We start from the raw sequence: 71,455 nt of genomic DNA, 5'->3' as shown, positions 1-71,455 counted from the left end.
GGAACTTCATATCTAAGCTATGGGATTTTGTTATCAAGTCTTTATTGATATTATTGAATTAATTATGCCTAGATATCATTGTTTCGGAGTCGGATTATAAAGGAAAGGCGGTATTTGAGGGTTGATTGCTATTCTTTGGACCAAGGTAAGTGTTTGTTCTAACTTTGACTTGAGGGAATAGGATTAGAGTGTTGTTTGCTATTTGCTAATTGTTGAGTACGGTGTATAGGCATGGTGACGAGTATCTATACACCGGAGTCTAGCATGACTGTGAGTCCTATTTGTGTTTATTTGGATTTTGTGATACCTCTTCCTTGTTAAATTGATGAATTTCATATAATGTGAAGAGTTTGAGGAAGAATTATGATTTGTACATTCTTGGAGCATTGGCTCGAGTATATCATAAAGCGTGAAAGTATATGAAATGATTGAACCCCTTTGGAGCGTTGGCTCAGGTGATAAAGTGAGATAAGAGGTAAAAGTGAAAGAAAGAGAAAGAACTATTGAATTTCTCCCTTGCCGGGATGCTTGTTGTTTTGTTGACTATCTCCCTTGCTGGGACGCTGAGATTATTGATATTGTTCCCTTGCCGGGTTTTTAACTGCTTAATTGTGCTCTCTTGCCGGGAGTTAGCTGTTTATTTGTATTCCCTTGCCGGTATTTCTATCATTATTTGTCTACTCCATTGCCCCTTGTTTGTGATTGTTGCTTGGGTGAGGAAGAGTGATAAAGCACGAAGGGTGATGCCGTGCATTGTTTGTTATGGTGAGGAAAAAGTGTAAAGCACGAAGGGTGATGTTGTGCCGCACGATGTACCATTCTATGCCGATTTTATTGATTATATGGTGAGAAAAGAGAGTAAAAGCACGAAGGGTGATGCCGTGCATATTTCATTTATATGATTGCTTTGGTGAGGACGAGAGTAAAAGCACGAAGGGTGATGCCGTGCATTTGTTGCTTTCTGATTCTTTGTTGATATTCGAGTTATGTTGTTTCTTTCATTACTTGTTGTTATTTGATTTACTTCGAGGTTATAGATTCCCTTACCCTATTTGCCTTATGATTGTTGTTTGGGTGAGGAAGAGTGCAAAGCACGAAGGGTGATGCCGTGTATTGTTTTGGTGAGGACGATAGTAAAAGCACGAAGGGTGATGCCGTGCAAATTGTTGACTTTTGATTCTTGTTGACATTCTGGCCTTATTACTTCTTTTTGTTATTGAGGATTTCTAATTGAAACTGTTAACTCCCCCATAGCTTGCTCCCCCCCTCTTAGCTGTTTAAATTCTGTTTATTTCATGTTATTGCATATATCTGCACAGGTTGTTTTTGGTAGGTCTTGTCTAGCCTCGTCACTACTTCGCCGGGGTTAGGCCAGGCACTTACCAGCACATGGGGTCGGTTGTGCTGATGCTACACTCTGTGCATTTTTTTGCACAGATCCCGAAGCAGCTTTTGGACCTCAGCAGTAGGATTTGATCGGGAGCTGACTTCAGTCTAGAGGGTTTCATTGCCACCCCAGTTCTTCAGGACGCCCTGGTTCGATTGGTGGGCCTTATGGAGAGAGTCACCCGAACAGGTTTGCTTCCTGTAGCACCAGCCACTTCTTAGGCTGGAGGAGGGGCTCAGACTCCTGCTACATACACTCCGAAGTAGGTAGCTCCCCAGATTCTGACTCTAGCGGTTTAGCCAGTTGGGGTAGTTCAGCCGGGTGCCATAGCTCAGACCGGCGATGGAGCGGCTATGTCCGCCGATGCTTTGTGGAGATTGGATAGGTTCACCAAGCTCTTCACTTCTACTTTTGCCGGTGCATCTACTGAGGATCCCCAGGATTATCTATACAGCTGCCATGAGGTTCTCAGAAACATGGGTATTATTGAGACCAATGGGGTTGATTTTGCTACATTTCGCTTGTTTGGATCCGCCAAGACTTGGTGGAGGGATTATTGCTTAGCGAGACCAGCCAGATCACCATCTTTGACTTGGGAGCAGTTTACAGTGTTGTTTCTAGAGAAGTTTCTCCCCGTTACTCAGAGAGAGGCCTATCGGAGGCAGTTTGAGCGCCTCTAGCAGGGTTCCATGACTGTGACCCAGTATGAGACCAGGTTCATCGATTTAGCTCGTCATGCTCTCATCATACTTCCCACCAAGAGAGAGAGGGTGAGAAGGTTTATTGATGGTCTTATTCTGCCGATTCATCTTTAGATGGCCAAGGAGGCCGGGAGCGAGATCACATTTCAGGAGGCGGCCAATGTGGCCCGCAGAGTTGAGATGGTTCTGTCACAGGGAGGTGGTCATGGGTTAGATAAGAAGCCCCGTCATTCAGGCAGGTTCAGTGGTACCTCGTCTATAGGTAGAGATTCGTATGGTAGAGGCCATCCTTCTAGGCCCTTTCAGTCAGCTCTCCAGGTATCACATGGTATCTCAGGTGGTCGTGGTTCTCAGACGCATTATTTGGATCAGCAGTCTCTCAGTGCACCACCAACTCCCATCAGTGCACCACCAGCTCCCATCAGTGCACCGCCGCTTCAGAGTTTCCGAGGTGGTCATTCAGGACGACAGGGTCAGTAGTCTCAGCAGCCGAGGGCTTATTACACTTGTGGTGATATGGGTCACATTGCTAGGTTTTGCCCTCGAGCTTCGGGTAGTTCTCAGCAGCAGGGTCCTCGTCCTATGATTCAGGCACCAGTTGCTCCACAGCCTGCCCAGCCAGCTAAAGGCGGGGGTAGAGGACATAGAGGTGGAGGTAGAGGTCATAGAGGTGGAGCTCAGACCGCCAGAGGTAGGGGTCAGCCAGCAGCCGATCGTCTCAGGGATGTGATTCAGGGAGGTGGGGCCCATCCCCGATGTTATGCTTTGCCAGCTAGGCCAAAGGCTGTCATCCGATGTTGTTATACAGGTACTATTTTGGTCTGTGATAGAGATACTTCAGTGCTATTTGACCCTGGATCTACGTATTCATATGTGTCGTCCTATTTTGCACCCTACCTGGTTATGCCTAGTGAGGCCTTGAGTATTCCTGTATATGTATCTACACTAGTGGGTGATTCTATAGTGGTTGATCGGGTTCATCGTTCCTGTGTTGTGGTGTTCAGGGGACTTGAGACCCGTGTTGATTTGTTGCTCCTAGATATGGCGGATTTCGACGTTATATTAGGGATGGATTGGTTGTCCCCGTATCATGCGATCTTGGATTGTCATGCCAAGACTGTGACTTTAGCCTTACAGAATTTGCCCCGTTTAGAGTGGAGAGGGACTCCTGGTCATTCTACCCACAGTGTTATTTCGTATGTTAAGGCTCGGCATATGGTCGAGAAGGGGTGTTTGGCCTACTTGGCTTATGTTCGTGATTCTAGTGCTGAGATTCCCTCTATTGATTCTGTGCCCGTGGTTTGTGAGTTTCCTGAGGTTTTCCCATCAGACTTGCCAGGGATGCCACCCGATAGGGATATTGATTTTTGCATCAATTTGGCTCCGGGCATTCAGCCCATTTCTATTCCGCCATATCGCATGGCCCCGTCAGAGTTGAAAGAGCAGTTGCAGGACTTGCTTGAGAAGGGTTTCATTAGACCCGGCGTATCGCTTTGGGGTGTGTCGGTTCTATTTTTAAAGAAAAAGGATGGCTCGATGAGAATGTGCATTGATTACCGGCAATTGAACAAGGTTACAATTAAGAATAAGTATCCACTGTCGAGGATCGATGATTTGTTTGATCAGCATCAGGGTGCCAAGGTAATTTCAAATATTGACTTGAGATCTGGCTACCATCAGTTGAGGATTAGGGCATCCGATGTCCCTAAGACAGCATTCCGCACTCGGTACGGGCATTATGAGTTCTTGGTTATGTCATTTGGGTTGACCAATGCCCCAGCAGCCTTTATAGATTTGATGAACCGAGTGTTCAGGCCTTATTTGGACTCATTCGTGATAGTCTTCATTGATGATATTTTGATATATTCCCGCAGCCGGGAGGAGCACGAGCAGCATCTTAGAGTGGTTCTTCAGACCTTGAGGGATAGTCAATTATATGCTAAGTTCTCGAAGTGTGAGTTCTAGTTGAGATCAGTTGCATTTCTGGGTCATGTTGTATCAGCAGAGGGTATTCATGTTGATCCGAAAAAGATTGAGGCAGTCAAGAACTGGCTTAAACCAACATCAGCCACAGAGATTCGAAGTTTCTTGGGGTTAGCAGGTTACTATCGTCGGTTCGTGGATGAGTTCTCATCTATTGCAGCCCCGATGACCAGGTTGACCCAGAAGGGAGCCGAGTTCAGATGGTCGGACGAGTGTGAGACGAGCTTTCAGAAGCTCAAGACAACTCTGACTACGGCACCGGTATTGGTTTTGCCCACAGGTTCAGGGCCTTATACAGTCTATTGTGATGCATCTCGTATTGGACTTGGTGCAGTGTTGATGTAGGATGGCAAGGTCATTGCCTATGCTTCGAGGCAGTTGAAGGTTCATGAAAAGAACTATCCAGTGCATGATTTGGAGTTGGCAGCCATTGTTCACGCATTGAAGATTTGGAGGCACTATCTGTATGGCGTGGCGTGTGAGGTGTTCACGGATCATAAGAGTCTTCAGTATTTGTTCAAGCAAAAGGAGTTGAATTTGAGGCAGAGGAGGTGGTTGGAGTTGTTGAAAGATTATGACATCACTATCCTATATCACCCTGGAAAAGGCCAATGTGGTGGCCGATGCCTTGAGTAGGAAGTCAGCCAGTATGGGCAGTCTTGCTTATATTCCGGTCGGCGAGAGACCGTTTGCTTTGTACGTTCAGGCTTTGGCCAATCAGTTAGTGAGGTTGGATATTTCTGAGCCTAGTAGAGTATTAGCTAGCACGGTCGCCCGTTCTTCGTTATCAGAGCGTATCCGTGATCGACAGTTTGATGATCCCCATTTGTGTGTCCTTAGGGACACGGTACAACGTGGAGGTGCCAAGCGGGTTACCTTAGATGCTGATGGAGTTTTGAGATTGTAGGGTTGAATTTGTGTGCCTAATGTGGATGGGCTTCGAGAGTTGATTTTAGAGAAGGCCCATAGCTCCCGGTACTCTATTCATCTAGGCGCCGCGAAGATGTATCAGGACTTGCGATAGCATTATTGGTGGCGTAGAATGAAGAAGGATATCGTTGCCTATGTGGCTCGGTGCTGAATTGTCAGCAGGTTAAGTATGAGCATCATAGGCCTGGTGGTTTATTTTAGAGGATTGAGCTTCCCGAGTGAAAGTGGGAGCAGATCACTATGGACTTCGTTGTTAGGCTCCCGCAGACTCGGAGGATGTTTGACGTAGTTTGGGTCATTGTTGATAGGCTGACCAAGTTAGCGCATTTCATTCCTGTGGCAGTTTCCTATTCATCCGAGAGGTTAGCTGAGATCTATATCCGGGAGATTGTTCGCCTTCATGGTGTGCCGGTATCTATTATTTCGGACCGAGGTACGCAGTTTACCTCGCGTTTCTAGAAAGCAGTCCAGCGAGAGTTAGGCACCCAGGTTGAGTTGAGTACAGCATTTCATCCTCAGACGGACGGGCAGTCCGAGCGGACTATTCAGATATTGGAGGATATGCTCTGAGCTTGTGTCATTGACTTTGGAGGTTCGTGGGATCAGTTCTTGCCTTTAGTAGAGTTTACCTACAACAACAGCTACCAGTCGAGTATCTAGATGGCTCCTTATGAGGCTTTGTATGGTAGGCGGTGTCGATCTCCGGTTGGATGGTTTGAGCCGGGAGAGGCTCGGTTGTTGGGTACAGATTTGGTTTAGGAGGCTTTGGACAAGGTCAGGATCATTCAGGATAGACTTTGTACAGCTCAGTCCAGGCAAAAGAGCTATGCAGATCGAAAGGTTCGAGATGTGGCTTTCATGGTTGATGAGCGGGTATTGCTCTGAGTATCGCATATGAAGGGCATGATGAGATTTGGGAGGAAGGGCAAGCTTAGCCCTAGGTTCATTGGTCCATTTGAGATTCTTGATCGAGTGGGAGAGGTGGCTTATAGACTTGCATTGCCACTGAGTTTATTGTCGTACATCCAGTGTTTCATGTGTCCATGCTTCGGAAATATCACGGCGATCCATCCCACGTGTTAGATTTCAGCACTGTCCAGTTGGACAAGGACTTATCTTATGAGGAGGAGCCTAGCTATTCTAGATCGGTAGGTTCGCCAGTTGAGGTTGATGAGTTTTCCTTTGGTTCGTGTTCAGTGGAGAGGTCAGCCTCCTGAGGCATCGACCTGGGAGTCCGAGTCCGATATGCGGGACCGTTATCCTCACCTTTTCCCCGACTCAGGTACTTCCTTCTTATGTCCGTTCGAGGACGAACGGTTGTTTTAAAGGTGGAGAATTTGACGACCCAAAGGGTCATCACCGGTTTTCTCCCTTTTTCCGTGTTTCTGAGGCCTTGAAAACCTCACCTTTAGTTACCTCAATTTGCGTGCGCAGTCCGGGCGCGTAGCCGAAAAAGCTTATGTGTTAAATTATGTGAAATTGGATAAATTGTGGCTTTAAAATGGTTAAAATTGATTTTGGTCAATATTTTGGGTAAATGGACCCGGACCCATGACTTGACGGTTCCGGAGAGTCCGTAGAAAAATATGGGACTCGGGCGTGTGCCCGGAATCGAAATCCGAGGTCCTGAGCCCGAGAAATGAATTTTTAAAAGAAATTGTTTTTCTGAAATTTATTTGGAAATTTGAAATGAAAATGAATTAGAAAGCATTGGTATCGAGGCCGTATTTTGGTTCTGGCGCCTGGTACAGGTTTTAAATGTGGTTTAAGCGCTTTCTGTGAAATTTGGTTGAAATCGGACGTCGTTTGACGTGATTCGGACTTGAATTCCTAAGTTTGAAAGTTTATGAAGTTTGATGAAAAAGTGATGATTTTGAGGTTTGATTCCTCGTTTATGATGTTATTTTGGCGATTTAATCGCATGGTTAAGTTCGTAGGAGGTTGTTGAGTTAGTGTGTGTGTTTGGTTAGGAGCCCCGAGGGCTCGGGAGTGTTTCGAAAGTGTTTCGGAGTGGTTTTGGGCTTAGAAAAGTTGCAGAAAATAGCAGTTCTGGTGTTCTGTTATCCAGTGCTATGTGATCGCATAGGCCTTTCCACGATCGTATAGAGTGAGTTTCCAGGTGCCTTGTTTGTTCTATGCGGTCTTATAGATCCTCCTGCGATCGCGTATAGTAGCCACCATTTGTTATATGCGATCACATTCCCCTTCCGCAATCGCAATGCATAAAAACCAAACTCGGAATGGAGCCCTTTTTCTTCTATGCGCTCGCAGCAGCCCTTCCGTGATTGCAATGACCAGCTTCCCCTTACCCTATGCGATCGAATTACCTCCTTCGTGATCGCATAGGGCATTTTTGCCCAGCGATTTTAAATGCCCAAAACAGAACAGTGACGAGGTTTAGTCCATATTTCACACGAGTTCTTCTTCTGCACAGCTCTTGAGCGAATTTTTGAGCACTTCTTCATCAAAATCTTTTGGGTAAGTAATTTCCCACCTATTTCCTTCACTCTTCTTCATTAATTACTGAAATTCTAAACCTAAATCATGAAATCAAAGTAGAAATTAGGGGTTTTGGGTAGAGTTAGGTTTTTGGGAATTTTGAGTGATTCAACCTCAATTTGGGGTCGGATCTTAAAATAAATTATATATTTGAACTCGTGGGGTTATGGGTAATCGGGTTTTGGTCTGAGCCTCGTGTTTGGATCATGTGGGCCCGGGGTCAAATTTTGGTTTTTTTGGAAGGATGCTAGGAACTTCATATCTAAGCTATGGGATTTTTTTATCGAGTTTTTATTGATATTATTGAATTAATTATGCCTAGATATCGTTGTTTCGGAGTCGGATTATAAAGGAAAGGCGGTATTTGAGGGTTGATTGCTATTCTTTGGACCGAGGTAAGTGTTTGTTCTAACTTTGGCTTGAGGGAATAAGATTAGAGTGTTGTTTGCTATTTGCTAATTGTTGAGTACGGTGTATAGGCATGTTTACGAGTATATATACACCGGAGTCTAGCATGACTGTGAGTCCTATTTGTGTTTATTTGGATTTTGTGATACCTCTTCCTTGTTAAATTGATGAATTTCATATAATGTGAAGAGTTTGAGGAAGAATTATGATTTGTACATTCTTGGAGCATTGGCTCGAGTATATCATAAAGCGTGAAAGTATATGAAATGATTGAACCCCTTTGGAGCATTGGCTCAGGTGATAAAGTGAGATAAGAGGTAAAGGTGAAAGAAAGAGAAAGAATTATTGAATTGCTCCCTTGCCGGGATGCTTGTTGTTTTGTTGACTATCTCCCTTGCCGGGATGCTGAGATTATTGATATTGTTCCCTTGCCGGGTTTTTAACTGCTTAATTGTGTTCCCTTGCCGGGAGTTAGTTGTTTATTTGTATTCCCTTGCCGGGATTTCTATCATTATTTGTCTACTCCCTTGCCCCTTGTTTTTGATTGTTGCTTGGGTGAGGAAGAGTGATAAAGCACGAAGGGTGATGCCTTGCATTGTTTGTTATGGTGAGGAAAGAGTGTAAAGCACGAAGTGTGATGTCGTGTCGCACGATGTACCATTCCGTGCTGATTTTATTGATTATATGGTGAGGAAAGAGAGTAAAAGTACGAAGGGTGATGTCGTGTATATTTCATTTATATGATTGCTTTGGTGAGGATGAGAGTAAAAGCACGAAGGGTGATGCCGTGCATTTGTTGCTTTCTGATTCTTTGTTGATATTCGAGTTATGTTGTTTCTTTCATTACTTGTTGTTATTTGATTTACTTCGAGGTTATAGATTCCCTTACCCTATTTGCCTTGTGATTGTTGTTTGGGTGAGAAAGAGCGTAAAGCACGAAGGGTGATGCCGTGTATTGTTTTGATGAGGACGAGAGTTTAAAGCACGAAGGGTGATGTCGTGCAAATTGTTGACTTTTGATTCTTGTTGACATTCTGGCCTTGTTACTTCTTTCTGTTATTGAGGATTTCTATTTGAAACTGTTAGCTCCCCCTAGCATGCTCCCCCCCCCCCCCCTTAGCTGTTTAAATTCTGTTTATTTCCTATTATTGCATATATCTGCACAGGTTGTTTTTGGTAGGTCCTGTCTAGCCTCGTCACTACTTCGCTGGGGTTAGGCCAGTCACTTACCAGCATATGGGGTCGGTTGTGCTGATACTACACTCTGTGCATCTTTTTGCACAGATCCCGAAGCAGCTTTTGGACCTCAGCAGTAGGATTTGATCGGGAGCTGACTTCAGTCCAGAGACACCGAAGTAGCTTTGCTGACGTCCGCAGGCCCGGAGTCTCACTTTCTTTATTCAGTTTGTTATCTTTTGTACCTAAACAAACAATTTATAATTTTCTTTCAGACAATTGTATTTAGTAAATCTTAGAAGTTCGTGAGCATTGTGACACCAATCTTGGGTAGAGGATTATGTTAAACCTTCCGCATTTAATCTCAGTTATCTAAGGTTAAAGACTTCCGCTTTTATTTAATTGTCTCGTTTTGTTTATATTGTTGCAAATGTTATCAGAAATGTTTTAATACTTGGCAGGCCTAGCTCCAATAGTAGGCGCCATCACGACTCCCGATGGTGAGAAATCCGGGTCGTGACAAAATTCCATCATTGTTCTTTAGCAAATTTTACGTACTACTATCAGTAGTTTCTCCTATATCACAATAATAGTGTTATACTATTTTATTCTATTTTTTTCTTTCTCTGTGTTATAGTTACTACTTATTGCTTTTGTAACGTGTACATCTATAAATATTCCAATATTGTTAGTTCTTTCACATTGAAGTTCTTTCACGATGTATTAGCTCAGATCTTATCAGTTTGCACTGGCCTAGTTCAGTGATGAATATAAATTATTCATGTATTTTCATACGTATAAATAAGTATTTTTAAATAAACCATGAATAAATATATTTGATTCTCCTATATTTTCTAATAAGTTTTGCAGAGGAAAGTTGAATTGAAGAAAGAATACTACAAGCAAAACAAGGAGGAAAAAGAGCAATGCACGTGGTAAACAAGAGTGAATCAAATTTTGTAGTCACAACATGAAGTCTTGAAGTTACAACATCAACTTTTGAAGTCACAATTTCAAGACTTAAAGTTGCAACATCACCTCACATTTGCTACACATTTTCTATAAATAGACACTCATAATTTATTGTGAAGAAGTATCTGACGAGAGAAGAACTATTCTTGGTCTCTATTTTGTCTTTAATATTCCTAAGTCCTAGTAGTTATCCTTTTGTGAAAAATAATATCTTTGTACCAATTCTTCGTATTTCTAAACTAGGTTCTTTTTCTTACTTCATAATGGAGTAATCTTTTTTTTGTTATATATATATATATATATATATATATATATATATATATATATATATATATATATATATATATATATATATATATATATATATATATATATATATATATATATATATATATATATATATATATATATATATATATATATATATATATATATATATATATATATATATATATATAATAATAGTTTTTAACTAATCATTGTTATCACTTCTATATATTTTATCTTTAAGTTACTCTCATATTAATTTTTTAATTCACACGGAGCAAAATTAATATATAGTAACTATTGAATAAAATAGTGAAGTGAGAGTAATTATTAGTAAGCTATTATTAAAGGTCAATAATCTTGCTTGCCTCAATTTTAATTCTCACGGAGGAATTGTAGTCGCAGGATTATTGATTTAGTAAAAATATTCTTACGAAATTTTTACTATCTTTTAGCACAATTCAGACCAGAAGATATTTCGGTTTAACCGTCACCAGTTTTAACTCAATTAATTACATAACCTCACGGAGTGTTATTAGTTGATTAATTCTTGGTGAGATAAGATATAATTGTATTAGTAATAAGCAATTATCCTTTAGAGAAATACATGTAGAAAGTAATATTTTATTATAATATATTATTAAGTGAATTCAATGAATCCGAACTCTTTTTTTTAATTACAAATCTTTCGAAAGTTGTTTAATTTTGTTAAGTATTTAACAAGTTTTAATTCCACAAACTTTTCATCAATCTAATTCTCTCAAATAGTAGCTAAAATATTATAAGTCTGTAGAATAGATTTTCCAATCTCTGTGGGACGATATCATAAACTATACTAGAATTTGACAAAGCACGAGCAGGAAAATCCTATACACATTGGCCTCGTCACTCAGGCGGTTTTAGCCACTACAGCCATAGCTACTTCTCAGGCCAGAGGAGGCAATCAGACTTCTGCTGCTCGTACACCTGAGCAGGTTGTGCAAGGACTTCAAATGTCGAGGGCGCATCCAGCCCAGACGGTTGCAGCTTCTCAAGACTATGTAGTTCTTGCCATGTCAGAGGATGAGCAGCATAGGTTGGAGAGATTTGGTAGACTTTAGCCTCCATCATTCAGTGGTACAGAGGGCGAGGATGCCCACGATTTCTTAGGTAAGTGCCAGAGGATGCTTCGTACAACGGGTATTCTAGTGACCAGCGGGGTCGCTTTTACCACTTATCAGTTTTCAGGAGTTGCTTTTACTTGGTGGGAGGATTTTGAGAGGCGTAGGCCTGTTGGTGCAGCACCCCTTACCTAGCAGCAGTTCTCCGTTCTCTTCCTGGAGAAGTACGTGCCACAATCCCGTAGAGAGGAGCTGCGTAGGCAGTTTGAGTGGTTGTGACAGGGGGAGATGACCGTGTTGCAGTATGAGTTGAGGTTTTCTGAGTTGGCTTGTCATGTCATCTGGTTGGTTCCGACAGATCGAGAGTGGATCAGGAGGTTTGTTGATGGTCTCACTTATCAGCTCCGTATTTTTATGACTAGGGAGAGGGTATCTGGTGTTACTTTTGAGGAGGTTGTGGATATCGCCCGTGAGATTGAGTTTGTTCGTCGCCAGGAGCGAGAGGAGAGGGAGGACAAGAGGCCTCGAGGATCTGGTAGTTACAGTGGTGCTCCTTTGACGGGTCAGTTTCAGCACGTCAGAGGCCGTTCATTCAGGTCTGCTCAGCCAGCTCGCCCAAGTTATCGTGGGGCATCTTCGGGTCATGGTTATCATGGATCTCAGCAGGTCCAGTCATCACTCAGCACCCTTCCAGCTCAGAGTTCATCTCGTGCTCCATCAGCTCAGGACTTTTCTATGCCGAGTGCATCTGCTAGTCACTCCGGTGCGAGGGGTTCCCTTCAGTCCCCTTCTCCAGCACCTGGGAGTTGTTATAAGTGTGGTAAGATGGACCACATATGGAGGTAGTGTCCTCGTCGTGTTGCTAGTTCATCCCAGCAGAGGGGTCAGTCGTTGGCTCCAGCGCCAGTTTCTTCACCACCAATCGCTCAGCCAGCTATGGGTAGAGGTCAATCAGCCAGGGGTCGCCCCAGAGAGGGAGGTCGATCAGGGGGCCGTCAGGACCGTTTCTATGCACTCCCAGGTAGACCCGATTTTATTGCTTTAGATGCTGTCATTACAGGTATTGTTTTAGTTTGCCAAAGAGATGCCTCTGTATTATTTGATCCTGATTCCACCTTTTCTTATGTTTCATCATACGTTGCTCGTTATTTGGGTACGCCCCGTGAATTTCGTGTTTCACCTGTTCATGTATCTACCCCGGTGGGCAATACTGTTGCTATAGACCATGTACCGGTCGTGTATGGTGACTATTGGTGGTTTGGAGACCCGTGTGGATCTTTTATTATTGTGTATGGTGGATTTCGATGTCATTTTGGGCATGAATTGGCTATCTCCGTGCCGTTCTATTTTGGACTGTCATGCTAAGACAATCATATTGGCTATACTGGGTGTGCCATGGATCGAGTGGCGAGGTGTGACTGATTATATTCCCAGTAGAGTGATCTCATTCTTGAAAGCCCGGCGTATAGTTGGGAAAGGTTGTCTTTCGGATCTAGCATTTGTGAGGGATGTCGGTGCTGAGACTCCCAGTGTTGATTCTGTTCCAGTTGTAAGGGATTTTCCCGACGTGTTTCCTGCACACCTGCCGAGCATGCCACCGGACAGAGATATTGATTTTGGTATTGAACTAGTGTCGGGCACTCATCCCATTTCTAGTTTGTCGTATCGTATGGCACCAGCGGAGTTGAAGGAATTAAAAGAACATCTTTAGGAGCTCCTAGATAAGGGGTTCATTCGGCCTAATGTGTCACCTTGGGGTGCGCCAGTTCTATTTGTGAAGAAGAAGGATGGCACAATGAGAATATGCATTGATTATAGGCAATTGAACAAGGTAACAATTAAGAACAAGTATCCTTTGCCTCGCATTGATGGTTTATTCGACCAGTTTCAGGGAGCGAGGGTGTTCTCTAAGATTGATCTCCGTTCGGGTTATCACCAGTTGAAGATCAGGGATTCAGATATTCTTAAGACAATTTTCAAGACCCGATATGGTCATTATGAGTTCTTGATGATGTCTTTTGGGCTGACCAATGTCCCAGCAACGTTCATGCATTTGATGAACAGCGTGTTCCGGCCTTATCTCAATTCATTTGTCATAGTCTTTATTGATGATATTCTGGTGTATTCGCGTAGTCAGGAGGAGCACGCGGAGCAATTGAGAGTTGTGTTGCAGAGATTGAGGGAGGAGAAGCTTTATGTAAAATTCTCCAAGTGTGAGTTTTGGCTCAGTTCAATGGCTTTCTTGGGGAACGTGGTGTCCAGCAAGGGTATTCATGTTGATCCAAAGAAGATAGAGGCGGTTCAGAGTTGTCCCAGACCATCCTCAGTCATAGAGATTCGCAACTTTCTTGGTTTGGCGGGTTATTATCGCTGGTTTGTTCAGGGATTCTCATCTATCGTATCGCCCTTGACCAAGTTGACTCAAAAGGGTGCTTCATTTGTATGGTCGGACGAGTGTGAGGAGAGCTTTTAGAAGCTCAAGACAGCTTTGACCATAGCTCCAGGTTGGTCTTGCCATCAGCTTTAGGTTCATATACCGTGTATTGTGATGCTTCGAGAGTTGGGATTGGTTGTGTGTTGATGCAGGAGGGTAGAGTTATTGCTTATGCTTCTTGTCAGTTGAAGCCCCATGAGAAGAACTACCCTGTTCATGATTTGGAGTTAGCTACCATTGTGCACACATTGAAGATTTGGAGGCATTACTTGTATGGCATATCTTGTGAGGTGTTCACTGATCATCGTAGTCTTCAGCATTTGTTCAAGCAAAAAGATCTTAATTTGAGGCAGTGGATGCTTTGAGCCGAAAAAGCAGTGAGTATGGGGAGTTTGGCATATATTCCAATTGGGGAGAGACCTCTTGCAGTTGATGTTCCGGCCTTGGCCAATCTGTTCGTGAAATTGGATATTTCGGAGCCTAGTTGGGTATTGGCTTGTGTGGTTTCTCGGTCTTTCTTATATGAGCGCATTAGAGATCGCCAGTATGATGATCCGCATTTGCTTGTCCTTAGGGACAGAGTTCAGCATGATGATGCTAGAGATGTGACCATTGGTGATGATGGGGTGTTGAGGATGCAGGGCCGGATTTGTGTGCCCAATGTGGATGGGCTTTGAGAGTTTATTCTAGAGGAGGCTCATAGCTCGCGGTATTCTATTCATCCGGGTGCCGCGAAGATGTATCAGGATTTGAGGCAGCACTATTGGTGGAGAAGAATGAAGAAAGATATTGTGGGATTTGTAGCTCGGTGTCTCGATTGTCAGCAGGTGAAATATGAGCATCAGAGACCGGGTGATTTGCTTCAGCATATGGTTATTCTTGAGTGGAAGTGGGAGAGGATCACTATGGACTTTGTTGTTGGACTTCCATGGACTTTGAAGAAGTTCGATGTTATTTGGGTGATTGTAGATCGTCTGACCAAGTTTGTGTACTTTATTCATGTGTGTACTACCTATTCTTCATAGCGGTTGGCAGGGATATATATCCGAGAGATTGTTCGCTTGCATGGTGTTCTAGTTTCCATCATTTCGGATAGAGGTACTCAGTTTACTTTGCAGTTTTGGAGGGTCGTACAGAGAGAGTTGGGTACTCAGGTGGAGTTGAGCACAAGTTTTCATCCTTAGACAGACGGGCAGTCCGAGCGCACTATTCAGATATTGGAGGACATGTTGCGTGCTCGTGTCATTGATTTCGGAGGGTCATGGGATGCGTTTCTACTGCTTGTAGAGTTTGCTTATAACAATAGCTACTAGTCGAGTATTCAGATGGCTCCATATGAGGCTTTGTATGGGAGGCGGTGTAGATCTCCAGTTGGTTGGTTCAAGCCCGATGAGGCTAGGCTATTGGGGACTGATTTGGTGCAAGATGCTTTGAAGAAGGTAAAGGTGATTCAGGAGAGGCTTCGTACAGTGCAGTCGAGGAAAAAGAGTTATGCTGATAGGAAGGTTCGAGAGGTGTCCTACATGGTTGGCGAGAAGGTTCTACTGAAGGTTTCACCCATAAAAGATGTTATGAGATTTGGGAAGAAAGGGAAATTGAGTCTGTGGTTCATTGGGCCTTTTGAGGTGCTTCGGAGGATTGGGGGTGGCTTATGAGCTTGATTTTCCCCCAGCTTGTCGAGTGTGCATCCGGTATTTCATGTTTCTATGCTCCGGAAGTATATTGGGGATCCGTCTCATGTTCTAGATTTTAGCACGGCTCAGTTGGATGATGATTTCACTTATGATGTGGAGCTAGTAGCTATTTTGGGTCGTCAGGTTCGAAAGTTGAGGTCAAAGGATATAGCTTCAGTGAAAGTGCAGTGGAGAGGTCGGCCCGTGGAGAAGGCTACCTGGGAGATCGGCGGGAGATGCGGAGCAGATATCATCACATGTTTGAGGCTTCAGGTATGTTTCTTGATTCTTTTGCGGATGAACGTTTGTTTAAGTTGGGGAAGATGTGATGACCCGGCCAGTCGTCTCATGAATTACCATTCCATTTTCCCCATTTCTGCTTCTTTATGCTTTGTTTATCCATGTTATGTGATATCGGGTTGGTCGGATCGAATCCGGAAGGAATTTGGTAAGGTTTGAGACACTTAGTCTCTTTTGAGGGAGCTTTAGTTAGAAAAGTCAACCAGATGTTAACTTATGTGTTAGAGGGCTCGGATGTGAGTTTCGATGGTTCGGTTAGCTTCGGGAGGTGATTTATGACTTAGGAGCGTGATCGGAATAAATTTTGGAGGTTCATAGTAGATTTAGGCTTGAATTGGCAAAGTTGATGTTTTAGCAATTTCCAATTGATAGGCGAGATTTTGGTATAGGGGTCAGAATGAAATTTTGAGAGTTGCAGTAGTTCCGTTGTGTCATTTGGGATCTGTGTGCAAAATTTCAGGTCATTCGGACATGGTTTGGTTGGGTTTTTGATCGAAAGCGTAATTTGGAAGATTTTAGAAAATTTGGCTTGGATTCGATGTGTTTTGGTTGATTTGATGTTGTTGAAGGTGTTTTGAAGATTGGTACAAGTTTGAATAAGGTATTAGGATATGTTTGTGCTTTTGGTTGAGGTCCCGGGGGCCTTGGGGTGATTTCGTATGGTTAACGGAGGAGTTTAGATGTTATTGCAGTTGCTGAAGTTTTGTTGCTTCTGGTGTTTTCGCACCTGCGGTTTAGGGACCGCAGGTGCGGCGCCGCATAAGCGGAGATTTGGCCACAAAAGCGGAAGAGGCTTGAGGAACAGGAAACCGCAGAAGCGGCTAATGGGATCGCATCTGTTGAATCGCAGATGCGGAGGGAGGCTCGCAGATGCGGAATGGTGAGGTAGAGTCAGGAACCACAGATGCGGTAGAGGGACCGGACTTGCGGAGTCACAAATGCAGCAAGTGGACCGCAGATGCGGTATTTGGTCCGGTAAGTGAATTCCGCAGAAGCGGAGGATTAGACCGCATATGCGGTACCGCAGAAGCGAGTTTTGGACCGTAGATGCAGAAAGGCCTGGGCAGAACATATAAGTAATTTCATTTCGCGAAATTGAGATATTCCACCATTTTTTACTTCGGCCTTGGAGCTTTTTGGGCGGTTTGAAAGATGGATTTCAAGGGAACTTCATTGGGGTAAGGAATTCGGACCTAAAACTCGTTCTTATGCTATTATTTCATGGATTAGAGCTAGAAATTGTGGAAAATCAAAGGTTAAAATTGGGGAAACTAGGGCTTGAAAACTTAGGCATTTAATTGTGGATTTGAAGGACCATTTGGGGTCGGATTTAATAACTTTTGATATGTATGAACTCGTGGGGAGATGAGGAACCTATTGATGTAAAATTATCGAATTTCGAGACGTGGGCCCTGTAGACATGTGATTTTTGACCCTCCCCAAGATTTTTCATATTTTAGTACGTAAATATTTAATTTAGGCCAATATAGCTATTTCAACTCATTTTTACTCTTTTACCTTATTTTATCACAAGAAAATGAAATTTACAAAAAAAATATTTTAGTTTACGCATCTTTCATAAATTTAAATAAAAATATACAAAAAATAGTAGCTTATTTTTATTTTTATATATAGTCTTGAAAATACAAAAATAGTTTCATATTTAGTATAGTTTAGTTCAATTAATTAAAATTAGTTTTGTATTTGTTTTTATTATAATTGTATATAATTTTAGAAGGAGGAATTAGTTTTGGGTTGGTTTACCCCGTCTTTATGAATCTTGTAGTCCATTTTTTTTAGTCTTTGGCCCAATTTCCTAGCCTATAATTTTCAAGCCCATAACTCCTAGGCCCAATCCCTACCCCTATATATAGTATCTAATACCTAAAATAAAACTACATCCTAAAGAACTTAGAACGGCGGAAGAACTTAGCAAAAGGGGACATTCCCCATTTTTGGAAAGGAGCTGCATAGACCTAGCTAAGGGACCTTTCAGCTGTGACCTTCCAAAAAGGAAAAAGAATGAAGGCCTAAGCTGGATCTTCTTCACAAAAAATAAGAAAAAAACCTTTAGCATAGTTAAGCTCCTTCTTCTTCGATTGAAACAAAGCCATCTGCACACCCATCATCCAAGCTCGAAGATCAGCCAAAAAACACCCCATTACAACCCAAATTTCAACTCCAAAAAAGCTAGGAAAAGCAGCTGCAAAACTCCCTGAAACTACACCAAATCCACGTGGAAATCAGCTCGAAATCGCTACCCAAATCCGATCGAGTTGAATCAGTTCGGGTCGCCGATTCTGGTCCAGATTTGAAACGCAATCGAGGTGCTATTATTAGATTCGATTTCTAGTTCATCTTTGACTAACGTCGTTGCTGTATAAACATTATTTTCGGTAAACATTTGATTCTCAGATTTTTTTTTCTTTTCATTTATGTTTCTGAAATCGTGTGCGTTGTCCTTCATAAATAATTGCTTGGATTCTATAGTTACCTTGCATGCAGTAAAGTATGTGATTAGTGTCTTTTTATTTTGGTTTTGTTTTTTTGTAGTGCTATAATTATATAAATTATATGACTGCTAAATTTGTCGTTTAACGAAGGACTTCATGAAGCATTCTCATGATTGAAGTTCTCGTTTGTGTGTTAGTGTATTCGTGGTAGAGTAGTTGCTATGTTAGAATTACTGATTCTTTAATTTAGAATATGGATTGGTTTTGAGTTGTTGGGTTTGGTTATTCAAATTGGAATTAAAACGGACATTATCTTGAAACAAGACTGTGATTTAGGCTTTAGACATAATTAAATAGATCTAAGTATTGTTGTATATGTTCTTATGTTAGTTCTAGCTTTATTTTGTCCATTTGGAACGTTCATAACTAGTGTAAAAAATACTTTGAACATCGAAGTTTGCTTTAGGCGTGTTATTTTAATAAATTATTTCCTTAAACTCGGGTGTGCATTTCATGTGACCCAACTCCAAATCTTAATAATGTTAGATAAAATGTGTCGAGAGCTACGAGTGCATTTATGTGACGCGGTTCAAAACGCGTTTTATATAACATTGAATTTTTCTTAATTAAATAAAAGCGGTCATAAAACTAAAATTTGCACATAGGTTCATAATTGTTTAAATCAGATAATTAAGCCGAATATAACAGTTGAGCGACCGTGCTAGAACCAAGGAACTCGAGAATGCCTAACACCTTCTCCCGGGTTAACAGAATTGCTTACTCGGATTTTTGGTTCGCGGACTGTTAAACAGAGTCAATCCTTCCCTCGATTCGGGATTTGAACCGGTGACTTGGGACACCATAAATCTCCCAAGTGGCGACTCTGAATCTTTAAATAATTAATCTCGTTTCGATTGTCACTTTAATTGGAAAAAACTCTCTTATACGCCCCTTTCCGGGGGTATAGGAAAAAGGAGGTGTGACAGCTCTAGCGACTCTGCTGGGGATAAGAACCCAGAATCTCTGGTTTAGGGTTCAGAATTCGAGCTTAGATGAATTGTTATATTTGGTTTTATCTGTTACCTTATTTTATTACATGTTTTGGCCTAATGTGCTAAATGTTGCTTTTACCACTTTGATATTATTTGAACTGTACATAAACAGTTACGAAACCCTTCTTTTCTCATCTTCGAGGATGTGCTCGCTGGTCAAGACTCCTTATTCTGTTAGTGTCATACCTTGAAACATGAAAGAGGCTCGGACAAGTTACTAAGTCGGATGGCCTTTTAGTTCCCGGTACGTAGCCCCCTCACCGGCTCGAGTTGTCCGCTCGGGTACACAGTCTAGAACACATACCCAGGTTTTGAACCTAAAATAACTCAGCCTCATGTCGGATCCCTAGTAGGAACGTTTGTTTGCATCATGTGCATTTGACTTTGGAGACTCAACATAGGGGTTGGGTCTGTCTAGGACAGGTGTACCCGAAATGAAAAGACTATCTTGATGCATCTTACGTGCTACTTGTGTATCTGTCTATTTCAGCTTGCATGCTGACTCGCTTCTAGAATAGGGAAAGAAAATGAAAAAAAAATCGAAAAAAAAAAAAGAAAAGAAAAGTGAGTGAGAGGTAGGTATTTGAATTACCCTGAAATTCTGTTGAAATTTTGAAAAAAAAAAGAAAAGAAAAGTCGTTTCAAAATAAGTCATATTTTTCTGTTCCGCCAAAAATGGGCGAACTACGCGGGTCTGATTCTCACCGGATGTGAGATACGTAGGCAAACCTCATCGGTTCCGGCCCATAATTTTCAAAAAATCCAAAAATATTTTCCTTTACTTCTTTTTTAGAAAAGTTTTTCTTTGAGACCCCAATTTTTAAAAAATACAAAAAAATATTTTCTTTTAGTTGCTTCTCAAAATCAAAAATACAAAAATATTTTCATTCTTCTTTCGAAAATTGAAAAGAAAAATTCAAGATTCAAAAATAATTTTTTTTCTCTTTAGAAGTCTTTCCTTCATAAATTCAAAATAAAAGTCCAAAAATCCAAAAATATTTCCTTTGAAATTTTTCATTTGAAATTCCAAAAAAAAAGTCGAAATTCAAAAAAAAAATCTTCATTAGAAATCCTTCTTTTCAAAAATTCTCAAAAATAATACAACAATTCTAAATTCAAAAATATTTTCTTTCTTCTTTATAAGTTTTTCTTTCGGAATAAAAAATTCAAAAAAAAAAGTTAGTTTATTTACTTTATTCATGATCTTTCAGAACTACGCAAGATCTGATTCATGTTCCCACATGATACGTAGGCAACCCACATCAGGTTCGATCACCATTAAAAAAATGAAAAACAAAATGAAAAATATTGATAATAATAAGGACCGACTGAGTCCATTCTAACATGTTTTGTTTTGAATTGTGAAGAAAGTTGAGGTGGTCGGTTTGTGGTAAGCTGGAAACACAAGATCCAAAGAAAAATGATAACTAACATCGAAGTTGTTACAAGTTCTCAAGAGACTCAGGGTCAGAGGGTTTAACAAGAGTATACTGTGTTTGAGAAAAATAGAATGTTGAAACAGCAAATGACCGAAATGTGTCAAGCATGGGCCAGTGGTCAAGAACATCCTCGTCATGAGTCACAATTTGCTACACAGCAAGAGCAGTACCACTCGTACTCGTTTGATCTTCCTGCAAATATTAAGAAGCCTGCCCGAAAGATGGTATAGGAAAAAATGACCCAAAGAGTGAAAAGCTTAGAACAACGGTTGAAAAACATGCAAGGGTTGGCAAGTCAAAAGAGTGTTGCCTTTAAAGATCTATGTATGTTCCCCGATGTCCACTTGCCACCTGGTTTCAAGACTCCCAAATTTGAAAAGTATGATGGACATAAAGATCTCATAGCCCACCTAAAAAGGTATTGCAATCAACTAAGAGGTGTGGGAAGAAATGAAGAATTGTTGATGGCTTATTTTGGGGAAAGCCTTACGGGAGTAGCCTCCGAATGGTTTATGGATCAAGACACGTCTTGTTGGTATGTCTGGGATGACATGGCACATGCCTTTGTCAAACAGTTCCAATACAACATCGACATCGCCCCAGACCGCATTTCCCTTTCAAACCTGAAGAAGAAACCAACTGAAAGTTTCAGGGAATATGCCATCAAATGGAGAGAACAAGCAACCAGAGTTAAGCCACCCATGGATGACCACGAGCTAATCACTGTCTTTCTTCAAGCTCAAGAGCTAGATTATTTTCAAAATATGATGTCCGCAGTGGGTAAATCCTTCTCGGAAGCAATCAAAATGGGGGAAATGGTTGAGAATGGTTTTAAGACAGGCAAAATATAAGTCAAGCAGTTCTCAAAGCCGCAACTCAGGCTGTCCAGATCAAATCTGATAATTTTAGTGATACGAATGAGAAGGTTGAAGAAATCATGATGACATCAGGGTCGAGAAGAGGTCCTAGGAGAGCGTCTCGAAGGTATGACCAACCTCGTCTGTTTTTCGATAACTCCCCTGAGCATTACTATCCCCCTCAGAACCCACAACACTCTGTTGTTCCACCTCAGTATGTTGCCCAGCCACCAAAACACCCCAGAAGGCGAGCACGAGCATTACAAAATCTCTACCAGCCTCCACAAAATTTTCAAGTGCCCTATAACCCACATCTCTGCCAAGGGTATAGAAGGGAACAAACATTGAAAGATAATTTTACACCAATATGAGAGTCCTATGCAAGCTTATTTGAGAAGTTAAAGAATCATGACATGATTGCACCCATTCCTCCAAATCGTGTGGACCCACGTGCAAGGAGCTTTGACCCATCTAAAAGGTGTGAATATCATTCCAATGCCTAGGGGCATAATGTTGAAAGTTGTCGGGATTTGAAAAGAGAAATAGAAAGGATGATCCAGGAAAACCTGATTGTGATCCAAGACAGTGACACCCAGAATATCGCGCAGAATCCTTTACCTGCACATGATGATGCACACTTTGTGGGAATGATGTCCGGTGATATGGAGTATGAGAATCCTATCGGGAACTTTCTAACTGAAGTTAATGATGGTGAAATCGGGGAAGGCTCTGCTAATTCTGATGAGCAAATTTGTGGCTAAATGTCAAGCCTAGCAATTGAAAAGTCATTCCCTCCTCACTAGGAAGGAATCTTGGTAGCTTGTTTTGATATTTTTTCTATTATCTGGGTTATTTCAGGGTTGTGATCCAGATTTTATTTGTTTTATTGAGTCAAACCCTTCTATCCCTCCATTCTATTTGTATGAGTCTTGTCTTTCTGTTTTGTTGCTATTTTCATTAGCCGGGTTATTTAGGGTTGTAACTCGGATTTTAGATTGTTTGTCTTGTTGTTTATTCAATGAAATACAGTTTGTCCTTTTATGTCATTCCATGCTTAGTTCTTTTCCCGCTAGTCTTAATGACATGACATGCATGTGAAAATTTTGGTCAGATCTTAGGAATTGATTTAATCTGGAATTTGATAACTAAAAAAAAATACTTTTGAGGATGAATAAAGAGTTGGAATACTTTGGAACTAAGGTCGAGTAAAATTCAACTTAAAATTATTGTGAAGATCGGTCTTGGGGATGTTTAATCAATTGAAGTTTGTTGGAAAGTTTGTCACTAAGGTATGAAGAAATGTCTTGTGACCACGGCATACCAAGAAGATAGACATGTTCATCAATGCCGTGATTGCGAAAGGATACTATGTTTAGCGTTCTCAAGGCTGGGAGGCCCTTTTTATGCTACCCAAATACTTTATACCCTTTTGAGCCTGTGTTATTTTCTTTGACTACCCTCTTTTGGAATCAAGTTTAGAGTTGAAAAAAAAAAGAAGAGAAAAAAGAAAAAAGATCCATGCCCCAAGAGTACAAACTGGGGCAGCTCTTTGAAAGTTCAAGTGAAAAAAAAGAAGAAAAAAGAAGAAAAAAGAACTGTTGAAGGTCCATGCCCTCAAAAATAGAAGCTGGAGCAAATAAAAAGGGAAAAAGAAAAGAAAAAAAAGAGAAGAAAAAGAAAAGAAAAGAAAAGAGAAAAAAGAAAAAAGAAATAGAAAGAAAGATGAAAAATAGTTTAGGTCAGATGTTTGAACTATGTTAGACCTGATTCCTTGAAAATAAGGATACGTAGGCAGCCTCATGGTTTGGTCCAGCCAAAAAAAAAGAAAAGAAAAAATAGAAAAATCCAAAATCCCCAGCATCTGAAACTGAGGAAGAGATTTTTTGAAAGAGTCGATTCCAAGAGTTTTAAGTCTACAACCCCTCATTCTGAGTTTATTTTGAGCCTTCATGCCGACCTTTTGTCCAACCCTATCCAAAAACCTTCCAAATAAAGACCTCCCGATACGCCTTCAAGAATGCCAAGAGAAACATGTAATGAGCAACGGCGGTCACGCGACATAGAACACTGTCAGGATGCTCGCGCAAGAAAGCAAAAGAAAAAGAAAAATAGAGAAGAAATGAGAGAGTCTTACTGGTGAAAACCCTCACGGGCACTGTAAGGCGACGGTAAGCAGAGATGAATAAATGAGAGAGACTTGTTGGTGAAAACTCCTCGGGGCACCACTAGTCGAAAAGTGAGTCATAAAGATGGTGTGAAGAATTGGCATGAACAAGCCTGACTTCAAAGGTCATAAGAATAGAAAAGGGAAGAGTGAATTAGTTTGATAGATCGGCCACTAAGTCCAAAATTCATGTCATAACCATTAAGGCTAGTTAGTAAAAATAAAGGTGAAAAAAAAAACTCTTCCTTCTGTCCTTCTGACAGGGGCATTTTTTTTGTTAATAATTATTTCTTTGCATTATTTTGTCCTTTACTCTGTGTCGGTCCTTGTCAAAACAAGCAAGAAAAGATTTCAAAATCTGCTACCAGTTTTTCAGTTGTGCAAAGTAAATTTGGACAGCACTAAGTTGTTTCTATCAACATGCCTTGAGGATTCATGCAAAGGTTTCCCCTAAATACTCTTGTCAGCCTACTTGGCGCAAGCAAAGATAACTGGTGATTCTCTCTGACAGACAAATTGCTCAAAAGCAGGAAGTCATTCAAGATATCGGAAAAGGTCACCTAAGCAAAGATATCCAATTGGGATAAGGCTGTTTGAGCTGCAAATATAAATGGTACTGGGTGTGAAACAATTATGGTTGATGCAGAGCAAAAGTCTCTTGAAGCCGACTCAAGCTGATCGAGCAAAGGCCAAGTTGCTCAAGGCCACAAACCAACCATCATTTTCAAAATTGACAAAATTTTCTTTGTTTGAAACAGGAACAAAGCAGTGCAAGGAAAGAGGTTCCAAAAAAAGGGAAAAGAAAAGAAAAAAAAATAAAGAGAAAAATAGAAAAAAAGCAAAATAAAAAGAAGATAGAGAAAAGAAGAGAAGAGTTGGCGAAGGGAAGTTTCTCAAATTTTTGTCTTTATTTGTCTTGTTAATATGCATAAAATCATGCCATTGCTCTTTACATTTCCTCCCAGGGTAATATGTCCTAGTTTGATGGATTTTACTTCCAATAAAAATCTTAGTCTGATGAATCTTTCTCCTAAGATAGAAAACCTAGTCTGATGACTTTTCTCCTAGGATAAACGTCTTAGTCGGATGAATCTTTCTCCTAAGATACCAAAAAAAAAAAGAGAAAAAGACATGGTCTGATGAATTTTCTCCTAGGATTAACGTCTTAGTCTGATGAATTTTTCTCTTAAGATAGAAAACCCATTCTGATGAATTTTCTCCTAGGATCACAATCTTAGTCTGATGAATTTTTCTCTTAAGATAGAAGACCTAGTCTGATGAACTTTCTCCTAGGATAAAAATCTTAGTATGATGAATCTTTCTCCTAAGATAGAAAACCTAGTCTGATGAATTTTCTCCTAGGATAAACGTCTTAGTCAGATGAATCTTTCTCCTAAGATACCAAAAAAAAAAAAGAAAAAGGGCCTAGTCTGATGAATTTTCTCCTAGGATTAATGTATTAGTCTGATGAATTTTTCTCCTAAGATAGAAAACCTAGTCTGATGAATCTTCTCATAGGATCAAGATCTTAGTCTGATAATTTTTCTCCTAAGATAGAAAACCTAGTCTGATGAATCTTCTCCAAGGATCAAGATCTTAGTCTGATGAATTTTTCTCCTAAGATAGAAAACCTAGTCTGATGAATTTTCTCCTAGGGTAAACGTCTTAGTCTGATGAATCTTTCTCCTAAGATACCAAGAAAAAAACAACAAAAAAGAAAAGAAAAAAGGACCTAGTCTGATGAAATTTCTCCTAGGATAAACGTCTTAGTTTGATGAATCTTTCTCCTAAGATAGAAAACCTAGTCTGACGAATTTTCTCCTAGGATAATTTGAAAAAAAGGAAGTCTGGATTTGAAAAAAAAAGGGTCAATTTTTAGTTTTCTTAAGATTATCAATGTTTAATTTTCTTGAAATCAGGGGGTCCTACCTGGAAAATAGGGTCAGTCTTTACTTTAGTCAAGCTTAATTTATAGTTTTTCTAGTCTATTCTTTAGTTTACTCTCATCATTGCATCAATAGTACACGTGGTTTACAATTTTACTAACAACTCACAAATCTTCCTAGTGCAAACTGGGGCAGAAAAAATTTCTTTTGTTTTGTCTGTTTTGTTGTAATCAGGCGCCCACCTGGAGAACAAGGGAAGACAACTCAAGTTTCAAGGGAAAGCAGTTTTGAAGGAAGACAATTCAAGTTTCAAGGGAAGATGGTTCAAGGTGCAAGGGAAAACAGTGTCAAGTAACAAGAGAAGACGATTCAAGTTCAGCAATCAGGCGCCCACCTGGAAAAAAAGGGAATTCAATTCAGAATGCAATTCAGATTAGCAACAAAAGAAGCTTGCATCAAGAATGCGAGTCAGCAGTCCAAGATGATCAACATAAGTTAGTCACAATCCAGAATAAAAAGAAAAAAACAAAAAGAAAGATAAAAAGTGAATCCAAATGCAGAAGTTAATGAAAGATGTGAGTTGCTCAAGACAGGACTGAGGTCACAAGCTCTGCATGTCCCTTTTTGGTCTGAAAAGCTGAAGAGGAACGAACTAGCACCTGCAACTAGCAAGCGTCAATGTTCAAATCTAAAGTCCGCATGAAGAACCACTCAAGACTCAAGATCAAGCTTCAGAAGACTTATAGATAGGAATCTTGTAACTCGTAGTTGGTAGGCTTATCTAGTCTTTTTCATGCTTTGATTTTTGATGTAACACCAGGACTGCGGACCGGAACCTCGGCGAAATGGCACCTCAATCGTCTCTCCACCTCGGCATACTCCATCACCTTATTCACCTCTGAACTACACGTGGCCTGATTCCTTTATAGCCAAGGATATGTAGGCAGCTCAGAAACCAGGGCTCGGTCACATTCCCCTTTTCTCTTAGTTTTAGTCTCTCCAAATAAGGGTCGGGTCAAAAAACCTGTCTAGTCGTTCTTTGTCTGAAAACTCTTTGCGTTTCCAGTCAAAGAGGGGCAACTGTAGACATGTGATTTTTTACCCTCCCCAAGATTTTTCATATTTTAGCACGTAAATATTTAATTTAGTCCAATATAGCTATTTCAACTCATTTTTATTCTTTTACCTTATTTTATCACAAGAAAATGAAATTTACAAAAAACAAATATTTTAGTTTACGCATCTTTCATAAATTTAAATAAAAATATACAAAAAATAGTAGCTTATTTTTATTTTTATATATAATCTTGAAAATACAAAAATAGTTTCATATTTTAGTATAGTTTAGTTCAATTAATTAAAATTAGTTTTATATTTGTTTTTATTATAATTGTATATAATTTTAGAAGGAGGAATTAGTTTTGGGTTGGTTTACCCCGTCTTTATGAATCTTGTAGTCCATTTTTTTTAGTCTTTGACTCAATTCCCTAGCCCATAATTCCTAGGCTCATACCCCTAACCTAATCCCTACCCCTATATATAGTATCTAATACCTAAAATAAAACTACACCCTAAAGAACCTATAACGGCGGAAGAACTTAGCAAAAGGGGACATTCCCCATTTTTGGAAAGGAGCTGCATAGACCTAGCAAAGGGACCTTTCAGCTGTGACCTTCCAAAAAGGAAAAAGAATGAAGGCCTAAGCTGGATCTTCTTCACAAAAAAATAAGAAAAAAACCTTTAGCATAGTTAAGCTCCTTCTTCTTCGATTGAAACAAAGTCATCTGCACACCCATCATCCAAGCTTGAAGATCAGCCAAAAAACACCCCATTACAACCCAAATTTCAACTCCAAAAAAGCTAGGAAAAGCAGCTGCAAAACTCCCTGAAACTATACCAAATCCGCATCGAAATCAGCTCGAAATCGCTACCCAAATTCGGTCGAGTTGAATCAGTTCGGGTCGCTGATTCCGGTCCAGATTCGAAACGCAATCGAGGTGTTATTATCAGATTCGGTTTCTAGTTCATCTTTGACTAATGTCGTTGTTGTATAAACATTATTTTCGGTAAACATTTGATTCTTAGAGAAAAAAATTCTTTTTTTTCTTTTCATTTATGTTTCTGAAGTCGTGTGTGTTGTCCTTCATAAATAATTGCTTGGATTCTATAGTTACCTTGCATGCAGTAAAGTATGTGATTAGTGTCTTTTTATTTTGGTTTGTTTTTTTGTAGTGCTATAATTATATAAATTATATGACTGCTAAATTTGTCGTTTAACGAAGGACTTCATAAAGCATTCTCATGATTGAAGTTCTCATTTATGTGTTAGTGTATTCGTGGTAGAGTAGTTGCTATGTTAGAATTACTGATTCTTTAATTTAGAATATGGATTGGTTTTGAGTTGTTGGGTTTGGTTATACAAATTGGAATTAAAACGGACATTATCTTGAAACAAGACTGTGATTTAGGTTTTAGATATAATTAAATGGATCTAAGTATTGCTGTATATGTTCTTATGTTAGTTCTAGCTTTATTTTGTCCATTTGGAACGTTCATAACTAGTGTAGAAAATACTTTGACCATCGAAGTTTGCTTTAAGTGCGTTATTTTAATAAATTATTTCCTTAAACTCGGGTGTGCATTTCATGTGACCCAACTCCAAATCTTAACAATGTTAGATAAAATGTGTCGAGAGCTGCGGGTGCATTTATGTGACGCGGTTCAAAACACGTTTTATATAACGTTGAATTTTTCTTAATTAAATAAAAGCGGTCATAAAACTAAAATTTGCACATAGGTTCATAATTGTTTAAATCAGATAATTAAGCCGAATATAACAGTTGAGCGACCGTGCTAGAACCACGGAACTCAGGAATGCCTAACACCTTCTCCCGGGTTAACAGAATTCCTTACTCGGATTTCTGGTTCGCGAACTGTTAAACAGAATCAATCCTTCCCTCGATTCGGGATTTGAACCGGTGACTTGGGACATCATAAATCTCCCAAGTGGCGACTCTGAATCTTTAAATAATTAATCCCGTTTCGATTGTCACTTTAATTGAAAAAAACTCCGATAAGGAATCTATTGGTGAAAAAATATCTGAATTTCGAGACGTGGGCCCGGGGGTCGGGTTTTGGTAATTTCGGGATTTGTGCCCTTTATTGATTGTTTTTGCTTGGGCTTTGTTCCTTTAGCATACTTTGACGTCCTCGTTCTAATTTTGGATAGATTTGACGCGCGTGGAAGCCGATTCGAGGGGCAAAGGCGTCGCGAGCTAGAGATTTAGCCGATTCGAGGTGAGTAATGATTGTAAATAATGTTCTGAGGGTTTGAAACCCGGATTGCACATCGTAGTGCTATGTTGAAGTGAGACACATGCTTGATGACGAGCGTGGGGTAGTGCACTATTGGGAACTGTGACTTAGTCCGTCCCGGTTGATGATTTTACCGCGTATTTGACTGAAAACTATTTGCTATCATCATTATTTGGGCTGAATGCCATATTTGGGCTTCGTGCCAATATTTGAACCCTTCGGGGATTTTCATTACTATTTCCTCATTGTTTTGACTTTATACTCGAACTCAGTCATGTTATTTTCCACTATTTTGATACTCAGTCATGTTTACTCAGTTTTAAGACTTAAATGATATTTTAAATGATGTTTGGGCTGAGAAACACTGTTTTACTATTGCCCGAGGGGCTTGCGAGTATTATTGACTGAGTAAGTCCGAAGGCCTAAGTTGTGAGGAAACACTAATACTGATTTGAGGCCGAGGGCCTGAGATATATATATGCCACGAGGTGGTTTGATTTATATGAGGCCGAGGGCCTAGTTTGATGCCACGAGATGGCTTGTTATTACACTTGGGCCGTAAGGGGCCCCTCCAGGAGTCTGCACACCCCAAGTGAGCGCGGGTACCAATTGTGATATGAGATTGAGTCCGAGGGGCTGTTATTGTTCTGAAGTGTTGCCCGATGGGCGGATGTGGTGATACTGTGCCCGAGGGGCGAACTTCTATTTGTTTACTTTACCTTAATTACCTGTCAATTACTTGTTTACTTGTTGAAAGAGGATTTTACTTGACTTTTCACTGTTTTACTACTTTTAAATGGTTTTACTGCTTCATTATAGAATGCCTTGTGCCTTACATATTTTTTTACTTTCAGTCGTTATTTATATTTGTTACTCACTGAGTTGGAGTACTCACTTTACTCCCTACACCCTTCTGTGCAGATTCAGGCGTAGCTGGTTCCGCTCCCGAGTGCTGATTCCTCCAGCTTCAGGCGGGCTTTCGGAGATTACGAGGTAGTTGTTGACATTCGCAGACCCGTGTCTCTACTCCTTTATCGCTTATATTTCCCTTCAAACAGTTGTACTAGTTATGGATTTAGCATAATTATATTATGACTTATAGATGCTCATGACTAGTGACACCCCGGTTAGGGCTGTGTATGGGTGTTCTTCCGCGTATTTATGTTATCATTGTTATTTTGAATTTATTTTATCATGATTAGACCGTTTCTTAAATGCTTAACTGTTAATAGTTGGAAAATGAGAAGTGTCGGCTGGCCTTGTCTTCACGAGAGGCGCCATCACGACCGGGTCCGGGTTTGGGTCGTGACATCAATGCTCACCACCTGCTGATAAGAAATATTCATATCCAACTCACGAGACATTCTAGACTTGATGCTGGGAATAAGGCCCTCAATAAACCGGTGAACCCTCTCGTGAATAGTAGAAACCAAGGCTGGTGCATGCCTAGCCAAACTAGTGTAACGGACAGCATACTCTATGACAGTCATAGCATCCTGGTGCAAATGCTCAAACTCTGCGCGCCATGCATCCCTGAGGCTCTGAGGAACATACTCTCTCAGGAACAGATCTGAAAACTAAGTCCAAGTCAGTGAAGCAGCCTCATCCGGAATGTCTAACTCATAGGTGCACCACCACTCACAGGCAACTCCTCAAAGTTGGAAGGTAACGAAGGAAACCCCACTCGATCTTGATATACCCATGGTACGGAGAATGCGGTAACTCTCATCTAGAAATCCCAGAGCATCCTCCGATGCTAGACCACTGAATACAGGAGGCTTGTACCTCTTGAACCTCTCAAGCCTCAACTGCTTCTCCTCAGAAGTCGCTGCCCTGCCCTCAAGCTGAACTGGCACTGCAGGCGGTACAAGAATAATCTCAGAGACCTGGTCAACATGCACTAGCTGCTCAGGAGTGCGGGCGGGGGGAGTCTGTGCTCCTCCCTGGCCTGAGATGTAGTTGCAGCAAGGGGAAGCAACCCTGCCTGAGCCAGAGTGGCGTACATGCTCATGAATTGTGCCAGAGTCTCCTGAAGAGCTGGAGTAGTAGTAGCAGTAGGCGTGTCAGGTGCCTGGACTCCGGCTGGAACTGCTGGTGGTACCTCAGCGGCAGCTCGCATAAGTGCTCTGGCTACACCACGTGCGCGTCCTCGGCCTCTACCCCGGCCCTGGCCTCTAACTCCTGCAGTAAGAGGCGCGGGTGCCTGATCATCTCGGGTAGCATGTGTCCTCACCATCTTTGAGAGAATAGAAGACAGAAGTTTAGAATTGTGATGTCAAAATATCACATGACAAGGAAATCAAATGAAGTGAAAATTTTCCTAATAGTTACATAGCCTCTCGTAGATAAGTACAGACGTCTCCATACCGATCAACGAGACTCTAATAAACCGGCTTGTGATCTATGACTCCTATGAACCTCGAGCTCTGATACCAACTTGTCACGACCCCAGTTTGCCCTCCGTAAACCATCGTGACGGCACCTAGTCCTCTACGACTAGGTAAGCCTAAATTGCGGAAGATAAACCAAAGTGCGGAATAAAAATAAATTAAAACAGAATGAAGAGTGATAAAACAGTGTTTAAAAGTGCCGCTCGGCATACACAATATTTAACTCTCAAACCAATACATACTTTCAAGACCCGAAAACCCATGAATCACAAGCTAAGGATCATTACACAGTGCTCTAACTCCAGAATGTCTAACAAGAACAAAAAGAGAGAAGGGCTAATACGTAAAAGCGAGAATAGAAATGGATTCATCGGTCTGCGAGCGCGGCAAATATACCTTGAAGTCACTGGAGCAGTCGCCTTGCCTCAAGTGTGATAGGACTGAGTCGCAGTACCTAGATCTGCACATAAAAAACATGTGTAGAAGGGAATAAGTACACCACAACGGTACTTAGTAAGTGTCAAGCCTAACCTCGGTCGGGTAGTGACGAGGAAGGTCAGGGCCCTACTGAGATAAAATAAAGAATATAAGACATGACAGTATAAGATAAACAGTACAGTTGAAAACTAACGATAAGAATTTAATACAGGAAAACAAGGAATTCAATAACTGAAACAGTGGCAAAAACAATCACAATGAAATAACCGGGGATCTCTCAGTATCCCGAGAATCTCTTAGTGCTCTCAATATATGCCAGGGATCTCTTGGTATCCTCAATATGTGCTAGGGATCTCTTGGTATCCCGAGGGTCTCTTGGTATCCTCAATATACATGCCGGGGATCTCTTGGTATCTCTCACCTCAGTTCAAATCATAAAATACGTACAGGGGATCTCCCCGGATGCCGTCCCATAGTCCCAAAGTAAAACACATAGCAGCAACACAAGAATACTCAATTAAGCTCAATTTTGTATCAAGTAAACATGTAACTCTAATCTAACATGCTTCACATAATTCAATTAAGGCAGTTTAAGCAAATAAACAGTTAAGTCAATTAGACATGCTTTTTCTAAGCTAACAGCAGGTTTAAATTGCAAGTAAAATGAAATAGGAAAAGGAACACAATTGAAATTTCTTAAAGAAAACCAGATTTTCAACACTTAGCTCAAGTATGCACTCGTCACCTCACGTACAAGGCATTTCAAATAGCAAATATACCAAATCCTAAGGGGGAGGTCCCCCACACAAGGTTAGACAAGTCACTTACCTCAAACCAGCCCAAAATCAACCCGAAACCATGCTCTTGCCACGAGTATTCGACTTCAAATGGCCCAAATCTATTCAATTCAATTGCATAATATAAATAACACTTCAAGTAACTGATTCTATAAAGAAATTCTAAGCTAATACGCAAAATTAGGTAAAATGACCAAAATGCCCCTCGGGCCCACGTCTCGGAATCGGGTAAAATTTATATTTTCAGAATCCTCACACTCTCCCGAGTTCACGCATACCAAAATTATTCAAATCTAAGGTAAAATTCCCAATCAAAAGTCGAATTCTAGGTCTAAGAACTTCCTTCTAACTTTTTCCCAATTTTCATCTCCAATCCGAAATTAAATGATGAATTCATGTTTAGATTAATGGGTTGCAAGCAAAAAGGAGTTAAGAATCATTAACCAATCGATATCTCTGAAAATTCCTAAAAATCTCGCTCAAATCTGAGCTCCCAAACTCTAGTTTTGATAAAAATGGCTAAACCCTTGACTTTGAAATTTTATATCTGCCCAGGTAAATCCTTCTTCGCGAACGCGGAAGGACCCTCACGTTTGCGAAGCACAACTTTGCTTGGCCCAGATTTCCTTCATCGCGAACACAATGTCCCCTGTTACGAATGCGGTAGCAAACTTCCCCCTCCTACGCGAACGCGGGACCCTCTTCGCGAACACGTAGTCATACGACCTCTCAGCTTCGCGAACGCGAAGCGTTAAGCTTCCACTAGTCCTATATCCTCTTCACGAATGTGAGACCCCACTCGCGAACACGAAGAAGGAAACCAGAACTGGAGACCTGCTGCATTTTCTGCAATCCTCTAAGTCCAAAAATGACCCATTGAGCATCCGAAACATACCTGAGGCCCCCGGGACCTCAAACAAACCTGTCAACCGATGCTAAAACATCATTCAAACTTTTTCCAACCTTTGGAACATTCAAAACAACATCAAAACACCTATTTTTCATCGTATTCAAGCCTAAGAATTTCAAAAACTCTAAAAATACGCTTTCGATCAAAAAGTCTATCAAACCTCGTCCGAATAACCTGAAATTTTGTACACACGTCACATTAAATACTACGGAGATACTCCAACTTCCGGAATTCCATTCCGATCCTCGGATCAAAATCTCACTATCGATCCGGAAACTTCAAAAATTCAACTTTCGGCATTTCAAGCATAAATTAGCTACGGACCTCCAAAACATAATCTGAACATGCCCCTAAGCCCGAAATCACCCAACAAAGCTATTGGAAGCATCAGATTTCTATTCCAAGCCCATCTTTACAATGTTCTGACTACGACCAACTTTCCAACACTTAAGCTCTCATTTAGGGATTAAGTGTCCCAAAGCTCTCCGAAACTCAAAACCAAACATCCCGGCAAATCAAAATAGTAGAAATAAACTTGGGGAAAGCAGTTAATAGGGGATCAAGGCATAAATTCTTAAGACGACCGGACGGGTCGTCACACACCATACTGTATGGCCCCGCTAGAGTTGAAAGAATTGAAAGAACAATTGCAATACTTGCTTGATAAGGGCTTCATTATACCTAGTATCTCGCCCTGGGGTGCGCTCGTGTTATTTGTGAAGAAGAAAGATTGGTCTGTAAGGATGTGCATAGATTATTGGTAGTTGAACAAAGCCACTATCAAGAACAAGTATCCATTGCCGAGGATTGATGACTTATTTGATCAGCTTCAGGGTGCCAAGGTGTTTTCAAAGATCGATTTGAGGTCTAGCTACCATCAGTTGAGGATTAGGGCATCCGATGTCCCTAAGACAGCTTTTCAAACTCGATATGGGCATTATGAGTTCCTGGTGATGTCATTTGGCTTGACAAATGCCCCACCAACATTTATGGATTTGATGAACCGGGTGTTCAAGCCTTACCTGGATTCCTTTGTGATTGTCTTTATTAATGATATCTTGATCTACTCCCGCAACCGAGAGGAGCACGAGCAGCATCTTCGGATCGTACTTCAGACTCTGAGAGACAGATAGTTATATGCTATGTTTTGAAAATGCGAGTTTTGGTTGGACTCAGTCTCTTTCTTGGGGCACGTTGTATCAGCAGATGGTATTTAGGTGGATCCTAAGAAGATTGAGGCCGATCAGAATTGGCCTAGGACTACTTCAGCCACAAAGATTCGTAGTTTCTTGAGTTTAGCGGGTTATTACCATTGTTTTGTAGAGGAGTTTTCATCTATCGCATCCCCATTGACTAGGTTGACCCAAAAGGGTGCCCCATTCAGATGGTCAAACGAGTGTGAGGCGAGCTTTCAGAAGCTCAAGGTAGCTTTGACTACGACGCCTATGTTGGTTTTGCCCACATATTCAGGATCTTATACGGTATATTGTGATGCATCTCGTATTGGTCTGGGTGCAGTATTTATACAGGGTGGCAAGGTTATTGCATATGCTTAGTGGCAACTGAAGTTTCATGAGAAAAATTACCCCGTTCATGATCTAGAGTTAGCATCCATTATTCATGCACTGAAGATTTGGAGGCGCTATCTTTATGGCGTGCCGTGTAAGGTATTCACAGATCATCGAAGTTTGCAGTAACTATTCAAGCAGAAAAAGCTGAATTTGAGGCAGAGGAGGCGGTTGGAGCTATTGAAAGAGTATGATATCACCATATTGTATCATCCCGGAAAGGCCAACGTGGTGGCCGATGCTTTGAGTAGGAAGTCAACTAGTATGGGCAGCCTTGTGTACATTCCAGTTGATGAGAGACTGCTTGCATTAGATGTTTAGGTCTTGGCCAATCAGTTCGTGAGATTGGATGTTTCTGAGCCCAGCCGTATTCTAGCTTGTACAGTTGCTCGGTCTTCTTTATTTGAGCGTATCAGAGATCGACAATATGATGACCCTCATTTGCTTATCCTTAGGGACACAGTGCGGCACAATGGTGACAAGCAGGTTACTATTGGAGATGATGGAGTTTTGAGGACCGTGTTTGTGTGCCTAATGTGGATGGACTTCGTGAGTTGATTCTTGAAGAGGCCCATAGTTCCCGATATTCTATTCATCCGGACGCCACCAAGATGTATCAGGACTTGCGACAACATTATTGGTGGAGGAGAATGAAGAAAGATAAGTTTCATATGTGTCTTAGTGTCTAAATTGTCAGCAGTTAAAGTGTGAGCATCAGAGAATTGGTGGTTTGCTTCAAAAGTTAGAAAATCCTGAGTGGAAGTGGGAGCGTATCACTATGAATTTCGTTGTTAGACTTCCACGAACTCAGAAGAAGTTCGATGCAGTTTAGGTCATTGTGGATAGGCTGACCAAGTCAGCGCATTTCATTCCTGTGGCAGTTACCTATTCTTTAGAGTGATTGGCAGAAGGGTCATGCCGTACCATGTTATGAGAGGGTTAATGCACTAAGGGTGATGCCGTGCCGTTTCTATTATTTCATATGGGGAGATTGAGAGTAAAAGCACGAAGGGGGTTGCCGTGCAGTTTCCTTTACCACTTTTACTTGTTCTATCTGTTTAAGGCATATTGATTGAACAAATCTTTATCACTGTTTTGATTCTTTATCTTGTGATCCCCTCGGCATGTCCCCCTCCCAATATTGCTTGTCTTGTTCTTCCTTTACTGCTGTTATTGGTATATATAACGTTATACTACACAGGTTATTTGTAGGTGTCATGTCTTAGCCTCGTCACTACTTCACCGAGGTTAGGCTCGACACTTACCAGTATATGGGGTCGGTTGTACTGATACTAGACTCAGCACTTCCTGTGCAAATTTTGGTGTCAGTCCTAGCTGATCTTGAGCCTAGCCGACTTCATTCCACAGGAGACACAAGATAGATCTGCCAGCGTCCGTAGACCCTGGAGTCCCCTTCTAGCTTTTTCAGTTTACTGTTTCTTTTAATTCAAATACAGTTGTACTTTCTATCAGCCAGTTACTTGTAGTTAATCTTAGAAGCTCGTTGAATTGTGACACTAGATTCTAGGTAGTTGTGTATAAATATTAAGGTTGTTATGGATTTCCGCACCTTTACAACTTGTAATGGCTTGTTTGTTGTTAATCACTAAAAGGTTTAAGAATTTGGCTTAATAATCTCTAATGTTGGCTTGCCTAGCAAGTGAAATGTTAGGCGCCATCACGGTTCCGACGGTGGAAATTCCAGGTCGTGACAGTTACAATCGAAATTCATCATTTTTGCTTGTATCTAAAATCAAATTATATAATGTCAAGAATTTAAAAGAGAAAAATAAAGTAAAATACTTTCCTTAAATCCAGAATTTAATCATGAAGAAAGTTCATGGAACAATTGACAATCATAATGCTCAATCCCAAAGCTTCTACTCAATTGGTTAGAGTCTCGTGCTGATAATGTGTTATAAAACAATAAAAGAAGAAGAAGAGTATTACAGAGAAAAGTAGGGAGAGTGAATTTTTATTGAGTTGAGATGAATTACAATGGAATAGAACTCCTCTATTTATAGGGAAAAAATGACTTAGCCGCCACGTAAAATCCTTACAATCTCTCTAAAATATAAACATTCATCTTAAATAAAACTCTATTTATAACATATACAACAATTTTACGGAATTCACGTCGCCTAAAAAAACTGAATGAATAAGAAAAAAGAAATACATATATGCAGTGATACCTACTAGCTTGAATTAAGTTTAGTTGTTGTGGGTTCACTTACATTAAAGTATGGTAAATTTAATTAAAGGAAATATTCTAGCTTTTATTAGATATCAAAGTTAACGTCTTCCTTTGTTTATCTTATCAAATCAAGTTTAACAAATTTTATTTATACTCATCAGCTTGCACATGAAGTTCAACTACCTTATTATTTTTCTCCTTATTTATTATCGTATTAGTTAAAGTTTGAGCTTAAACATTTTTACGAGGCACCTCTCACTGCCTCCTCCTATCTCTCGCCATGTGTCCTCAAAAGTCAAGACTGCACGAGACACTAACACACTACTATATTGTAAATTGGTCAATTGGTCATATTCTAATTCTAGGGATCTAATCCATTCAATTCAATCAAGCCAATGTTTTAAAAATAGGCTGGCAAATATTTTGTCAAAAATCATTATGTTATGCACATCCTGCTATTTTCACCTCCTCATTTCATCTTTTTACGAAATTTTCCAATTGAGAAATAAGAATAACGTTTTCTTTAAAAAGGTAATTGTAAATTTCTTAAGAAAAAAAAAAACGTTAAAAAGGAAAAAAATACAGTCCTAATTACTTCCTCGTAAAGGAAAATTTGATTTCATTCAAGCAGTATGAAAACACTGATTCTGTTGCCAAATTGTGAATTATTACACTCGTTCACAAGAAGGGTATTTTAGTCTATAGACCCAAACTTCAATTTCACTTTACAGACAAACAAACCCTCACCACTAGGCAGCGGATCTGATATCGCACTAAATTCTCCCTCACCTTCTCGATAAATCCAAAATATCGTTTATTATTCAATTTATCGTCTAGTACAGCTCCTTTGTCCAAAAGTTTTTCATTTTCCACTTCTGTAAATCAATCTACACCAAATTAATTTAAAATGTTTCCAATAAATAGTACACAGTGAAGTTTGACTGCTTCTAATAAATTATCTTCACTTTCCTCTAGCTTATTCACCTTTACTTTAGAAAATTCTTGTAAATAGTTAAGTAGTGTAGTATCTTTTCTACAGTCCATTAAGAAACTTAAACTCCTAATTTTATCAAATAGATTTCTTATTTTTTCCAATTTTTAAAGATCCATTGTATAATGATTTGTATACTTTTAAAGTACTTAAAATATTATACTCAATTTTTAAAAATTATTTGCATCATATCCATCAAAATAATCCAATTAACTTTTAATAACCGTTTCTGAATCAGACGTATATACCAAAAAAGGATTTAGGTTATGAAAATAATTGCAAGTATAGAAAATCGTAATGTAACTGCTTTTAGTATACAATTACATATAATTAGTCTTTTAAACAACAAAAAACAATCAAATTATCTATGTACTGTTTGAATTGAGCAACTTAATTATTCATCTAATAAGCTTTTGGTCAAAAATTTAAATATTTTGTGCACCATCATTGTAGTTTGTGCAATTAGTCCATATAATATTTTATATTATATACACTCTCATGTAATACTCCAATCAAAGCCGTTAAATAAAATGATCCATGATTACCTATTTAGTACATGATATAATTTAACAAAGTCCATCTAAAAAAACAAAAATTATGTAAAATACGGAATATACGGTGTACATAATTCATACAAAGCTGTATCCTAAGTGTTTTTAGTAGATTTTGTATATATATAAGTTGACTAACGAGGACGACCAATGCCACGTAAGCACATCTGCCGCATGGGTTCTATCTTAATCTATTGATTTTTATTCACCTCTCTTATTTTGCATCCTTTGCTTCTGCTGCTTCTACTTTCTTGAATCAATAATAGCCATATTCTCTTTCCTTTTTCATATACAAATTACTTAATATATGCAGATTTTTATTTTTTATATTTAATGTGATGTAAGCTGTCTTTAACTCAAGAAAGAGAGAGAAAAAGAAAAAAAGAAGAGAAAAACTCACAGGCATCTTCTTGATTTCTTTAATGGTAGAAAACAAGGACACTCTCTGCTAATTCTTCTTTTGACATCACAAGAAATATTTTTTTTAAGCTCTTCCAAATACTACTAGGAGAAGTGGGTAGCTGTGTTCTTGAATTTCTTAAAAGGTTCTTTCTTTAGTTGCTTTTTGCTTCTATGAGTTGGTGCTGTATATAAGATTTTTTGTGTGATTATTTTGATGGGACTGTAAATGGGGTCTCTTGAAAATGGGATTTCTCTAAAGAAAGATCAAAGCTTGCTTCGTTCTGCATCAGCAACTAGTGGGAGGAATAATGCATTTGGTCAAAGAGCAGTCAGATCGAGATTTGCAAGATTCTTGTTTGTTAACAAGATCAATTATTTGCAATGGATTTGTACTGTGGCTGTATTCTTCTTCTTTGTTGTTCTATTCCAGATGCTGTTGCCTGGTTCTTTAATGGAAAAATCAGGGAATCTGAGTTCTCAAGATAGTGAAGTAGTGGATTTAGCTCTCTTGAAAGAGTTGGGGGCTTTGGATTTTGGGGAAGATATTAAGTTTGAGCCTTTGAAGCTTTTAGCTAAATTTCGTGATGAAGCTGTGGAGGCCAATGGGACTGTTGCTTCAAGGACTGTACTGAGATTTGGTTATAGAAAACCTAAGCTGGCTTTGGTAAGCATCACTACCCCGGTTCAATTCTTACTTATTTAAAGTAAATCTTGACTGTGGTTAAGTCATAATTTCAGAATTTTGTTACTTTAACAGTTCAACTGTATGGTTTTATTCCTTCGAAGTAGTTTCTGATTGATTGTGTTTGCTGCATATAGGTATTTGCTAATTTGTTGGTTGATCCATATCAAATAATGATGGCTAATGTTGCAGCTGCATTACACGAGATTGGCTATGAAATTGAGGTAACTTGTCTGATTTTTACTTAGTACCTTAAGGCTCATTGAAATGGAGGCAATGCCAGCTGCTATGTAAGTCAAACTAGGTTTTGGAACTGATCAGGAAGTTAAAACTAGGTTTTGGATGTTTTAAATTTCTAAGTTAAAACTAGGCTCCGAGATTAATGATAGTGATAACACAATTAGGGACTTCTTGCTTTAAATTTCTAAGTACGGATACAATGTTGTTCATGTACAAGTGGTAATCAGTGCTACGTGTTTAGTCAACTCAGGGTAACAAGTGACTACTGAAATCAAGGACTCTGCAGAAGTTGAACTGTTGCATTTGTTGAATACTACTTCCAGGATTTTTTGTATCAACTTTTCTTTTAAGTTGCTAGGAGAATTACACATGGAATTGGAAATCTTTGGGCCTGGTTTAGGACTAAGTTAAACCTGATAATCTGAGGGAATCACAAAAATCAGGTATCAAAGCAGAGGTGATTAGATTTGTCGTATACACTTGGAGAGATCATCAAGTTGATCTGGACTTGGTAAAAAAGGATTGATGAAGATTTTTCTAAAATGCTGGAGAAATAAAAAGACAACAGAATGCTTTAACATCAGCTTAGCTTATTGTATAAAGATGCCTGGTGAATGAATTTCAGCTTTTGCACACTTGGTGGTTTAAGAACGGGCAACCTGAATGTTTTCAACTTATGGGTAGCACCGTGAAAGATTATTTGTCAATCCAACAAGACCTGTAAATAAGTCCATCTCAATAATGTATTCTCTAAACAATTACTGTTTAGTTTCCTTAATAATTTTTACTAGCACAAAGAAGGCATGAATGTTGCTTGGTGCCTACAGCTGGCATGTCCTGCTAGGCTACAAGTATCAGAGGTTGTGGAACAAACAAAAGTTTCACCTTATCTTACAAGAGATGGTTATTTCTTTTGATAAACCTTACAAAAATCTGCAGGTGCTCTCGCTTGAAGATGGTCCAGTGAGATCCATTTGGAAAGATGTAGGAGTTCCAGTCATCATCACGAACACCAATGGGGATACAAAGATCTCTGTAGATTGGTTAAAGTATGTATCTTTTTATTATGTTCTAATAATTGCATAACTTTTGATTAATGATTGATGTATGAAAACTCTTTGTCTGTAGCTCAAGAATCATTTTTCTACTTGTTGTATACCTTTACTAGGCTCCTGCAATCAGACATAATTTTATCTACTCTTCATCAGATATATATTAAGAGTACATGGCATGTTAAGAGTTGTAGTTCCCTGTACCTTATAATCTTAAATATTTCACCACCCAGAATCCATCTATTACCGAAAAATTGGAATGACATAGTTTCTGATTATTTTACATACTCTTTGTAGCTATGATGGCCTACTGGTGAACTCTCTTGAAGCTGTCAACGTCTTGTCTTGGTAAGCATTATATCTTCCTTAACTGTCCTGTTCGTTAATACTTTTGTCATTTTCCTCCTTTCATTCTTCGTGGAGTATGCAAATTGCTGCCTTACCTGATAAATATCTACATAACCAATTCAACTCAGAATTGTTTGATATATCCAAAGATACATGCAAGAGATGCTATAAAACTCAATGAACCCAAGTTAGTTATGCTCTGGTTCTGGTTGAAAGAATTGCTGATGATTTCCTAGTTTGGGCTCTTCAGGAGTGGTTTCATGGGTGTTTTAATTTAGTAGGCTGATGACCTTCAGCTCCCTTTTCTTTAGGTAGAAAATGATCTAATCTGGATTTTGGTTTTATGTGGTGCATATCTGGTGCAATTTTCTAATATATTTTAGGCCAAATCCTATTAATGGTGTGAACATATACTAGACTGTACAACCGTGCATTTTAGAAAGAGTACAACAACAACAACCTAGTGAGATCCCACATGTGGGGTCTGGGGAGGGTAGTGTGTACGCAGACCTTACCCCTACTCCGGAGGAGTAGAGAGGCTGTTTCCGGTAGACCCTCGGCACAAGAAGGAAAGAGACAATGTATCAGTAGCAGCAAAGGAATCCTAACAGATAACCCCAGCAACGCAATAACCTGAAAATAGAGAGCAAAGTATTAACACTAAGCATCAACAAAGGCACAATACTACATACACAAGGGAATAATATGTACATACAGGGCCGCTAAACATACTATAGCCTAACTTTTGACCCTAAAGAATTATTAAGAACACAACTGGAGCCCCTAACAGCCTAAAACAAGACACTATCATACTAGCCTCCTATCTCCTAACCTACAACCCTAGTGCTCGACCTCCACACAACTTTCTATCAAGGGCCATGTCCTCGGAAATCTGCATCCACACCACGTCCTGCCTGATCACCTCTCCCTAATATTTCTTAGGCCGCCCTCTACCTCTCCTCATACCCGTTAAGGCCAGCCATTCACACCTCACCGGTGCATCCAGGCTTCTCCTCTTCACGTGCCCGAACCATCTAAGCCTAGCTTCCCGCATCTTGTCTTCCATGGGAGCCATGCCCACCTTCACCCGAATATCGTCATTCCTAATCTTATCTAGCTTAGTGTGTCCACACATCCATCTCAGCATCCTCATCTCTGCAATTTTCATCTTCTGGATATGAGAATTCTTCACTAGCCAACACTCTGCACCATACAACATGGACGACCTAACCACCGTTCTATAGAACTTTCCTTTAAGTTCCGGAGGCACCTTCCTGTCACACAGAACACCAGACGCTAGCCTCCATTTTATCCACCCCACTCCTACACGGTGCGTGACTTCCTTGTCAATATCCCCATCCCCCTGTATAATCGACCCCAGGTACTTGAAGCTCCCTTTCTTGGGGATGACTTGTGAGTCAAGCCTCACGTCCACGTCCGCTTCACCCGGCACACTGCCGAACTTGAACTCCACGTATTCAGTCTTAGTCCTGCTCAGCTTGAAACCTTTAGACTCAAGGGTCCGTCTCCAAACCTCCAATCTCTCGTTAACACCACCTCGCGTCTCATCAATCAGTACTATATCATCAACGAATAACATACACCATGGCACCTCCCCTTGGATATGGTGTGTTAGTGCGTCCATCGTCAGGGCAAATAAGAACGGGCTGATCGCAGATCCTTGGTGTAGCTCCATAACAACCGGAAAATGCTCCGAGTCGCCCCCTACTGTCCTAACCCGAGTCTTAGCTCCATCATACATATCCTTAATCACCCTAATATAAGCCACCAGAACACCTTTCACCTCGAGACATCTCCAAAGAACTTCCCTAGGTACCTTATCATAAGCTTTCTCTAGGTCAATAAATACCAGGTGCAAATCCCTCCTCCTATCCCTGTACAGTTCCACCAACCTCCAAATAAGATGGATCGCTTCCGTAGTGGAACGATCAGGCATGAACCCAAACTGATTCTCGGATATCGACACCAGCCTCCTTACCCTCGCTTCCACTACCCTCTCCCACACTTTCATGGTATGACTCAATAGCTTGATGCCCCTATAGTTGTTATAGTTCTGGATATCGCCTTTGTTCTTGTATAGCGTAATCATCGTACTCCACCTCCATTCCTCTGGCATCTCCTTCGTCTTGAAAATAACATTAAACAGCCCAGTTAGCCTCTCAATTCTGCTTTACTCACATACTTCCAAAATTCTACTGGAATTTCATCTGGCCCTGTCGCTCTGCCCCTGCACATATTACGCATAGCCCCGACAACCTCCTCGACTCTAATGCGCCTACAGTAGCTAAAATCTCGGTGACACTCGGAGTGCTCCAATTCCCCTAGCACAATGTCTTTCTCCCCTTCATCATTTAGCAGCTTATGGAAGTACGTCTGCCACCTCCGCTTAATCTGCGCGTCCTCTATTAACACTTGGTCTTCCTCGTCCTTGATGCACCTCACTTGGTCTAGATCTCAAGTCGTCTTTTCCCTCGCCTTGGCCAGCCGGAACAACTTCTTATCTCCGCCTTTTTCCCGCAATTCTTCGTATATGCGACCAAATGCTGCATTCTTCGCTTCTGTGACCGCTAACTTCGCCACCTTCTTAGCTTCATTATAACTTACTCTATTCCTCTGCCTCTCCTCCTCGTCCGTACTCTCCACTAACCGTCGATACGCCGCTTTCTTTTCCTCCACCTTACCCTGGACCTCGGTGTTCCACCACCAATCACCCTTGTGCCCGCCCGAGTAACCTTTCGAGACCCCTAGTACCTCTTGTGCCGCCTTCCTAATACTGTTTGCCGTCATCGTCCACATACCGCTAGCTTCCCCACTACTTCTCCAGGCCCCCCATAGCCAATAGCCTCCTCCCCATCTCGTGAGCTTTCTCTTCGTCAAGGCACCCCACCTAATCCTCGGACTACCCCGAACCACCCTCCTCTTCCTCCTTATCGGGATGCTGACGTCCACCACCAAGAGCCGATGTTGGGTCACAAGTGACTCACTCGGGATAACCTTGCAATCCTTGCACAACCCTCTATCATACTTCCTTAGGAGAAGATAATCGATCTTACTCTGAAAAGTAACCAAATGCTCCTCTCTCTTCGAGAACATAGAGTTTGCAATCACCAACTCAAAAGCCTTAGCGAAATCCAATAGAGAAGTTCCACCTCCGTTCCTAACCCCAAAGCCACAACCGCCATGTACCTCGCCATAACTACTGGCAGACGCGCCGATATGCCCGTTGAAATCCCCTCCTATAAATAACTTCTTCGTGGGCAGAATACCACGCACCACTTCATCCAAACCCTCCCAAAAACCTCTTAACCTCTTCATCCAAACCCGCTTGGGGCGCTTATGCGCTAATGACATTTAGAGTGAGCCCTCCAACCACTAACTTAATAAACATTAATCTATCACTCACCCGCCTAACCTCAACCACCGACTCCCTAAGATCCCTGTCTACCAAAATACCCACTTCGTTCTTACCCTTTGAGCGTCCAGAGTACCACAGTTTAAACCCATTTACATTCCTCGCCTTCGATCCTACCCACTTAGTCTCTTGAACACATGCTATATTGACCTTCCTCTTCTAGAGAATCTTCGCCAACTCGATAGACTTACCCGTTAACGTCCCTATGTTCCATGACCCGATTCTCAACCTAAACGCACCCTTGCCCCCCTTGCCCCCTGCCCCACCCCCTATACCCTGCCCCGCCTCCCGACCCGATTCTCAACCTAAACGCATTTTAGAAATGGTATAGGTGTTTAATAGTATGTAGTATTATGTCTTCCTCGTTTTAATTTTTAAAAAGAGGATTACATCTTGTTGGAAAAAACCAGGCAACATTTTGAGGAACAGGATTTGGTGGAACATGATTCCTGCATGTATTTGGTGGGCAATTTGGAAGGAAAGAAACTCTAGATGTTTTGAAGGGATAGCAAACTCCGAACAGAAGATCATGATGAATGATATATTTTTGTTTCACTTTTGGTGCAAAGAAGCTCTTGTAGAAGATGTAGATACCATAGTTGACATTTTGGGAGCTTTGTAACTAGAGCAGGACTATTTTTTTTTTTGGAGGGTCCTGTAACTTTGGTTTCTCTTAGCACTGTCTTTGTGCTAAGGACTACTCTAATTGTTAATAAAATTATATCTTGTTACCTTGTTCGAAAAAAAGAGGATTATGTCTTGTTGTGAAGATCTATAATTTTTTGAGTTCCAGACAGGTTTGGTTTTAGATTGAATTTTTGGTCAATCTATCTCACATGTGATATACGCTCAGAGACGGTCTTGTTAGATAACTTTGTCACTTAAAATAATCACGTTCTAATAAGTATTGCCCATTTCTTGCGTAACTTATTTTCAAAGCATTTGTATTTATGTTGCACTATCTTAACTATGGTGATAAGAAGTTTAATTTGCATCATTTTCCTTTCTCTTATCGCACTCTTTTCCGGTGCCTTTTTCCAATGATATTTGTGACAGTGTAATGCAGGAGCCTTTCAAGAATGTACCTCTGGTATGGACCATTAATGAAGTTACACTTGCTTCTCGGTTGGAGCAGTATATTTCAAGTGGGCAGAACAATGTTGTGGACAACTGGAGAAAAATCTTTACTCGTGCCAATGTTGTTGTCTTCCCAAACTATATCCTACCGGTATTGCTCTTTAATCAAACTTAGTTCTCTCCTTTGTCTCTTAAGTACAGGTGTGCAGCAAGAGTCTAGCTTCCATGCATGTCTAACTGCTGTAAAATTCTGGGTGAAAAATGATTTGCACTCTTTTTAAGTGTTGGTATTCTGTAATGCACAATAGAGTTGTCATGGTAGAGGTCATCTCACACATTATATTGCCTTCCCAAGAAGGAAATAACATGTAATCCATGAAATATTTAGATATCGTTAATTATTGCCTAAGCAAACACAATTCATATGTCCTCATCATCAACTATTAAAATTATTGAAACGGCTGTTATTCAAACTCCCTTCCGCATTCTCATACTTTGGTTCTTGTTAGTGAGGAATCGGTGTTATCTGTGCGCTAACTATGAGTGATACATTATTTAGATAGCTTATTCAGTCTGTGATGCTGGAAACTACTTTGTTATTCCGGGTTCTCCTAAAGAAGCATGGGAAGTTGATATGTCGATGGCTGTATCCAATGATAATATACGAGCTAAGATGGACTATGCACCTGAAGACTTTGTTATTGTGGTTGTGGGGAGTCAGCTTCTATATAAAGGCCTCTGGCTAGAACAAGCCCTTGTTTTACAGGCTTTATTACCGGTTTTTCCTGAATTAACAAATGATGGCAATTCAAACTCCCGTTTCAAGATTGTTGTACTTGCTGGGGGTTCAAATGCCAATTACAGTGTGGCTGTGGAGGTAGGATCTTTTTTTCTTTTCTTGGTATATACTTTAGCAATTTGAATGTCTGTAATTCTTTTTCTTTTTGGTTCTTCTCATATGTACGGGTAGTAACTTGGCAATGTGATTTCCATAGGCTATTGCGCGGAACTTAAGATATCCCGAGGGAATGGTGAAGCACGTTGCTCCTGCCGAAGATACAGATAAAACTTTGAGTGTGGCTGACCTTGTCATATATGCATCTTTCCGTGAGGAGCAATCTTTTCCGATCACTTTGCTAAAGGCAATGTGCTTTGGGAAACCTATAGTGGCTCCAGATCTACCAATGATAAAGAAATATGTACGTATCTTAACTCATTAATGGTTAGTACTTGATATGTTTTAAGACAATCATAGCTTTTCTTTGGCCTAGTTTAACACACCCAGTGCACAAAGCATTTGGTCAAACATATCTCATGCACTGAATAATTTGTCTTCACGGGCTTAAATGTATAATAATAATTGACATTTAAAGAAAGGAACTAAGTGTTTTACTTATTGGGTCGATGTAGGGTGGTTTTTGACTTTTAAAGCAAGGGACTGACTATTTTTACACTCTTATTAGGTCAATGATAGTGTCAATGGCTATCTTTTTCCAAAAGAAAATGTCAACGTTTTAACACAGATCATGTTGCAACTCGTATCAAATGGTGAACTATCAGTTCTAGCCCACAATGCTGCTTCAGTTGGACAATATACTGCAAGGAACCTTATGGTTTCAGAAAGTGTGGAAGGGTATGCTTTATTATTGGAGAACATTCTCCGATTTCCATCCGAAGTTGCATATCCCAAGGCTGTTACTGAAATTCCTGTAAAACCAAAAGCAGAATGGCAGTGGCATCTTTTTGAAGCAATCGAAACAAAATATTCTCAGAACAAGACTTTGAAGACCTCAAGTTATTTGAATAAGATTGAAAGGCAATGGAATCCGACCCAAAGAGAGGGTTCTGCAGCTGTGGTGGAGAAGAATGAGAACTTTTTGTACAGCATTTGGGAGGACCACAGAAATACTGAGATAGCTAATGTGAGAAAGAGAAGAGAAGACGAAGAGGTAATTGATTCTTGGACTTGCTGTTGTTTCCCTTCTTCCGTTTGATCTCCCTTTAACACTCGACTTTGTGATGTAGTCATTACTTCTACCACCAAAGCAAAAGGAGTTGTTTTGTAATTGGCACATTCCGTAGATTAATATGACTTTTATCTGCTTGCATTTGAATTCGATGCAGTTGAAGGACAGAACTGATCAACCTCGGGGAACATGGGAGGAAGTATACAGAAATGCCAAAAGGGCTGATCGGTCTAGGAACGATTTGCGTGAAAGGGATGAAGGGGAGCTTGAAAGAACTGGTCAGCCATTGTGCATTTATGAACCTTATTTCGGCGAAGGGACCTGGCCCTTCTTGCATAGTACAACACTTTATCGTGGTCTTGGACTTGTGAGTCATCTTGATTTCAAATTGCTTGCTATTTCTCTATGGCTTGCTTGGCAGGTTATGTCTGGTAGCATAAAGTTATTTGTTTTCTCCTTAGTTTTATTCATTGTATCAAGTCATACCATGAACCATATGTAAAAAAAAACTGAAATTTTGTGCTACTGAAAGAAATAGGAATGGAAGCTTTGCAATAGTGTTTGTATGTTTTAAGCTTAAACAAATATCACTTTTTCCAAGCGTGTCACAAAAATGCTTTATATATTTGGTGGTTTTCTCTTTTCCTTTTCTTTTTATCAATTTCTCTGTGGGAACAACAACAACAACAACAACAAAAAATCCAGTGTAGTCCCACAAGTGGGAAATCTTTTCAAAAGTTGAATTGACAATTTGCTCTAGGAGGGTTGTTTTCTTTGGCTTATCAGTGTCCTTTTATTTCTTCATTGAAATTGGATGCCAACCTGAGCGAGAGAGAAAATGCAACTTAATTTGCAAAATGACATGGTACTAGCTATAATTGGTGAAGTACTATTTATTTTCATTTAGTGTTGATATATTTAGTTATGATCTTTCAATGTGATTTTACTGCCAAAGATTTAGTATGATTCATAATCTTTTTGATGCTGGTGGATAATAAAACGTCACTCCCCAGTCTGATGTGTATCTGAATTGGCTCATTGTAGTCTACCAAAGGGAGACGATCCGGTCATGATGATATTGATGGTCCTTCTCGGCTTCCACTTCTAAATAACCCTTACTATAGAGACGTTCTTGGTGAATATGGAGCCTTTTTCGCTATTGCTAACAGGATTGATAGGATACACAAAAATGCCTGGATAGGGTTTCAATCTTGGAGAGCAACAGCAAGACAGGTACTCCCGCCGTTTCAATTTATGACGTAGTTTGACTTGGCACAAAGTTTAAGGAAAAAGATTTTTGAAACTTGTGGTCTTAAACATTCCATAACATTTGTGTTGCTATAAAAGCTTTTCATTAAGAGTAAAATGGGTAAAAAAGATACTTTAAAGTTAAATTGTTCCCAAATATAGAAATGTGTTATTCTTTTCGAAATAGACTAATAAGAAAAGTGCGTCATATAAATTGAAACAGATGGAGTATATATTGTTCATGGATGTCACCGTTTTCGTTTGTACTTTAGGCAACTTGTTCTTTTGCTACATGATAGCATATCCACAGAAGAGAGAGTATGGCCCTTGTCCAATTTAGTTTAGACGCGGCTCAAATACCTTTTATGCTATAGGTTGTGTTAAGCATGCTTTCACTGTATGGGGGCAGGACTGTCTAGATTTCTCTCGCTTTTTCAGCTCTAATAAATTGCCTTTTTGACAGACTAGTTTTGGTGACAACTATCTCCATTTACCTTCTTGATGTCAAGTAACTATGTGAATGTTGGTTCACCTGTCACGACCCATACCATGCAGTCTTTATCAGGAATAACTCGTAAAAATTTGATTTCAGATGCTTCAACCTCTGCACTCAACATATTTATTAAATAAGCTATCCAAACATCCTGAAAATAACTTCAAACCTATTGAAAATGGTAGTCTATACCTGAGGTAACCTAGAGTCAAAATCACATATGACTGTTCAAATTTAAATTCATTCTAGTAAAAGTCTTGAAGAAAAAAAAGGTCCAGATGTATGCATTTAAGTCATAGTTTAAGAATATCCTGCATTGGTTGAGAGAATGAATTGTTGTCTCCTTATATGGTCTTGGAATATCCTTATATGGTCTTGGAAAATCCTCACCTCATTAGCTAGTTTGTGGTTGAGTTGGGCCCGAGGTCTATTTTCTTAACAATAGTTACAATATATGCATCTATATCATCACCAGTGCCTCATGGGTCTAAGTGGAGTATGATTTCTTCAAGTTAGACTGTGCATAGAAACCTGACCTTCCCAAATGAGAAATAAGGACTTCAGGTGGTCCACACATTGTTGTCTCCAAAGTACGAAGTTGTAAAATAAATTCCAACTCTTCCCAACGAAATTTGACTTAATATATCATGATCAAATAGTTAACTTCTATTTCCAAAATATGGGAAAAGAATTTTGAAATCTTCTAGTACTAACTCATGCACAGTGGCGAAGCCACATGTTTTATAAGGGTCGTCGAAAAATTGCACTCTATATATAGATAAAATATTACGTTTTAGAGGTATATAACACATATTGAACAACCTTTGTCAGGATTTTTTTTCACTTCTTTCAAATTTGAATATCCTTGGGTAAATTCCTAGCTTCGCCACTGCTCATGCATAACTGTAAACATGGATGTGAGTCATTTTGATGAAGTACAAACATAATCATTTTTCTCTTATAAGTTTACGGAGATGTTGAAATTCCAGTAACGTGTCAACAAAGGCTCAAGTCTGAACATAACTTTCTTTAACAATGCATAAGTTCCGTGTATTATTCCCCTTGAGATACTGCATAGCCGCAAATATCCTATTAAAATAGGAAATTTGAAAGCCAATCACCATAATAGGACACAATGAATCCGTTTTAAATCCTCAATTTTCTGGCTGAACAAACAAGAAACCAAGAGGTCCATCCAATTATAAAATCTAAATGTTTTATAGAATAGAAAATCTTGATAGGCATTTTTTTTTGGGGGGGGGGGGGAGGTGGAGGGGGGGGTGGGTTATGCTGATCAATGTGGGCTTTGGAGGGTAGTTGCTATCCTGGGAGGTAACTTGTCGTGTATTGTCTGGCCAAACAATGTGACTAATCAAGTAAAAGATTGCTAATTCACGCTCTCAAATTTACTGCTTCAGCTGACTAGATTTAAGTGGCCAGAGGTTCTTCGCTTCTGCCTTGAATGGAACAAGTAACTTGCCAGCAAGTTTGTTTGAATATTTTTGGTGTTGATAGGTCTAGCTTGGCAAGTGAATTAAGTGAATTGATGCTTTTAGTGCAAATTGCATTGGTGTACCCATTGGTTTTTATGATTTACAATTTACACTAACATTGTTGCATAAACAGCAATTGTTGTCCAACACTGCTGAAAAGTCACTAGTTGATGCTATTGAAGCGCGAAGGCATGGTGACACACTCTATTTCTGGGCTCGTATGGATGTGGACCCAAGGAACCCGCTTAGACAAGATTTCTGGTCATTTTGTGATGCTCTTAACGCTGGAAATTGCCAGTAAGGCTCCCTACATTTATTAAATTTACTGTCATGATTCGCAACATCCTTGCTTCAAATAAACACTTCCTATGTTTGATATCTGTTCGTAATGTATTACCTAATGTCTTTCACGTGATCTATTGAAGGTTTGCTTTCTCTGAGGCGCTAAAAAAGATGTACGGCTTAAAACAGAATTTGAGCTCTCTTCCTCCCATGCCTATGGATGGAGACACATGGTCTGTCATGCACTCCTGGGCCTTGCCTACCAAGTCTTTCCTAGAGTTTGTTATGTTTTCAAGGTTTGAATGCTTTTTCTTAGTTGAATCCTGAGATTGAGGTCCTGGTTTATTTTCCTTGGTGAAAGTTCTGTTAAGATGTCATCTTTCTTCGCAGGATGTTTGTTGATGCACTCGACTCACAATTTTACGAAGATCACCATCGAAGTGGCCGATGTTATCTGAGTTTGACCAAGGTAGTGATCCTAATTTGGAAGGCAAACAACATTAAAATGTGAACAAAATGCATCTTTACCATGTTTAATTCATGCATTTGCACGTGCTATGGAATTTGCTCACTAACCTCCTGCTTCTGAGACCTGGTTGTTAAACAACTAGCAGAATGAGCAAAAGGAGGGAGTTATATGAAGTCTTTAGAAAATAGAGAAGTATTGAAATATATAACTCTCAAAATACAAATTCTATATTTTACTGGATTTGGTATATAAAAGAGGGGAGGAGGAGAATGAAAAAGGTAGAGGGATATTCCCTTGTACGAGCCACGTTATTATGCAGATTACTGCATTGATAACCTCGCCCCCCCCCCCCCCCCAGCTCCATCACACTGCTCCCCGAGCCACCCAAAACAACATTAACAAACTCGGTGTAATCCCATAAATGGGGTCTGGGGAGGATAGTGTGCACGCAGACCTTACCCCTACCTTATAGAGATAGAGATGTTGTTTCTCATAGACCCTCGGCTCAAGGAATAGTGGAGGAGCCACCCAAAAAAAAAGGAAGAAAAAAACTCGGTGCGCAGAAGAAAATAATATTATTGTTGACATTGTTATGGACTTAGCTTTTAACCATCAAATTTTTCTGACATATTTTTCAGGACAAACATTGTTATTCTAGAGTCCTTGAGATGCTTGTAAATGTTTGGGCATACCATAGTGCAAGAAGAATGATGTACGTGGATCCACAGACGGGCTTAATGCAAGAACAACATAGACTAAAAAGCCGTAAAGGCAAAATGTGGGTGAAATGGTTTCAACTTAACACTCTTAAGAGCATGGACGAGGAGCTGGCTGAGGAGATGGATACTGACCACCCAAAAAGAAGGTGGTTGTGGCCGTCAACTGGTGAAGTGTTTTGGCTAGGTATCTATGAGAAAGAGAGAAATTTGAGAAACAAAGAGAAGGAGAAAAGGAGGCAACAAAGTAAGGATAAAATCTTGAGGATTAAGAAACGAACTCATCAAAAAGCATTAGGAAAATATGTCAAGCCTCCACCTGAGGAGTTGGAACATCCGAACACAACGACGACAACAGCAACAGTTATGAGGTAGCACTAGCCTACAGTAGTCTGTCCAAAGTTAAGTAGTCTAATTTGGTTAATATTATTTTTTCAATATCCCCACCATTTTTTCATTTTTGTTCAGAGGGATGCTATAGGTTTATGTTGTGTATGAGAGGATATTGAGCATAGATGCATCCTTCTGATATTGTTGCCAAGCATGTGCATGTATGTTAGTGTTTCTTTTCTCCATTTTTTCTTTTTTCTTTTGAAAATTCTCTTATTCTTTTTTTCCATCACTAATTTTCTCTCCAAGATTCTCTCTTTATTTATTCATATAGGAGACACAGAGGGATGGATTTGTAAGCTAACAGTTACACGCTGAGCTTCAGCGATTGTATGTGTTGTAACTTAAGAAAATTTTCTATACCTTTGTGCTAAGATTAGTTGCTTTGATGCAAACTAAGTTGTCACTGAGTTAAGCCGAACATTCACAAAAGTCGCATCTGATTTGTGAAGGGAAGGCCATTCAAATCATATTTTGTTGCTATCGCTTGCCTTACTCTTCTTTTAATGTTGAAGATAATGAGTTTAAGTTCTATGCATTACCAAAGCTAAAAAGATATTTACACTATCAAATAATTTATTAGGCAATTACTACTAACTCTCTTGATATGCATTAATTGGTAAATTGAGAACTTCAGCATCTAACATGTTATCGCAGGTTAAAGTGAAAAGATAACTGATGTTACCAAGGGTAAAAGATTTAACTTAAATCCAAAGACAATAACCGCTCTAAAGCGTACCGAGCGTCAAATGTCTGCTGTTGCATTTTGCAACATAAACTTTATGCGCTTTTTGCAACATAAAGCGTACCGAGCGTCAAATGTTTATGCATTTTGCAGCATAAACTTTTAACATTAAAAGCGTAGCCTTTAGAATCATGATCGTCCTTGGGATGGAGTATTTATGTTTTTTTTCTTGTCCTTCAAAACCAAGAGGCAGCTTTAGTCCGATTTATAACAGCCAGATTAGTCTGTTCTGAGCACAAATTGTGGCAAAGGAAAGAGGGCCAAATTGAAGGTTGATAACATCTCCTTACACTTAAAAGGAAGCACAGATTATAGTTCTGTGGGAATACCTTAGAATAGCGCTATTGGATGTTTAATTAAGATTTACACACTGGGGCTTCTATAGATCCTAAACTGACCAAAATTGAACGAGATTCCTATCATTGAGGAACACAGATAACAATCCAGCGGGTACAAAATTGAGACTCTGACTGATACTTCAGCATTTTCAATTCTGCAACAATGCAGTGAGATCTGGTAGTCTTAGCGGTGATGGCCAAGCGTTGGCAATTCGAACCACCATCCAAGGTCTTGGAAATTCCATTGTTGACTGCTCGAAACACATACTCAATATCTTGGAGCTGCAAACAACGATGCAATAAGAATCCAATGAGAAACCAATTCAGGTGGAAGAAGATTCTTTTCCCTTGATATTTTGAGTAGAAGGTTTGTGCAACTAAAACAAGAGTATAGGCTTTACCTCCACCTATTGTTGCTTCAGGCAACCTCTCAATGGAATATTTGTGTTGAGTAATGTACATGATTGGTACACCAGGGACCTGACCATCCAACAGTTAACCGTATAAGTAAATAGTTAGCAGTAGAAAAGATGAGGAGTAGGGAAAAGAACAGGGATACCAGCTTAATATGTCATACCTTGCGTATTCTACGCTTCAAATCTCGATCACATGTTGCAACAATATAGCACTTGTGCTGTAGAGGAACAAAACCATCCACACACTTAGTAGAGATCACAAGCAAATTGGCTTCAACACGACCACATAACTAATACATTCAGAGAACATTTATACATGATGGATTAAGATCATACCTGAGTAACTCTCTCGACAATACAATCATCAGCATATGTTCCTTTGTGAGTGCAGGGAAGCCTTTCAAACCGGGGATCTTTTGCAATTCTATTCACAAAAAAATAAAAAGAGAAGAGAATAAGAGCATTATTATCATAGGGACAACAACTGAAGGCCTCTCTTTTTGCCACAAATTTACTGATGCTGAAAGAGAATTTTCATAACAATATAAAATAATAAAAACAAAAGGAAAAACCAGATATATTCTTTCCAACAAAACTTCCAAAAGAATATAGAAATATAAATCAAACAGTACCATCTAAAATCACCCATGCTGGTTCCATCAATGCTCCTAACAACATAGAATTTACTGACTCAATTTACAACCATGTTATCCCGCTGTTTCTATTAAAAACAGACTCTAGAAGGTAGAATAATTTGCACTCATGACATGGCTGGCTAGCCTAGAAAGCTTAAAAAGAAAAATAAAGAAAAACGCACAGATAGAGACAAAACTAGTCTATTGTTCATTTTTTCCCGATTTTAGAAGTTTTTTAGTGTTTACAATAGGTCATTAATGTCAAGGTGTTCTTTTAATCATCATGAACGAGTTCCCAATTCATATTTCAAGCATAGTTCAAAACTCTGCGTAAAAGGTAACCGTCAAATTAAACATGCTAGGCTAAGATATCAAAAATGCTGAATAGGTTTGAGCTGTAACACTTTATATCCAAGATGTGCTTCACATGAATGTCGTCCATTTTCCTTCATTTTAACAAGTGAAATAGAATTCATCTCACCCAAAAAAAACAGTTAAACGACAATATGAAACAGGAAAATACCTCAGAGCAACACGGTATTTCTGACCCAGCTTCTCCAGCTCAGCCATAACACAGTCTGTTATACAAGGCGTACCTGCGTTCGGAAAACATATTCAAAGAAACATGTAAAATCACCGTAAAAGTTAATATAAAGCTGCACAGCTTTGGGATATACCAGTGAACTAAGATAGGTTGTAGTTCGACGCACATGCTTCACGAAAAATGTAACTGCACACACTAAGCAAACTGCCACACTTCGAAACACACTTATTGATCATATTCATTGGCTAATCGCTATTTGATTTCAAAATTTGTCTTGAAATTATATTATATCATCCTATCCCTGAAAACAAGTGCATAAATTTACTTTTGTTACTTTGATCACAAAAGTATCCTACAGAGGGAAGACTATGATCATGAATACAAGGCCGCCAAGAGAAACCGTTTAGGATAGAGGGAACTTACATTTGGCATACAAACAATCCATCATTCCTTTCTCCAAATCCAACTAAAACATAAGAGATCAGCTCGATCAGTTACAGCAATCAGAATTAACATATATCAAGGCAAATGAATTCATTAGACAAAGATAGAACAAAAACTGTATATGACCCACATTATTTGCTAATAAGCACTATCATCTAACTGAAAATTAAGGGAGGGGAGGGCAACGAAAAACAAGAGAAGAGAACGTTTTCTGCTCTTTCTCATTCTAGGTGGGGAGTTGTACGAACGTTCTCCAATTAGATGATGGTTGTTACTAGCGAAGTCTTACTAACACCACAGAAAGCTAAGCTAGAACTTCCATCACTTGTATAATTTGAATATAAAAAACTTTCTGATACTCAATTGAATACTGGCTGTCAAGCATAGGCAGGTCAATAAAACGAGATAAAATAGGTTTAAACAATAATGAGTGAAAAACTGTAAAAGCCGAGATAATCTATATCATGCTCCCTTTTTCACCATAACTTCACTTTTCTATAGCCAAAATGACACCAACTCTGAGCAGCATTAATAAATACATTTTATTTACCAAAGCCAAAAATGGTCACTCACTTTATTCTGAATGGAGAAATTGATAAAGTTAGTATCGACTAGAACTCGATAAGGCGGTCCCAAAGCTGTGTTGTACTTGAAGAAAAGCGCAGACGAAACGTAAGGCCTGAAATCAATACAAAGTTCTGTGCTTTAATTTCTTATGAAGAATTTCTTTTGTCAAGTAATTTCTTTAGGTCAGAATTAGAAACTTACACGTTCTTGGGGAGCTTCTCTTTAGTCAAATCTTTCTTATTAGGGTTCAAAACGTCCTCTTTGTACCTGAAACGGAACACCAATGAAATTCAATATTGAAAATCAAATACACAAGAAAGTAGACGGGCTTGTGAAGAAAATCAAAAGAGGGAATCAATAACTCACTGTTTGATAGCTTTGTGAGTAACCATTTTTTTCATCACTGCGAATTTGGGGGCTTTCTTCGCTTTTCCCATTTTTGGTTCTCCAACTGTGATCGAGCAAGGGCTTCTTGCTGGAAACGTAGTACGCTTTCTGAAAACCCTAACACTTATTTGGAGCGGGTCAAGGGTTTTAGGTAGTTCGGACGGGTTCTAGTCGGCGTAGTTTGGACCCAACACCTAAGGCCCAAAGCCAGTATTTGTGCGTGGAAATGACATCAGATGACCACTTAAGCATGTTGTTTAAAATGAATCCACAGTTTACAATATATTTAAAGATTAGCTAATTTCGCTTAAATTTTACGATACGGTATCCTAGAGTTTAAACCTCAAAATTCAAACTTCAGGACTCGTATCCTACAGTTCGAAAATTGTATCCAAAAGTTTGAATCTTATGTACTGAATTTTAAATTAGTAGTTCAGAAATTCAGGACACTCGGTCCTTAATTTCAAATTAACAGCTCAAAATTCAGGACACTAAGTTCTGAATTTTTAAATTCAGGACACTTATTCCTAAATGTTGGGTAAATTGGTTAATCTTTAAATACATTTAAAATTGTGATTATATTTTAAATTGCAAGCTTAAAGTGGATATTTCTGCACTTCGCCTTATTTATGCTCACTCGGATATTCATCTGCTTTATTGTGTTGCTATTTGGATTTAGGCATTTAAAATCAAGTTACACTCCAAAATTAATTTTATATATATATATATATATATATACATACATTTTATCGGCTATTATTTTTGGGAGCGATTATATTCTGTAGTTTTCCCTTGACATAAAATTGACATTTAAAATAAGAAAAGAAAGTATGACTCGTAATTTTTATTGTATTGGGGAAGTTATTCAGGTATCGCCAATCCTAACTTGTTTGGAATTGAGGGATAATTATTGTTATTATATTTAGGTGGAAATTGGAGAAGAAGAGCACCTTCTATTCCGTTACACCGTAGTCGTAAGGAGTACTATATAATCATTCCTTTAGATTGCCTTTTGTTTTATTCCAACTTTGGACATTTTTTCTAAAAAGATTACGAAATAACACTTATACGAGCTCCATTGTATGCCCTAAATCTATAAACCAACCTCCAAGTCCAGCCATCCAGGAGACAATATTCAATAGTTACGAAATAATTTAAATAAGTAATAATCAGAAAACCCTATTTTTATGTGTTACGGTCTAGTGCACAATATAAAAAGTTTATTTACGTGACTTATGGTCTAACACCCATTACATGTGTAAACCCCATCTACTTTTATTTTGTGATAAAGTAATTGATTGAAATTTTGAATTTACCTATATGGACATTATATCTAAAGATAAGAACAGAAAGAAATGTTTTAATTGTAAGTGTTGAACCAAAAAAAGGACTAACGCAAAACGATATCAAGCTCTCATAAACAGACTAATTAATGGTAGTGAATAAGTTAATTATCTTTAGAACTTCGGTAGCGTTTAGTTATTTGCTTTCAGTTTTCTATTGTCTAGCAGTCAATAATGAACTGAACAACTTCCACGCAACGTAGAAGCACAAAATAACAGTAACAAGGCTTCAATTTTGTCTACAATGGTACAATGGATTCAACTCTTCCCTATAAAAAGCATGTAGCTTTGCTGTGTTCCAGCAAGAACAAACTTCAGATCACATTGAAATCAAATTAAAACATGGCAATCAAGACTTCATTTTTGCTAGCTTATGTCCCAATATTGTTGATTTTAGCACTAGTGGCAAGGTCTGAAGCAGGAGGAATTGCTATCTACTGGGGACAGAATGGCAACGAAGGAACTCTAGCCGAGACTTGTGCTACAGGGAACTACAATTTCGTGAACATAGCATTTCTTTCATCGTTTGGCAGTGGTCGAAACGCAATGATCAATCTAGCTGGCCATTGCGATCCATACACTCCAAATGGATGCGTTAACGTGAGTTCTGACATAAAATCTTGTCAATCCAAAGGAATTAAAGTTATGTTATCGATCGGGGGAGGGGCAGGAGCATACTCAATTGCCTCATCTGCTGATGCTTATCAAGTTGCTACATATCTCTGGAACAACTTCTTGGGTGGAAAATCGACCTCTCGCCCACTTGGCGTCGCGATTTTGGATGGAATTGACTTTGATTTAGAGAGCGGAGAAGGACCATATTGGGGTGATCTTGCTAAATATCTAGCAAGATATAGCAAGATGGGTAAAAAAGTGTATTTAACTGCAGCACCACAATGTCCATTTCCTGATGCTTGTGTTGGAGGGGCATTAAAAACAGGTCTTTTTGACTATGTTTGGGTACAATTCTATAACAATCCTCCATGTCAGTATAATTCAGGAAATTTTACTAGCTTTCAAGATTCATGGAACCAGTGGATTTCATCAATTCCTGCTAAGAAAATATTTCTTGGATTGCCTGCTGCTTCTGATGCAGCTGGAAGTGGGTTTATTCCAGTCAGTGATTTAATTTCTCAAGTTCTTCCAGCCATAAAGGGGTCTGGTAAATATGGAGGGGTTATGCTATGGTCCAAGTATTATGATGATCAAACTGGTTATAGTTCTTCTATTAAAAGCCATGTCTAAAGATTTGTATCTTTATATATGTATTAAATATGTGAAATAATATTATTTAGTTTTCAATATTTGATTGGTAGTCCTACCCTCTTTTCGTTTTAGTATTAATGACCAAAAATTCCACAAGAAAATAAAGTAATTATATTATGTTGTTCCAAGAAGATAGCTACAATGCAGCATTCAAAATGTGTGACTTATCGGTCACAGATGGATTGGGAGACTGTGGTTCAAATCTCAATTAAGATAATAAAAATTTAGGTAAATTTATTTTGTGTATTTAAATCTTACCAAATTAAATAACCTAATAATTTACTCGTAATAACAGGTGTTCAATGCAGCATTTGTCGAGGTGTGCACCTCTAGTACTACCACCGTTATTAATAAAAATATCAGCCATGAAGCATCTTCAGATTTGTAAAGAATTTATTACTGAAAGCAATTTGCGAAACACATAAAACCCCACAATAATTTAGAAAAAGAAAAGGAAGGAAAGAAAGAATGTTATCTTGCAAATGCAAGGTCTAATTGGACTACTGACTTATCTTTTTCCTACCCAAGTTTTTCCACTTAGACAGAGGCCTGCTCTTCTAGTGAGGAAGAGGCCATGAATTCATATATATACCTATAAATATGCCCTGCATTTATAAGGAAAAAGAAGATGAAAGAAATAAGAATATAGCTAATACATGTATTTTAGGATGAATATGTCATGCTTTTTTATTCAAACCCCCATTGCAATAAGGAAATTGACGTTCTTTAATGGAGTAATAATAATTCAATGATCAAACTTTTTCTTAACTTCAATTTCAAGCAAGTTTTTGTTCAATATTTATAATCTAAACGTCTGAAGTCTGTATTTGTTAAACTAGATTACGATTGCCCGTGTTACCACGGGAACGGCTCCTACAGTGATAGCATAATTAAATTTCGCATTATTACCAAAAAAATTAATTATAATAGTTGCAATACATGAACTCAATTGCTGAATGTAAAACTATATGCAACACACAGAATATGTCATATTTGGTTGTATACCGTACATAAAAAATATTCAAAAAAGCTAAATGACATAAAAAGACATAGCATATTACTAATTCAAAGCAAAAAAACTACAATGCTTAAAAGACATGTCATGAAACGTTAATGGAACTCATCACTCCACAAGTATACAAAACCAGATTGCTCTGTCATTTCTAATGTTGCTACCATCCTGGCCATTAAAGCAACTTTTTGCCTTCCTTTCGCACTGCAAAGTCACATAGTTAACTCTATTATCATTGAGATGTAGAAAGTTTCTATCATGAGTGAATGAGATGATAAGAAACTTTTATTAGTAGCTATCATATTGGCTAAAATAAATTCCAAATGCCTCCAAGCAGCATCACCAACATAACGATGATATGTGCATATGGCTCGAGGGACTTGCACTACTTGTCCTTCTGGATAAGCTAGATATCCATCCATATATTCTCCATTGCTGGCACAATCTAGCAAGGGCCAAATTCACATAATCTAGTTAACTCTCATTGTTTTTTCAATCTCAATCATACTTCGTAATAACTTTTTGCAAGAGAGAGAGATTAATCAGCTTCGTGATATATGAAGCAACCTTGAAGTAGATACTCATTCTCATCTTTCATATTCGATTTCTTTATTCTAAATTTTTTCATGCCTTCCTATATGTAAAAAAGGAAAAACGAAACTGTAATTTTCTGCTTGTGTATTTGATGAATGAAGAAAAAACTTGTTCTTATCAAGTGTACAATCCTAAACTTATATACAGAAGAAAAGCTTTAGGGTAACCTCCTGCATTGGCAAGTGGCCAAGTTGTACATTAAAGGAATACAAAGATGGAACAAATAATTAAATAAAAAAAGTATGGGAAAACTACCTAAAATATAGTGTAGCATGTGCTGTACACTAAATTGTGTATTCTGAACAAGGCAGTGGCACAAGTGGGCCGGTTGAGCAGGCCTAATTGTGTAGACCACAGTTAGGCCCAAAAATATTAAACCCGTCCAAATGCCAATTAGGCCCAATGCCCCTCAACCCGTCCAAATTCCTCAAATCCGTCCAACATACCAAACACCACTCAAATCAAAACTTTCTGCCTCAAACCCTCAAACCCTTCGAGAACTTTTGATTCCAACACCCCCTTCAAGCTGGAGGGGGTAGACGACACACCCAGCTTGCCCAAATGATCACGATGAAGAGGTCCGGCGAGTGGTTTGGTGAAGAGATCTGCTAACTGGGCAGAAGATCTAACAAAGGTTAACGAAATCAACCCAGCTAGGTATTGGTCGCGTACAAAATGACAATCGATTTCAACGTGCTTCGTCCGTTCGTGAAACACAGGTTTTTTTGCTATATGAATTGCTGCTTGGCTATCGGAGTAAAGAGGGACTGGAAGAGAGATAGGAATTGACAAATCCTCAAAAAGACGGACCAACCAAGTGAGCTCTGCAACTACTCGCCACATAGATATGTATTCTGCTTCGGCGGAACTGAGCGAGATGGAAGTTTGCTTCTTTGACTTCCAAGAGATCGGAGAGGTACCAAGAGAAATATAAAAACCACTGACCGACTTCCTCGAATCCGGGCAAGTGGCCCAATCGGAGTCACAAAAATCTAGGAGCTTGAAGGAGGAGGAAGCAGACATAAAAAGCCCTAGCCCAGGATCTTTGAGCAGATACCGAAGAACACGGAGTGCTGCATCTAGGTGGGGTTGTCGAGGGTCCTGCATGTACTGACTGAGGTGCTGTACAGTGAAGGATAAGTCTGGGCGGGTGTGAGGTAGTTAAGTTTACCAAGGAGATGACGATACAAAGTGGGATCTTTCACTGGTTCCCCTATGTGAGTAGACAAACGAGTAGACGAATCGAGTGGAGAAGAAACAAGGGACAAGTGCAGAGAGTCAAATTCTCGGAGAAGGTCTAAAGTGAATTTGCGCTGAGAAAGGAGAAGTCCATCTGTTTCTCGGACAATTTCCATGCCTAGAAAGAAATGTAAGTCCCCGAGATCTTTAATTTTGAACTCTTGATTGAGAAAGTTTTTCAAAGCATGTAGTTCTTTGGTGTCATTACCTGTCAAGAGTATATCATCCACGTAGACAGCCACTATAGAAATGGAAGAATCTGACCTTTTAAAGAACAAAGAATAGTCGTTGAATGAGTGAGTGAATCCCTTAAAGTTCAAAGCAGTTGTAAGTTTAGCATACCACTGACGAGATGCCTGTCGTAGCCCATAAATTGATTTCTTTAGCTTGCATGCATGAGTAGGTGAAGTAGGTATAACTCCAGGTGGGAATTTCATGTACACTTCTTCATTTAGATCTCCATGTAGGAAAGCGTTATTCACATCTAGTTGATATAGACCCCATCCTTTCTTTACGGCAGTGGCTAGTATGCATCTAATTGTGGTCATCTTCACCACCGGTGAAAAGGTTTCATTGAAGTCTATTCCCTCTTTTTGTATGTCTCCTCTAATGACCAATCTTGCCTTTAGTCTTTCCACACTCCCATCTGAATGGTGTTTAACCTTATAGACCCATTTGCATGGTAAAGCTTTCCTCCCTGGTGGTAATTTAACCACTTCCCAAGTCATATTAAGTTCAAGTGCCTCAATCTCTTTATTCATTGCTTCTTGCCACCCTGGGTGATGTGTTGCCTATAAATAGTCAGTAGGTTTTTGTATATTGGACAATGTATTTAGCATATGTTGATTGGTAGAAGATAGTCCACTGAAAGATATATATGTAGGTTTAACTGGTGCGAGAAAGCAGGAGTTGCTAACATCTGTGAGTTGGAGTGCATTACAGATAAAATCTTTGAGATAAGATGGAGTTGTGTGTGGTCTGGTAGACTTCCTAATAAGAACATCCATCGTAGAATCAGAATCCAAAGCAGGAAAAACTGGTGTAGATGTATGTGGTTGATTAGATGTAACTGGAGAATTTGGAGAGAAACTAGAAACAGAGATAGAGGGAATAGGTGAACTAGGATGGCTTGAATAAATGGGGGAAGAACAGGAGTCACTTGATGCAGTAGCCTCTTTGGAGAGTTGAGAATCTGTTTTAGTGTAGGGTCTGATAGGAATCTGATGATTTGCAGAAAATGGAGCAGTGGGTAAATAAATCTTAGAAAAAGAATTAGACTTAACAGAAGCAAAAGGAAAGAATTCTTCATGAAATATAACATCTCTAGAAATGAAAGGCTTCAAATTCTTGAGGTTCAACACCTTGTAACCCTTCTTTCCATGAGGATAACCTAAGAACACACAAGGTATAGATCTAGGTTCAAACTTAGTTCTTTGATTTGAGACAGTAGAAGCAAAACATAAACACCCAAAGCATCTAAGGTTAGAGTAATTTGGCTTGATTGAAAAAAGGACTTCATAAGGAGTCTTAAGCTTTAAGACACTTGAAGGAAATCTGTTGATCAAATAGGTTGTTGTAAGAAGGCAGTCACCCCAGTATGATGTAGGCAGGTGTGATTGGTATAACAAGGCTCTAGATGTCTCTAAAAGATGCCTGTATTTTCTCTCCACCACTCCATTTTGTTGTGGTGTGGATACACAAGTGGTTTGATGAATAATACCTAGTGACTCAAAAAATTCTGATTGAATTTTACCACTTCCCAATTCAAAAGCATTATCCGACCTTATGATTTTCACCTTGCTATTAAACTGTCTTTCTACCATAGCTATAAAACCTCGTAGAATAGTGAATGCATTGGATTTGTTGGTTAGTAGGTAGGTCCATGTGCCTCTACTGAAATCATCAATAATTGTAAGGAAGTATTTAAAACCATCATATGTAGCACTATTGTATGGTCCCCAGGTATCCACATGAATTAATTCAAACACTTTCTTAGTAAAATAGAACTAGAGGGAAATGGAAGTTTGGACTGTCTTGCCATAGGACAAATAAGACATGGACTAGAGAATTTGGAACACTTGGATATAGAAACTGATGAAATATTTTTCATATTGCTAAGGGGCATATGGCCTAATCTGTAGTGTCATAGCTTGTCTTTTACAGTTGAATCAGAAAAGCTAAAACATGAATGCAAACTAAGATTGGAAATAGAATTCCTTCTTGGAATAAAAACACTTCTAAATTTGAGTGGACTCTTAGACACTGGTGTTGTATGTCTGGATCTGAAAATGTAGAGGCCCCCTTCCTCTTTACCAATCTCCAGTGGGCTCTTCACTGAAGGGCCCTGTAGAAGAAAACATGAAAAAGGTGTGAATAAAACATATTGCTTGAGTTGTCTGCACAACTTGTGCACAGACAATAGATTATATTTGAAGGATGGAACGTAAAGAACATTTCGAAGAATTAGATTAGGCAAAAGAGAAATGGTTCCTGAATGAGTGACCTGAACTCTGTAAGAGTTTGGGAGTTTTACCATGAGAGGTTTAGCCAAAGTTTTTAATTCTGTAAAAAAATCTTTGTTGAAAGACATATGTTCTGTTGCTCCACTATCCAATATCCAAGACTCATCATTGATTTGAATTAAATAGGCTAAATTTTCACATAAATTTGTCATACCAGCATGGCTCACATTTGCTGCAACATCAGGGGTTTCTGCATTGGAATGTCCTACTCTCACTTGCTGAAGAAGCTGCAGCAGCTCAGCCACATTTTCTTTGGTGAGATTCTGAACTCCTGATGCACTTCCCTGTTCATTTTCTTGATTTGAGAAGGAAGCTTTGTTTGCCTGGGCACTTCCTTGAAATCTTTTCTCCCTTGTGAACTTGAAATCAGCTGGAAACCCATGAATTCTATAGCATTTCTGGATGCTATGTCCAGGTTTTTTGCAATAGGAACAAATTCCCAAATACTTCTTAGATTCAGAACTTGTTTTCTGCATCCTGTTCTCATTTAATCTTCTGAAACTTCCTTGTTGGTTGGTAGTAATGAATGAGGCAGATTCCCCTGAGTATGCAGGGGTAGCATGTATCTCCCTTTGCTTCTCGTCTTGAATCACAAGAGAGTATGCCTGTCCAATGGAGGGTAAAGGTGATGACAATAGAATGTTACTCCTTACCCCAATAAAAATATCATTTAGTCCCATTAGGAACTGCAAAAGTCTTTCATCTTGGTGTGCTTTCAAGCTTTTGACTTTTGCACCACACTCACACTCACATACACAAACAGAAAATGTATTGAGTGCATCTAGTTCATCCCATAGGCTTTTGATTTTGGTGAAGTAAGTTGATACACTTGAATTACCTTGCACTACTGAACTTAATTCCTTTTGTAATTGGAATAACTTTGCTCTATTTGCCTGTCCAAATCTGTCTTCTAGGTCACTCCACAAATCTTTTGCACTCTGTGAATAGAGCACACTTTCAGCTATCTCTTTGGACAAAGAGTTGAGAAGCCATGAAAGTACCATGTCATTACATCTACCCCATGTCTGCTGGACTGCAAAATCAGTCTTAGGGATGATAAGAGTACCATCGATGAATCCCAGCTTGTTCTTTGCAGACAATGCAATGATAACTGCCCTTCTCCAACCTCCATATCCTTTGCCATCAAAAATTGAGGATACAAGGTTCATACCTAGGTAGTCAGAAGGATGAAGGTAATAAGGGTGAGTGGAGTCAATTACTCCTGAAGCAAAGGTCACTGCAGGTGCAGGAACATTAGTGGTGACAACAGAAGAAGAAGCTAGAGTGTCGGATGATTCTGGTGAAGTACCCATATAAGATAGTGACAAGATGAAGATGAAAGAAGAAAAGAAAGGAGCTGGTTTGTGACTGAGAAAGCAGAAAAATACTAGAATTAAACCTGCTCTGATACCATGTAAAAAAGGAAAAATGAAACTGTAATTTTCTGCTTGTGTATTTGATGAATGAAGAAAAAACTTGTTCTTATCAAGTGTACAATCCTAAACTTATATACAGAAGAAAAGCTTTAGGGTAACCTCCTGCATTGGCAAGTGGCCAAGTTGTACATTAAAGGAATACAAAGATGGAACAAATAATTAAATAAAAAAAGTATGGGAAAACTACCTAAAATATAGTGTAGCATGTGCTGTACACTAAATTGTGTATTCTGAACAAGGCAGTGGCACAAGTGGGCCGGTTGAGCAGGCCTAATTGTGTAGACAACAATTAGGCCCAAAAATATTAAACCCGTCCAAATGCCAATTAGGCCCAATGCCCCTCAACCCGTCCAAATTCCTCAAATCCGTCTAACATACCAAACACCACTCAAATCAAAACTTTTTGCCTCAAACCCTCAAACCCTTCGAGAACTTTCGATTCCAACACTATATGCCTTTCTGGAACCCGTCTAAGAAATGTGCACAATCATATAGCAGCATCGGCATTTAAAAGGCCCAATTATAAACTTCACCATAATTTTCCAACACACATGGATCACTACCATTTCCTCTTAGACAACTTTGTCTTTACTATCCTTAATGAAACTAAGAAATATATTCACAACAAAGGTTTCAACACCACATCATAACCTATCAAATTATAGGAAGAATTTATGCATAAGTTTCATATAATTATGGCTTAGAGAAGTGCAATACAGATTTTGACTGTCCACTTGGTCAAAATCCTCTAATAATGTTTGACTACTTAAAAAGCATGGAGCTAAGTAAAAAAATTTAGTTGCTTCTCAGAATCAACAAACCAGACATTAAACTGGTTATATAGTTCTTTTTTTTATGTAGTGTGTCATTAAGTGAATTGCATCTTTCAACTAAAAGTAAATAGATGTCGTAAAGAAGTAGTATTTCAGTAACCAAAATGTAAATTCAATAGAATTTTTCTTGAAGACAACTTGCAAATCACTTCATGTGCCAGATGCACCATTTTCTGAAAACTTAATACTATATTTTACTTTAAAATTCAAAAACTTAAGAACAAACATGTTTATATAACATTGATTAATCCTCAAACTAATTGTAATGCATGTTTCCAAGACTAATCAACCTTCTTCCTTTCCACTGCAATACTCAATTAACATCCCAATTGTGTCACCTGACAAAAAAATATGATGATCCAAAGGGTCATCTTGTATTTTAGAATCCGAATTCGGATTCCGAAGCCTTGAAAACCTCATTTTCCTTCTCTTCGATTTGCGTGCGCAGTCCGGACACATTTTCGGAAAGTTTTTATGTGAAATTTAAGAAAAATATTGAATTTAGCCTTTAAAAATGATTAAAGTTGACTTCGGTTAATATTTTTGGTAAACAGACACGGACTCGTAATTTGACGGTCCCGTAGGGTCCGTACTAAAATATGGGACTTGAGTGTATGCCCGAAATTGAATTCCGAGGTCCCTAGCCCGGGAAAAGAATTTTTAAAAAAAATTATTTGGTGGAAAATATAAGGACTTTTGAAAATGAAACGGTGTGTGATTTTGATGGTATTGGACCCGTATTTTGGTTTCGAAGTCCGGTACAGGTTCAATATAATATTTAAGTCGTATCTGTGAAATTTGATAAGAATCGGAGTTAATTTGACGTGATTCGGGCATCCGGTTATGAAATAGTAAATTTGAAGTGTTCTTGAGGAAAATCATGAGTTTGAGGTTAATTCATAGTTGTTGATGTTATTTTTATGATTTGATCGCACGAGCAAGTTTGTATGATATTTTTAGACTTGCGTGCATGTTTGGTTTGGAGCCCCGAGGGCTCGGATGAGTTTTGGATAGGCCACGACGTGATTAGAACTTAGAAAAACTTAGCTGTGCATCTGGTGTATGCGAGATCAGGCTTCGCAAATGCGAAGTCTGTTGGCCTGAGAAATGCGACAATAATGTCGCAAATGCGAAGAAGGCCTGGGAAGGCCAACCTTGCAAATACGAAACCTTGGCCGAAATTGCGAAGGCCCCAGAGGTCGCAAATGCGATATATGTGTCGCAAATGCAAAGGCAGAAGAAATTCAAAGGGTTCGCAATTGTGAATCCCTAATCACAATTCGATAACTGCGGCCTGTTAAGTGAGATTTTTGACGGGATTTTCACTTCATTCTTCAAAATTTCAAAACCTAAACTCATAAGGGTGACTTTTCTAGAACAAGTTCTTCCCCAAATCATAGGTAAATGAATCTTAACTCTTTTTCTTCAATCTATTTCATCTTTTTACATGATTTCACTTCAAAATCTAGGGTTTTTCATGGGAAATTGGGTGTTCTTGGGTAGAAATTAGGATTTTCAAAATTTGGGGATTTGGACCTCAAATTGAGGTCGGATTTCAAAACCAATTGCATATTTGGGTTCGTGGGTTCGTGGGTAGTCGGGTTTTGGTTCGAACTTCAAATTTTGACCAAGCGGGGCCCGAACCGATTTTTGACTTTTTGGAAAAAATATTGGGAAATCTGTATTCATGCATTAGAATTGGTTTATTTAGCATTTATTGATGTTATTAAGTAAATTATGACTAGATACAAGCGGATTGAAAGTGGAACCGAGAGGTAAAGCGGTAATTGAGGCTTGATTTTGTGCGTGGAATTGAGGTAAGTTTTTGGTCTAACCTTAGCTTGAGGGAATATGTGTTGTGGTCTTATTTGCTACGTGTTAGTGTAGAGTATGACGTATAGGTGTGGTGACGAGTATCTATGCATTGGTGTCGAGCATGCCAGTGAGTGTTATACCATGATTGTTGTGACTCTTATTATGTACTGTCCATGCTTAAATTGATGATTATCAATGTTGAACAAGGCTTATGATAATTTCTTGGTAATTGACCATTGTTGAATATTGGCTCAAGTTGAGATTTATTTTGTGAAATAACTGTTGGAATGATATTGGTTATAGCTGAATCCCTTGCCGGGATGTATTTGTTTCTATTGTTAATTCCCTTGTCGGGATGTATTGTTTCTATTGTTTGGGTGAGGAAGAGTGTAAAGCACGAAGGGTGATGTCGTGCATGATATTGTGAGTGAGTGTTAATGCACGAAGGGTGATGCCGTGCCGATATTGTGAGTGTTAATGCACGAAGGGTGATGTCGTACCGATATTGTGAGAGCTAATGCACGAAGGGTGATGTCGTGCTAATATTGTGAGAGTTAATGCACGAAGGGTGATGCCGTGCCACGATTATAAGAGTTAATGCACGACGGGTGATGCTGTGCCATTTCTATTATTTCATATGGTGAGAGCGAGAGTAAAAGCACGAAGGGTGATGCCGTGCACGTGTTACTGTTTCATTATTCTTGTTGATACAAATATGGCGTTCATTATGCTTCTCTATTGAATTACTGTTAGAATCTGATATTCCCTGCAACATGTTCCCCATCACATCTTTATCTGTCATTTCCTGTTATTATTGTTCTATTCGTATATGATTTAACTGTACAGGTTTATATGGTTGTCGTGTCCTAGCCTTGTCACTACTTCACCGAGGTTAGGCTCGACATTTACCAGTACATGGGGTCGGTTGTACTGATACTGCACTCTGTAATTTTTGTGCAGATCTCAGTATCGGACCTTGTGAGTAGCTTGAGGTAGCTTCCTCAGTCCAGGAAAACCAAGGTAGATCTGCTGGCGTCCGCTGAGCCTGAAGTCCCTCTTTCCCCGCTTTAGTTTTCTGCTATCTCTTTTCCTTTCGATAATAGTTGTACTTTTCTTTCTAAATCAGTGTTTGTGGAAATTCATAGATGTTCATGAAATTGTGACACCAGATCATTGGGGTAGTCATGTATCGGAGTATTTTGAATTGTTATAACACTTCCGCACTTTATATCTCCTTAGCTTTAGTTACTATTTATCTTTGATTGGGTTAATTGCTAATGTGTTAAAATCATAGTAGTTGGCTTGCCTAGCTTTCACGAGTAGGAGCCATCACGATCCCGACGGTGGGAAATCCGGATCGTGACAAGTTGGTATCAGAGCTCTAGGTTGCCTAGGTCTCACAATTCACGAACAAGCTAGGTAGAGTCTGAGGGATCGGTACAGAGACATCTGTACTTATCCCCTAGAGGCTACAGAGTTTAGGAAAAACTTTACATCTATTCTTTCCTGTCGTGCGACTTGATTTCTCAATGCTAATTGAACTTCCACTTTGTTCTTTTGCAGATGGTGAGAACACGTACCGCTTCATCAGCTGACCAGCAGCCCGAGCCCCTAGTGGCAGCTCCTACGAGGGCCAAAGGCCGAGGCCGAGACCGTGCTAGAGGTCGAGGTAGATGTAGGGCTCAGCCCAGAGCTCAAGCAGCAGCACCAGTAGTGGAGCCTAAGGTAGAGTTTGAGGAGGAGGTTCTGGCCCAGGCAGTTCCAGTAGGGCCAGCTCAAGTCCTATAGGGGTTCATCGCTACCTCGGTACTCCAGGATGCTTTGGTCCGTCTAGTAGGCCTTATTGACAGCGTCACTCAGGTAGGCATATTCCCTGTAGCACCAGCTGTCTCTCAGGCTGGAGGAGGAGCCCAGACTCCTGCTACTCGCACTTCGGAGCATATGACTCCCCAGTTTCAGACTCCAGCAGCTCAGCCAGTTGGGGTAGTTCAGCCGGGTGTTGTAGCACCGACCGGAGATGGGTCAGTTATGTCTGCTGATGCCTTGTGGAGGCTGGACAGGTTCACCAAGCTTTTTACTACCACCTATGGCGGTACATCTTCAGAGGATCCCCTGGATTATTTGGACAGTTGCCACGAGGTTCTACAGAATATGGGGATAGTGGAGACCAATAGGGTCAACTTTGCTTCTTT

General features: G+C 39.5%; 4 protein-coding genes across 4 annotated transcripts; 2 read left to right on the top strand and 2 right to left on the bottom strand.

Annotated features, from left to right (window-relative positions):
- The first annotated feature begins 39,056 nt into the window (after positions 1 to 39,056).
- Positions 39,057 to 53,522, top strand: LOC107763934 (uncharacterized). Its single transcript, XM_075217843.1, has 14 exons — positions 39,057 to 39,901; positions 40,057 to 40,143; positions 41,099 to 41,208; positions 41,509 to 41,559; positions 46,049 to 46,220; positions 46,629 to 46,946; positions 47,065 to 47,268; positions 47,533 to 48,018; positions 48,194 to 48,403; positions 49,081 to 49,269; positions 51,404 to 51,567; positions 51,696 to 51,848; positions 51,943 to 52,021; positions 52,660 to 53,522. The coding sequence occupies exons 1-14, from the start codon at positions 39,464 to 39,466 to the stop codon at positions 53,110 to 53,112; spliced, it is 3,114 nt and encodes a 1,037-aa protein (XP_075073944.1). The 5' UTR covers positions 39,057 to 39,463; the 3' UTR covers positions 53,113 to 53,522.
- Positions 53,523 to 54,139: 617 nt separating this feature from the next.
- Positions 54,140 to 57,381, bottom strand: LOC107762120 (uncharacterized). The gene is made up of 9 exons (XM_016580446.2): positions 57,183 to 57,381; positions 57,018 to 57,083; positions 56,823 to 56,928; positions 56,229 to 56,271; positions 55,785 to 55,857; positions 54,963 to 55,050; positions 54,788 to 54,844; positions 54,612 to 54,690; positions 54,140 to 54,492 (listed from the first exon to the last, which is right to left on the bottom strand). Exons 1-9 carry the CDS (start codon positions 57,251 to 57,253, stop codon positions 54,479 to 54,481), a joined length of 597 nt encoding a protein of 198 aa, XP_016435932.1. The 5' UTR covers positions 57,254 to 57,381; the 3' UTR covers positions 54,140 to 54,478.
- Positions 57,382 to 58,852: 1,471 nt separating this feature from the next.
- LOC107762121 (hevamine-A-like) lies at positions 58,853 to 59,850 on the top strand. The gene has a single exon (XM_016580447.2). It carries the CDS (start codon positions 58,889 to 58,891, stop codon positions 59,789 to 59,791), a length of 903 nt encoding a protein of 300 aa, XP_016435933.1. The 5' UTR covers positions 58,853 to 58,888; the 3' UTR covers positions 59,792 to 59,850.
- Positions 59,851 to 64,800: 4,950 nt separating this feature from the next.
- LOC142162348 (uncharacterized) lies at positions 64,801 to 66,492 on the bottom strand. Its single transcript, XM_075218693.1, has 2 exons — positions 65,110 to 66,492; positions 64,801 to 65,001 (listed from the first exon to the last, which is right to left on the bottom strand). The coding sequence occupies exons 1-2, from the start codon at positions 66,490 to 66,492 to the stop codon at positions 64,801 to 64,803; spliced, it is 1,584 nt and encodes a 527-aa protein (XP_075074794.1).
- Positions 66,493 to 71,455: the final 4,963 nt, after the last annotated feature.

Source organism: Nicotiana tabacum, chromosome 7, assembly GCF_000715075.1.
Source record: "Nicotiana tabacum cultivar K326 chromosome 7, ASM71507v2, whole genome shotgun sequence".
Lineage (NCBI taxonomy): Eukaryota > Viridiplantae > Streptophyta > Magnoliopsida > Solanales > Solanaceae > Nicotiana > Nicotiana tabacum.
The sequence above is the reverse complement of the archived record's forward strand: the minus strand, read 5'-3'. Positions and strand labels throughout refer to the sequence as shown.

What these genes read in the sequence shown, in the direction of transcription:
- LOC107763934 (XM_075217843.1), top strand. Translation starts at nt 39,464, where the DNA reads ATGGGGTCTCTTGAAAATGGGATTTCTCTAAAGAAAGATCAAAGCTTG. An exon ending in TCCCAAACTATATCCTACCG is followed by an intron (nt 46,221 to 46,628) that starts GTATTGCTCTTT and finishes TACATTATTTAG; the next exon opens with ATAGCTTATTCAGTCTGTGA. An exon ending in GGAGAGCAACAGCAAGACAG is followed by an intron (nt 49,270 to 51,403) that starts GTACTCCCGCCG and finishes TTGCATAAACAG; the next exon opens with CAATTGTTGTCCAACACTGC.
- LOC107762120 (XM_016580446.2), bottom strand. Translation starts at nt 57,253, where the DNA reads ATGGGAAAAGCGAAGAAAGCCCCCAAATTCGCAGTGATGAAAAAAATG. An exon ending in ATTTCTCCATTCAGAATAAA is followed by an intron (nt 56,272 to 56,822) that starts GTGAGTGACCAT and finishes CTTATGTTTTAG; the next exon opens with TTGGATTTGGAGAAAGGAAT. An exon ending in TTGTCGAGAGAGTTACTCAG is followed by an intron (nt 54,845 to 54,962) that starts GTATGATCTTAA and finishes GTTCCTCTACAG; the next exon opens with CACAAGTGCTATATTGTTGC.
- LOC107762121 (XM_016580447.2), top strand. Translation starts at nt 58,889, where the DNA reads ATGGCAATCAAGACTTCATTTTTGCTAGCTTATGTCCCAATATTGTTG.
- LOC142162348 (XM_075218693.1), bottom strand. Translation starts at nt 66,492, where the DNA reads ATGGGTACTTCACCAGAATCATCCGACACTCTAGCTTCTTCTTCTGTT. An exon ending in CTAATCTAATTCTTCGAAAT is followed by an intron (nt 65,002 to 65,109) that starts GTTCTTTACGTT and finishes TTTCTTCTACAG; the next exon opens with GGCCCTTCAGTGAAGAGCCC.